Source organism: Barbus barbus (assembly GCF_936440315.1).
Source record: "Barbus barbus genome assembly, chromosome: 21".
Classification (NCBI taxonomy): Eukaryota; Metazoa; Chordata; class Actinopteri; order Cypriniformes; family Cyprinidae; genus Barbus; species Barbus barbus.
In genome coordinates this window covers 20723763-20788723 of record NC_136749.1, presented here as the reverse complement: position 1 = coordinate 20788723, position 64961 = coordinate 20723763, and the positions used below count along the sequence as shown (strand labels likewise).

Sequence of the window (64961 nt, the reverse complement as noted above, 5' to 3'; positions counted from 1 at the left end):
TTTGATTTGATATGAGCTAACTGATCTTTAGATTTAATCACCATTGGTAGCGTCATTTATTGTAATGCTTTTTCCTCAGTTGGTCAGAACAAGTGTGGCAGACTTGTTACTTGTTCAGATGACAATATACAGTGAAAATTCTTATTTGGGTCATATTCCAAGACGTAGGCTAGAATCTGTGATTTCTAGATACAGTATCTACACCGGTGTGGTGACTGACAGCTACACATACTCCTCAAAACATTAGATTCATTCGCGCTGGAGCCGTGCCAGAGTACAATCCACATACAATAAAGATAATTCCGCAAGTAACTGCAATTCCAGGTTTTCAAACAGAGATGGCGACAAAGAGGCAAAACTTTCGAACTGCAGCTTTAAAAGAAAAAACTTTTTAAAAAGCATACCAATTAAAACTTATATGTACATTATTTTAATATAGAAATTTTGTGTATTTATGTGTTCATGTAAAATTAAAAGCAAAAATACTAGTTGTTTAAATGTTGTTAAATGAACAAAGCTGCTTTTTTTGAACAATTAACTTGTTGACTATGAATATATTTATACAAAACAGGCTCAATTATGTGTTAAAATAAGATGACATTTCAGCCATTTATCCTGAGAAATTTGTATTATCTACATTCCATCTTATTGCAGAATAAGTCGTAGCGTCACTCATTTTACTTGGCTGTTTGCAAAGCTGAAAATAACATGTGTAACACAAGATAAAATGTTTTGCTTTGTCATAAGAGAATAGTGGCAGTGGTCAGTTGCGCTGACTAAAATTAATCTTGCCTCATGTTGAGGACCTAAAATTGTTTCATAATATTAATCCAAATACTTACAGTTCAACTTGGAATAATCTGTAACATCAATTGAAATACGGTAGGAAAACTTCATCTACTGTCAGAAATAGGAAATACATTTATATCATTTTACTTCTTTTGTAAGTGTTAGGGCCTCTACATCCCTTCCACAGCTTCTTAAAATCAAACAGCTGTGACCGTGATAGTGCCAGGAATTGACTCATCCGTTAGTGACTTGTAAAATCAGCAAGTGCTCATGTCAATTGTAACCACATTCCACACTTTGTCATCTTGACCTTAAATGATATCCGAAAACAGTCCAGTAATTGATTTTTAAAAGGATATTTCGAAATACTCACACAGTGTAACCAACCAAGCTGACTAATTCTGAAAGCTTGTCTAGACGTCTACCTTTGGGAATCTGCCACCCTGTAAACCGCACCTGTTTTGTGAGTGATATGATATCAGCTCTGACATCATTTATGACTGTAACATTTACATTTCTCTCCCTCATGCGTAACGAGGATACTATCTGCTAAGTAGCCTGATCTGTGTTTTATAGAGCAACTTTCTGTTGAGCTGGAGTCCTGGTTTTAATGAGCATTTAAGTTCCATTAGCCCCCCACTAATTTTATAGGCAAATTTAGCGTGATGTCTTTACTGGTTAAATAATCACTGTCTGGCATGTGTTAGAAAATGTGTCTTGATAATAACAAGCAGACACATGAACCAGTATTGCATTTCATGTTAAGCTTAGGCTATCTGTTAAAAATATGTTATGAGACTTAAGGAATATAGAAGAACCATAATCACAAATGGCTTTATCGAGACACATAATGCCAAATAAAAGTGCACACAAAACAAGCCATTGTTTCCCACAGTGCTTCATTACTCTGCATGTAGTGTCATCATGGGAACTAGCAGTGTGTACAATAAATCATCTGGTATTTTCAGAGAGCATTTGGCTTCACTGGACAGGCTAATTGTTATGGACATTTCAGCACTTAATATACAAAGCTTTTAGATGTCACATGAGGATAAAGTGAAATGACATCACACACTTTCTCATGGCTAGACTTCTCTCCTGATTCTCTGGGCATGAGTTGGATTAATAAGAATTGAAGTAGAATCCAAGGAATGCAGCTTAATTCTGTTTGCACTAATAACATCAGTGATATTATTTTGGTTTAAAATGAACTTTTACTGATGTCTTGTTTGAAGAAAATTAACTTATAAGAAAATCAGATCTTATTTCTGCTATTTCTACTTTTATGGTCACTCTGGTTTTGGATACTAATCCTTAAAGTTTATTTTTACTTACAAATATATACTTTTAAGTTGTAAAAATATAGACAAAGTGTGTGTGTGTGTGTGTGTGTGCATACATTTGTGTGTGTAGGACATATTGGACATATCCAAAAACTTAATGATGACTGTATGATTCCCTGACCACTAACTCTCAAACAAGTTTAGTTAATCACTTTAACTGACTCAATAAAAAGAACCAGTTCATAAGAATCATTTTCATCACGTGCTGTAATGTAGAACTGCTCTAAACTGCATATTTTCTGCTGTCAGTAGCAACTAGCAATAGAACACAACAATTGCCACCAACTGTTTTGGTGGTTTAAGTTCGAGAAGTAGTATTTTCCATTCATTGTCTCCATAGGCATTTTAATTACTAATTATAGCTGTAAGATTATTCCTAATAGATTTGTATCTAAATGTATCTAAATCTTTAAATCTATAACACTTTAAATTTAATAACAATCCTACTCTGTACATATTTGGTGAGAGTATTTGTACTTTTAATTTCACTTTTAGTCTCTCCTCTACTGCTAAACCTTCTTTAATCTAGTAGAGAACACCATCCCTCACTCATACTCTACCTGTTCTCCCTTTTTTGTGAGATATAACAATACTGGTGTTGTCACCCCAATCCTGAAGGAATGTTGTCTAGATCCTGCAGATTTAAATAATTACACATGTATCTTACATCTCCCTTTCGAAGAAAATGTTTTGGAGAGAGTTTTCCTGACAGCTTTAATTGCACCAGGTTTTAAATAAGCCTGCCCAGTCTGGATTTCATCCTCGATATAGCACTGAGACAGTTCCCCACAGGTTGTTAATGACCTCCTCCTTTCTGTTGTCTCAATTTTCTCAATTTGAACTGTCAACTATGAACGGCTTTGCATGTGATATTGTCTGCAGTAATATACTTAGCAATTGGCATCACTGACACAGTTCACTTCTGGTTAACTTCTTACCCTGATGGAAGTTGTAGTTTTTTTTTTAAATAACACAATCCCTCCAGCCTTTTTAACAAGAGGTGTTCCCCAGGGATCTGTTCTTGGTCCTTGGTTTATTTTTTGTAAACTAGTAAAACATCTACTATACAATAATAAAATGTTGTCAGTTTGCAAACAGTACATATCTTGTTTGTAATTAAATATATTTTGACATGATACATTGCATGGCTACTTTTGAATGGTTGTACCGTAGTACTCACATCTACCAGCAGGCGTCATGTTAACCAGCATAACCTGTTGGTCTTGCCCCATAATACTTGCTGATCCACTCTTATACTGTACCTTGAGTATCAGCCACAGTCAGTTTTACTAATTTATACCGAAGTGAAATCCATTTCAATGAGTTTTATAGTTTAAGTCAAAGGTGTTTATCATGTCTGTACGTGAACCAACCATAATAATGTCAGAAAAGTTAAACTATTCAAAACTAGATAATAGAAGAGGTTTCATCATTCATCTAAGTACTTTTCAGCAGTTGTAGGGTTTCATCACTCATCTCAGTGACTATATCAAGTTTGGTGGCCTCATCACTTGATGATTAATTAAATACAGGAGCCACTTAAGTTGGTGAAGCTTTGAATCACTTCAACTACACAGTGTCTGGTTTTCCCAGAGGCCAGCCCCTGGTAATGATTCACCCACCACTCATGTGATCCTCCTAACCCTCCTCCATTGCCTCACTGGCCCTCTCTTTTTTTCCCATAAACCTCTTGACTGTGTGTATGTAACTGAACCCTAGTGGAAGTGCAATGGACCAGCTCCAAAAGCTTCAATCTTCCCTCCCTCTCTCCTCTGTCATCCTCTCATTTTCATTTTCGGCTGTTCTCTCCCACATGCTCTCCCAACGTCCACCAGAAGGCTTCCCTCCCCCACCACCATGCCCCGTTCTCCTTTTCCATTTCCTTCTTTGGTGAAAATGCTGAAAAAGAGAAGGGGAGGAAGACCTTCATCAGTGTTGAGAGGGAGCAGATTTGGCCACGTGTTTGTTTTAAGTTCTTATGCCGCATCAAGGCGAAGAAATAGCACACTCAGCACGTTTGCACATAAACACACCCATCTAGAGGCACAATGTAACCCTGAATGAGATTGAAGACCTTAGAGGATACTAGTAGGCTCATGGGTCTTTGGCCTAAACCAAGTCAATTTTTTACCAAAAATACTTGTTTTTGGTGCTTTTGCATAATGTAGTCTCTGAAAAAATGACATTACAGTTGGTTTAATTAATAAAATATTTATCAACAATCAATAAACTTTTTTTTCATTTGAAAAAAATATTTTATTTTACCACACCTCAAACTTACAAAGCTTGAATCACTTGAATTAAGAAATGCACATTAGCCAACTCTTTCTCTCCTGCATTAAAGCTCAAAGTGAATATATACTTATACATTTAGAAATACTCAGAAGGTGAAAATAGTAAAATTGGCATCAATAAAATTACAATACTTAATGTCTCAATTTGACAAAGTTTGACAACATGCATACTATCATTTTTGAGATACTGACACAAATATTGTTTAATTTCATTCACTCTTAACACAGAGGAGACATGTTTATAAAGATTTAAGAAATTATGATTTTAGAGGTCATACTGAATTATCAAACAAATAAAAAACAGGAAGTGAACAAGAAATAATATGTCGTTTGTGTATATACAGTGTAATGCGTGCTGTATCTCAAAGTTTCTGTGCTTTTATAGATTATTCAAGCTATAGTAGTGCAAATGCAAGTCTGACCTCCACCTGTATACAAAATGCATGTCAAACTTCATTTTCCCAAACATCTCTGGACTACAGAAACATTTCAGCTCTTACTTTTTTTCTGACATTGATATGCATTTTGGAAGACTCCCAATGAATTGAATGCATATGGAATTCAACAAATGTTGTTTGATGCTGAATTTCTGCTAAGAAAAACAAAAGGTTTTAGTGAAGTTTTAGAAAAAAAGTGCTCACTAACTACAGCAGTCACACATATTTATGTAACATATATGGTGTGTAAATGCTTAGATGTTTAGATTTGGGTGTCTGCTTCTAAAAGTGTAACTTTACTGTAACCAAAACTCAAAATCGGTTGTGCTTTCATTCATGTAGCCTACCCTTTGCTTGGCACAGAGTGTTTGCAAAAGTTCTAAATGGGCGTTCAGTCACTTTAACAGAACACCAAACCTTTGACCTTTGAGTGTTTATTAAGGAATCTGTTTGAGTTCTTTCACAGGCTGTAAACACAGACTACATCCACCCATTAATGACCATTACCAGCCTAATGACAGTTCTGGCTGGCCAGGAAAAATAAAGATGGGAATAACTAGTAGGCAGATCAGATATTTTTATCTGTGCATAGAGACCTACAAGTTTATGGAGTGTTGATTCTGGATTGTGCAACGGATAGACTGTAGTTGAAACTCAGCAACACATGGCTTTCACAACTCAACAGCAATCTTTGGTGCATCTTTTAAAAGTCTTGTTTATCCAGTCGTAAACCAGCAAGCCTATTCTTTGAGTATTTTGGTGAAGCTCAGACTATTGTGTGTGGGGCAGATTGCTGGTTTGCTGTGATCTCAAACAGCAGTATCTCCATGGGTGTAAATTGAGATGTGAAGTTCTCATTTGAGGGCACAGCAGTGTAAAATAGATGTGTGCATGTATATGTATGCGTGCATAAGGGAAGGTAAGGTGTGTGGACAGGGCTTGCGTTCTATAAGTTGCTGTTGCAGTTGCGACAGAGAATCTCATCTTGCTCAGGGAAGAAGCCTGCGCCCACCAGCGACACGGAGCAACGAGAGCAGGTGAAGCATGGCTGGTGCCATTGCCGGTCCTCAAACGAAATGTACTTTCCTCCACCAAAACCTAAAATGAAATGAAGTCCACAATCATGTAAAATCTCTGTGACATTTCAGATGAGTTCATCACATAACGTCCAAACTAACGCCCGTTTCACACCACAAGCGTTGCGTTAGCAGCGCATATTTTTTTCGGCGTGCATGTTAACAAACGAGTGCATTCACACCAGGAGCAGGAGAAGCGTGTGAGCGTCAAGCAGGAGCGTCGCGTGAGCAGCAGTGCCGCAATCGTTTCGGCACGAGTCTATTTTTGCTGTGCCGCTTACGCTGAATTAAAGTCACAGTGCATTGTTCTTGATCAAAATTGACCCGATTAACATTAAAAATAATACATTTCACCATAAATTCATGTAGTGATGTGTTTTGTGTTTCACAATCACCATATGAAAAAAATAAAATGCACGAGGTCTGTTAAATTAATAAAACTAGAGGCATTTGTTAGCTTTAATATTACTTTTTCAATTCAATTATTCAATCCAGTTACACTTTATTGTTGGAATTCTTTCCAAAATTTGTCTTAGATCTCATAGCGTGTCTCACACCAATTCACATCGATAATTACCAAAACAAACAAGACAATAGACACCTTAATACAAAAAACAACCGTATATACATAAACATACGGCTACAGTGCAATTGAATAGTGAGTCCTTTCTATTTTCCAGAACCCAGAGGCATATTTGAACCCCAATTCTGATTTATGAATTTTACAGACTGATACACCAAAGATTTACACAACATAGCCAATTCAATCTAGCATATGCAACTCCAAGCCTTCTGTTAAATGGCAAAAATTAATATTCCTCATACAAAATGTGTGAAGGGTCAGACATAATTTTTCCTGACAGGGTCGGCAATTTTTTTCATATACACATCTTGAAAACTTGGCTCAAGTTTATTGTGTAAACTACATATAATATATGTTATTTACATATGTGTGTGGGACAGAGGGGAGGAGGACACGGTAGCATCACAGAGTATGCTGGCCATATCTACATCAAAGCACATGGCACACAGTGTTCGGAGGAGAACGCTGGAAAATATGACAGAAATGACTATACTCGTCTGTATTGCAGTACAAGCCGTGGTTCAGCTGCGTGCGACAACTGCTGCCAGTATGAAAGGACAATGGGCGCGCTCTGCTCCTGCTCTGCATACTCATCGCTTCTGTGCCGCTCACGTGCCACTCACGTTTGCGGTGTGAAACGGGCGTAAGACACCTGTAATCCCTGACACAAAACCTGTTGCGGCACCACTGTCTGTATCTATTTTTAAACCAAAGTGACGTCTATGCATGTTACCTGTAATAGGTTTTTTGCAGGCTTCACACTTCTTGGCATACAGATTGCCAAAACATTTGAGGCAGTATGGGCTGTCATCGCGGGAGGTGAAGTGTTGGCCAGCTAGTTGGACTTTACAGCTTGTGCATACAAAGCACTCCTTATGCCACGGCTCATCCCTATAGGTCACACCACCTTTAGCCAAGGCCTGAGGAGGAGAGAGTTCATGAGAGACACAAACAGTAAGCATGAGCTTCCGTATACTTGACCTAAACCAAGCTACATGGAAAAATGTATGACATTCAAAGGCTTTGATTTACCATTGTTTATTATTCATAAAACCTTATGTCATGAGTGTGCATTCATATAATATTCAGGAATTGCACGCTTGGGATGGGTCACTATGGTTGTAAAATTTACAAGTTTGCTCAACAATTGAGGTTGGATAGTTTTCACTAGATTGCTAATAACTGAACACCAAATTAGCATAATAGAATGATTTCTGAAGGATCATGTGACGCTGAAGACTGAAGTAATGAATGCTGAAAATTCAATATTTTTACAATATTACTGTTTTTACTGTTTGTTTTTTTTCATCAAATAAATACCGCTTTGGTGCTCATAAGAGACCTTCAAAAACCAAAAATGGTAACATGTTGGATAATATGCATATGTGTGTGTGTATAAATTATTTTATTTATTAATTTATTTTTTGGTATTTCACAGAATTGTAGAGCCAAGATGCCAAACAGATGGTGCTTTGTCAGGACAGGATGTAAAACTGACAGCCAGAGTTAATCAGTGACCAGCAAGACTTCTGATATGCAACAGGAAGGAGAAATGAGGTCAGAATTCTGACTTTTTGTGGAGGAATGTGTGTGTGGACTGATGAGAAACACATGGTTACGTTTTTCAGGCAGAGAAGCTAGTAAAACCCCACCACTGACCTGTTTACATCGAGTACAGCGCGGCGCAAACTTGTTCTCATAGCAGGGTACACAATAGTGGTCATCTTTATCTGGAATAAAGGACTTGGATCCTATTGGCTGCTGACAGCTGTTGCAAATGAAACAGCTCTCATGCCATGTGGAGCCGGCATACTCAAGCTTCCTGGTTCCTGTGAGAGAGAGAAAAAGGAAGGAAGCCTTTAAAATAAACAATTTCCTTGTTTTCGACAGCTGTGCATATCATGTTGCCATAAAATCTATAAGTTTAATTAGCGATGTAACGTTACAAATATAACTAGGGCAGTTAACTGATTATATGTGACCAGTCATAAGTAGCATGGGTATATTTGTAGCAATATCCAAAAATACATTGTATGGGTCCAAATTATCGATTTTTCTTTTAAGCTAAAAATCATTTGGATATTAAATTAAGCTCATGCTCCATGAATATATTTTGTAAATTTCCTACTGTAAATATATCAAAACTTTATTTTTCATTAGTAATATGCATCGCTAAGGATTTCATTTAGACAGATTTAAAGGCCATTTTCTCAATATTTTTTTTTTTTTTGCACCCACAGATTCCAGATTTTCAAATAGTTGTATCTCAGCCAAATATTTCCCTATTCTAACAATTATACAGATTATGTATAAATCTCAATTTGAAAAAAAAAGGACCCTTAAGACTGGTTTTGTGGTCCAGGGTCACATATATTTGGATCAAATTAAGGACATGATGTGCTAATTAAATTAATTTAAATGAATGAATCATTAAGCATATCATTAATAAATATATTAATGTATACTGTATATTTGAAATAATTCTGATCTTTATTAAAGCTAAATTGTGATAGGATAAAGACACTGAATTAAAATACTATACACTGAAATATTTTCTTAAAACTAGAAGAAAGACTTAAAAACAAAGACCATAGTGTTTATTTGTGGACAGGTTACCAAGTAAACATGGTCAATTATGCCATCGTTTGGTTCTCAAGTCAGGGAATTCACAGAGATGAAAGATCTCCCAGTTAAATAATGCTGCCATTTTGGTGGAAAAGAGTTATAATTAATCTTATTCTCTGATAAAAATCACAATTGCCCATTGTAATTGCCTAGATTATTTGCATTTTCCAATTGTGGGACCTGCTGATGATCATGTCACCAACAGTCACTTCACCCAGGTTGAAAGACTTCATGTTTCTTAAGAGATCTCACCTGAGACTACTTATCGCTGGGATTTCCCTACAAAAGATGAATTTGAGCTTTCAAAGTGACAAAATGATGATCTGACAGTCGAGGCTCATCACATGATTAGCAGGTTAAAGGTTGATGTTCATAATCCACTAAGCGTTTCACACGTTACCCACATCAAAAGCCCTAATGAGATCCTCCTTAAAGAGGCCCCACTGCCAAAATCACCAAAGCTTTACACAGAGGGCAAATGATAAAGGTCATAATCCCCTGGATAACAAGAAACATTTAGAAGAAATATCAAGTTACAGCAAGGCTGTCTCCCTCAAGTTCAAAACTCACCCCAAAATATGCATTACCACATTTATCAAAGCAAAATATGAACTATGGACGAGAGCCCCCCATCCTTTGTCTTTCCCTTGTCATCTGCACATCACAAACAGAAGCCCTTACCACTAACAATATGTCTCTTATGTTCACAAAGACTATTGCAAAGCTAAATTTTCAGCAGCAATTTAATGCCACATGAAATCATTCTAATATGCTAATTTGTGCTCAATGTTGAAAACAGTTATACTGCTTAATATTTTTGTGGAATACATTTATTTTCATGAATAGAAACAAAACATGATTTATTTGAAATAGAAATCACATGTAATCCATTTAATGCATCCTTACTGAAAAAAAATAAAATCTTACTGACCCCAAACAAAGTAATGTAAGTGGTTTAGGCTGAATAAGTTGCAGAAGTTTCATACTTGAGTTAAAAACAACCTAACCACAACTCTAACCACATTTATGGAAAATCAATGCCTTGCAGGCATTAGAAAAATACATAAAATGACTTTCAATGCAGGGCTCACTTTGCAAGCCTTGTAAAAGAACAACATGTGTAACCTTTTGGAATTGTTACCTGCATTTCAGTTGGATGCAGCCTTGCTGAAATAGTTTACTGGCTTATCTCCTCCTATCATCAGAGGCTTGGATGGCAGCCATGCGCAATGATTTGGCTGAGACAGCAAGCCAGGCGACTGGCAATTATTTGGTCACATCTAACCTGCACAGCACTCCCTCACTTCTCTCTCTCTCTCTATTTTAGTCATGCTGCTGATACTTCAGATTTGCTTTGGCAGAACTTTGCCCCTTGTTTTGGCTCCTTCATGTTTGTGAATCTAATGTTACCTGCATACCTGTGGTCGTGACATGCTGTCTGTTTCAGCAGTGTGAAGACTTGCAGTCTTACACAACAGTATTGAGAACAAACTGAAGGAACGGTGCCAGAGTGTGATTGGACTAGACCTGAGACCAGTCTGAACAAGATTTGTCAGGAAATGAAACGAGTTATGACTGATGATATGTGCTGATGTCATTCATACCAGGCATGACGGTTTTATCGCAGGCCACACATTTGGAGGAGAACTCGTTGCAGTAGCAGTCATTGCACAGAAGAGCATCGTCCTGGCTGGTGAAGGGCTCGTCTGCCAGCGAACGGTCACAGCGGAAACAGCGGAAGCAGTGTTCGTGGTAGTGACGGTCCTCGTAAAATAGCTCCTGAATCACAAGGACAGAGATGTTATGAAGGGGAGAGTTCGTGCAAAAATCATGTTGTATGACCTTTTTTCAATGGAACACAAAAGGCAACATGTTAAAGAATGCACTTTTGATCGTGAATAAATCATGACAAATTTGCAGCAGATGGTGCACTGGTGTCTCCATATTAGAATATAAAAAAAATTGCAGTTATTGTTAAAGACAAGTTGACATACCAACAGATTAGCCATGATTATGAGAAAAAAAGTTAGAAGAGGCCACAAATTAGTACATTTCTGATTAAGATCTCAAGTAATGGCTATTTAGCCTCTCAAACTCTAGCACATGTCAGAATCAGAATCAGAATGAGCTTTATTGGCCAAGTATGTTTACACATACAAGGAATTTGTTGTAGTGACAGAAGCTCCACAGTGCAACAGAAAGACAGCAACAGGACAGGACACAAGATAATAAAAGAATAACAACAATTAACCAAAAGGCAATGTACAAAGCAGCAAGAACACAATATATAATATAGACAACTATGTATGTACAGGTCAAAATTAGTGAGTGTGGTGAATGGATAGTGTATTATAGTTGTGTGTTCCACGTTTATTGTTGAGTGTTCATGAGATGGATTGCCTGAGGGAAGAAACTGTTCCTATGTCTGGTCATTCTGGTGCACTGAGCTCTGTAGCATCGACCAGACGGTAACAGTTCAAAGAGGGAGTGTGCTGGATGTGAGGGGTCCAGAGTGATTTTACCAGCCCTTTTGCTCACTCTGGATAAGTACAGTTTTTGGAGAGTGGGGAGGGTTGTACCAATGATTCGCTCAGCAGTCCGGACTACCCTCCGTAGTCTTCTGAGGTCAGATTTGGTAGCTGAGCTGAACCAGACAGTTATAGAAGTGCAGAGGATGGATTCAATGATGGCAGAGTAGAACTGTTTCAGCAGCTCCTGTGGCAGGTTGAACTTCCTCAGCTGGCGAAGAAAGTACAGCCTCTGCTGGGCCTTCATGACAATGGAGTCTATGTGAATATCCCACTTCAGGTCCTGGGAGATGGTGGTGCCCAGGAATCTGAATAACTCCACTGCAATCACGGTGCTGTTCATGATGGTGAGTGGGGGGAGAGCAGGGGGGTTTCTCCTGAAGTCCACTATCATCTCCACAGTTTTGAGCGTGTTAAGCTCCAGGTTGTTAAGACTGCACCAGACAGCCAGCTCCTTAACCTCCTGTCTGTAAACAGACTTGTCACCGTCCTGGATGAGGCCGATCAGTGTGGTGTCGTCTGCGAACTTCAGGAGCTTGACAGAGGGGTCTTTAGAGGTGCAGTCGTTGGTGTAGAGGGAGAAGAGCAGTGGGGAGAGAATGCAGCCCTGAGGAGCTCCAGTGCTGATGGTACGAGTGCTGGATGTGAATTTACCAAGCTTTACTAGCTGCTGTCTGTCTGTCAGGAAGCTGTTGATCCACTGGCAGACGGAGGTGGGGACGAAGAGCTGGATTAGTTTATTTTGAAGGGTTTCCGTGATGATGGTGTTAAAAGCAGAGCTGAAGTCCACAAACAGGATCCTCACATAAGTCCCTGGTCTGTCCAGATGTTGCAGGATGAAGTGCAGTCCCATGTTGACTGCATCATCCACAGACCTGTTTGCTCTGTAGGCAAACTGCAGGGGGTCCAGTAAGGGTCCAGTGATGTCCTTCAGATAAGCCAAAACCAGTATTTCAAATGATTTCATGGCTACAGACGTTAGGGCCACATTAAGTCCAGTAATTTTGGGCTTCTTTGGGATGGGGATGATAGTGGAGCGTTTGAAGCATGAGGGGACTTCACACAGCTCAAGTGATCTGTTGATCTGTGTGAAGATGGGGGCCAGCTGATCAGCACAGGTTTTTAGGCAAGCTGGTGACACATCGTCTGGGCCTGGTACTTTCCTTCTTTTGCTCTTTCTGAAGACCTGGCACACATCATCTTCACTTATTTGAATTGTAGGTGTGGGGGAGAGGAGGGTTGCTGGAGGTGTGAATGGTTGTGTGGAGAGGTGTTCAGGGCGGGTGTGGGGTGATCTTTCAAAACGACAATAAAAGTCGTTCAAGTCGTCTGCCAGGTGTTGATTCTCCAGAGTGCTGGGGGATGGTGACTTGTAACTGATGATATCCTTCATTCGTATCCACACTGAAGCAGGATCACTGGAAGATAATTTTTTCCTGAGCTTGTCAGAATAATTCCTCTTTGCCACTCTGATCTCCTTTTCCAGTGTGTATTTGGCCTGTTTGTACAAGACTTTATCCCCCTTTCTGTAAGCATCTTCTTTGGCCTGACGGAGCTGTCTGAGTTTTGCAGTGAACCATGGTTTGTCATTGTTGTAGATTAGATGAGTCCTGTTAGGAATGCACATATCCTCACAGAAACTGATATAAGATGTTACAGTCTCTGTGAGCTCGTCCAGATCGATGGCAGCGGCTTCAAAAACAGTCCAATCAGTGAGGTCGAAACAGGCTTGTAGATCCCGCTCTGTTTCGTTAGTCCATCTTTTAACAGATCTTAATACAGGCTTTGCAGACTTAAGTTTCTGCCTGTAGGACGGTATAAGATGAACCAAACAGTGATCAGAGAGTCCTAAAGCTGCTCGTGGTACAGAGTGATATGCGTCCTTTATCGTTGTGTAACAGTGATCCAATATATTACTGTCTCTGGTGGGACATGTGATGTGCTGTCTGTATTTTGGCAGTTCACAGGAGAGATTTGCTTTATTAAAGTCCCCGAGAATGATTAAAACAGAGTCCGGGTGTTGTTGCTCACTCTCTGTGATCAGATCAGCGAGTTTCTGTAAAGCTGTACTCACGTGCGCTTGCGGTGGAATGTAGACACTCACGAGAATGAACGAACAGAACTCCCGCGGCGAGTAGAACGGCTTGCAGTTAATGAAGAGCGTTTCTAGATCTGAACAGCACATCTTCTTTAACACAGTTACATCTGTACACCACCTCTCATTGATGTAAAAGCACGTCCCGCCGCCGCACGATTTCCCCATTGATTCCGCGTCGCGATCTGCTCTGATCAGCTGGTAATTAGGCAGATATAGCACGCTGTCCGGTATGTCGCCATTCAGCCAGGTTTCCATGAAACACAGGGCAGCAGAGTGAGAAAAATCCTTGTTTGTCTGGGAGAGCAGAAGGAGTTCGTCCGTTTTGTTGGGTAGAGAGCGGAGATTCGCCAGATGGATGCTAGGCAATGCCGTTCGAAATCCGCGCTGACGAAGCTTCACGAGCGCTCCGGCTCTCTTCCCCCACCTGCGCCTCCTGTAGCGTTTGACCAGAGCTACGGCTCTGCCAACTACAATGTCCAGCAAAACGTCTGAAAAATCTAAATCTGGTAAAAGATTTTGTGGTGTGTTCTGCCGAATGTTCAGCAGGTCATCCCTGGTAAAACAGATCGTATTTGAAAAACAAAAAACAGGAAAAACAAACAAAAACAGTACAAACACTGAAGAGCAACGCACAATAGCTGTCATCATCGGCACCATTTTTTATTTTTTTTTCTAATGTGGAGAAAAAAGGTGGATTAGATTTTTTCTAATCTAGTGCATCTATTTCTAGATGCACTAGATGCATAACTAGTGCATCTAGTTATGAGTGTGTGTCTGTGGAGAACATGGCGCCTGGGTTAACTCATGTAAATTATGTAAACACAGAGTAATAAGACATGGAGGGTGAAATTTATGACCTGTGCTGCAAATGGCCAAGACAAACAGTGACTTAATTTAGCACCTGCTGTCCCTCATTGTCAATAAGTCATCAGACTCTTTGTCTGTAAGCGCATGGATTCGCGATTTCCTGTGGGGAGTTTACTACTGTGTTAAATGAACTGCATTGTTTGGTTTTTATTTCATTTTGAAAGGGATTACTTACCCTCAGAATGGGAAGGATTAAAACCTCAATTGGTCGCTTTTATGTTTTGCCTTAGGTTTTTAACATTATTGGCCTGACTGAAGATGAGTGACATTTCTAATTGGACAATAAATGCCTCTCTCAAAAGAACTGCTAAACGGACAGTTTCAGCCTGAAACCACATAAAAACGCTTTCACGGTGTAATTGAGTCCTAAATTTTTCCAACCACCATGGATACGCTCCTGTAAAATCAAAAGTTTGCTGTAGAATGTGAACCAGGCACTGTTTGCATGGCTTTTTTTAGGGAATCGTTCAGTCAGAAGTCTAAATGTGCGGCCAAATTTATCGTCATTTGGAAAAATTTGTGCGAGAAATCTAGTTATTCCAATACAAATCCACATCTGGAAATTTGTGAGCGATTTCACACTGGGTTCATGAAATTTGGTCATGCAAATTTGTAACATTTGCCAATAAAAAGAAAGATTTGAAAGTGAATTCTGTGTGAACTGTGCTTCATTCATTGCCAAACTACTTATAATGGACATTTGATTGCACCTTAAAGCAACAGTCCATATTTATTGTCACTGTATTTAAAAAAGCAGCTTAAAAATATCTTCTTTTGTGTTCCACAGAAGAAATAAAGAAGTAAACAACAGAAGAAATAAAGTAATACAGGTTTAGAATGACACAACAAGGGTGAGTAAATTAGGACAACTATCTCTTTAATAAGCGCAACTCACTCTTGAATCATGGCCAATCAGCTCTTTGCACTCATCGCAGGTGTTGGCGAACAGGCTGTCGTAGCAAGGGATGCAGTAAGGGTTGTCCTCCGCCTGGATGTACTTCCTGCCGTATAAGGACTCCTTGCAGCTGTCACAGTCAAAGCGTTCGCTCATGTTGCTCTGATCCGAGTCAGTCCCTGTGACAACACAAGGAACATTCAGTGAGGTGAGCTTTCAATCACAGCTACATCGCACTGAGAGAAAAGACACACACGAACAAACACAAACAGACAGATCTGTCACGAAGCACTGTGCAAGACGTCTATTAAGTTTTATAGCTCTGTGATGATAGCTGGGAAACGAGAGGGAGGAAGCTGGAATTTTAGCAAGCACACAACCGTATACTGCATGTGACGTGGCAGCTGTAGCGGCGCTTCAACGGGAGGTCACTTTTAGACATTTCTAAGTTTGACCCCCACTTTTTGAGAGATGATCATTGTGTTTTAAGAGCTTTGTTTTGCTTGGCCACAGAGCAAAGACCAGTGTTTCTCAATGTTTTTTTCACGATGTCACACTGTGATGATTGTGTTTTTGAGACACTGTAGCAAGATAAAAGTACTTTAACTTTTAAAAAAAGCATCAAGACCTTTTTTTCCCAAAATGTCTGCATCATCTTGTTTTTGCATGAAAGTAAACGACCTCTTAACATGGCTAGCTTTTTAGCAAGTTATGTAAGACTACCTAATCAGGCAAACATTAAATCAAAATTTAACTTTCACAAACCAGAATTAGAGTTGAATGATTATTCATTAGTTTTATACATTATTAATAAGCTGAACTGTGTCTCAACAGTGTCACTGTGACGCAGCTCAACAAAATACAACACAATCTATTATAATCAGCAATGCGGCCTACACTGGATGCGGCGCGGCATGACACAACAAATCCCCGAAATCCCTCCCTGTTGTGAGAGTTTTATTATATTGCTGCAACTTTAGTTAAAGTACAAATACATTTTTATCAGTCATAACTTCTGATGAATTATAACACAGTAGTGTAGTCAAAATTACTGACTTCTGTACCTCTCGGTACTGAAATTTTAAAAACATCCATTTCCCGCTAACATTTGAACGCTGTTGAGGATTACTAAACACTGCTCAAATGTTAGCGGGAAATGGACGTTTTTAAAATTTCAGTACCTACTGATACCAAAGTCGGTACTTTTGACAATACTATAACACTGGACTAAAATTAAGCTTTCAAGTCTGCATGTGTTGACCGCCTGAGTTTGCGCATACTATTAAATGGATTATACTATGAAAGGCTACGCGTTCGACTGTATGCATACACTAGTTTACATGTACATAAATGAAGTATACTTTGGGCTTAACCCAGACTTTCTCGCTTAGTCATCCACGTGCTGAAAAAAAGACAAACCCTCACTGCCTGACAGATAAAAGGCCTGCAAGATCACAGAGGTAAGACTATATTCTTGACTGATGGAGGTCTGCGCATTTGAATGCTTCACCAGCAAATATTTGTGAAGTAAACACTTCTGCCTTGGATGCGCAGACCACCTAGGTAGATTGTTTAGAGAACCACAAAAGTGACAAGAACTCTTAATTTTTTTTTGAAAGACCAAGCACTGATCCCAAACAACACAGATGGGTTTCTGTTTTTTATTTTGTAATGCCTGTCTTACATCAGACACACACCTTCATAGGGGAGTATGGATCAGGTTTGTTCACATTCGGTACAAAAACATACCCCACGTTCACAATGCGAGGTGTTAAAACCATTTACAGTAATCACATAAGCCGACAGTGTAATAAAAACACCAGCTTGACCTTAAAATGAGCATACGGCTCTGCGAGTGCCCATCACGGAATAATATTGTTACAGCGTTGCGACAACGCTATCAGGTTGCCAAAACATTACAGAGACTTTGGAGGAAAGCCTTATGATAAGTGATAGGCCTCCTTGGAAGAGACAAGCTCAGTGTATCATTTTCCACCCAGCTAATAATAATAATCAGCCACCACTGAAATAATGAATCTATTTGCGCTCCCTGTCTTACACACGCCCATAGGGAGGGTGTAATCACAGGATGCAAGATGAAAGATATCAACCACCGTGTTTCATCTTTCCTCTTTCCCCTGGCATGACAAAAGACAAATGATCGTGGGTGTGAAAGGCTAAGATAAAAAAGGGCAACGCACCTCCCAAAGCTTCATAAATAATCAGCTGACACTCTTTTACTACGATGATACCACCACTTACTCTCAGCTGGGAGCTGCTTTAAAAGCTTCTTTGCCCTGGATCTACTCGTAAATTAGGGAGTGTTAATGTTAAAGGCTCCCATGGCCTGAGGCTGCCCCTGGTTTACATCATTACAGACCTGCGTTTGAGGGAATATGAACCTTCTCTGTTCCCATCAAGGCTATCATGGTTTTGTGTTTCTCGTAGATGGGTTAATGACATCATCACATCATTGTCTTGGTCATTAATTTAGTCAAAAGTACATTACAAATATACATTTTATTTTCAAATATAATTTGGCTTTGTAGAGACATGACAAGGTTGGGAACAAAATGTCATGTAGTGTGACTCTCCAAAAATGTATGATACTTATGAATTAATAAAATGTATAAAATAAAATTTTGACCCTGAAAATATCTAAAACTTTTTTGAAAATAATGGAATTTGTAAGATGTGAAGATGAGTCTTAAAAAATGTTTTCAAAACCAAATTAAATCAAATTAAAGTGTTTCTAAGAAATTGGCATGTATTCTTTGTTTTATTTTTCCTTTCATTTGTTCAGTGTTTTTGACATTTTCATTATTTTTTTATTTTTATTCTTAATTACCTTTTTTTTTTTTTTTTTTAGGTTTTAGTTTAATTTCTCTTAGTAATTTTAGCACTTCAACTTTATTAGCTTCAGATTCAGTTTCAGTTAACTTTTTTTTTTTTAAAGTTTTAGTTAACAATAACAACACTGCTGTCCTTTGATGACAAGTAACAGGATCTTATTTTTGTACCAGAGACAGCTTTTGTGCAGGTGTGTGAACACCTGGGATCCATCCCAAAACTTCCATTTACTTCCTTCACCTTTCTTCAGATCTCCAGAGCTAATAATTTCCTGGCAACTTATTAGACTGCAAGAAGGAGAGATGAAACCTGGCTTAGTGCTAAATGTAGCATGTTCTAAAAAGTTATGGAGGTCTGACAAATATCTTTTAAATGTATGTGAAGAAAATTCATTGCTTATAATGAAAGTTGACAGATCTATGCATCTCTGTTCTTTGATTTGGCAGGCATATGCTAAATTTCACATTAAATTTCATCTAAACACAGGACGGGCTGTTTGCACACGCCAGGAAGGATCACCAACAGCGTTTCGAAAGCCTCATCGTTCACAAAAGTAACATCAACAATCGTTCTGCAGCCTGACTACAAGTGTGTTTACGGTCTCTGGGGAGACGTGAGCTTTAGTTAGAATAACTCGCCTCCTGGTAATCATTAAAGATGAGGTAGGACCGAGTCCTTCACTGTATGAGGGAATTATTGTTCCCCCTAAGATGATATATAAATACTTATTTTGTCAAGGGCGGGGGTTGTTTTACTTCCTTTATGTGCTGAGTTTCTAAAACATCTTATGAGAGCAACAAATGAAACAAGCAACATGAGAGTAAATGGGCAGTTTGGACTAAGGTGGAGAACATGATGTCATCAGTGACCCCAGGGCTAGACGTCCAGAAATGATTCAATCTAGAAGCTGGGAAAATTAAGCAAGACATCTCCCTTTACTTACAAAGTCGGAGCTGGCTTTGGTTGAAAGCTAACGTGTTATTTTGAACAGAACCACAAGGAACCCTCTTGAAAATGTAAGCAGGAATTTACTCTTCTTTGCACAAAGTGTTTTGTGACTGATGAACTGGTCTGAGGTAAAATACCACAACTGTGAGCAAAACAGTCCTTGAGGGTTGAGGATGTCCAACAAAACACCATGACCTATCAGCTCTGTTTATTTAATCTAGTCTGCAAAATGTCACTGCTTTTATTAAACCATCAGAACATATCACACTATGTCTTCATGAAAAACATGTTTCTTTCTTTCTTTCTTTCTTTCTTTCTTTCTTTCTTTCTTTCTTTCTTTCTTTCTTTCTTTCCTTCTTTTTCCTGTTCATCTGAAATAGAACCTTCATTCATCTTTGGAACACAAATTCAGATATTTTTGATGAAATCCAAGAGCTTTCTGACCCTGCATAAACAGCAAAGAAACTGCCACTTTCAATGCCCAGAAAGGTAGTAAGGATCTCGATAAAATAGTCCATGTGACATCAGTGGTTCAACCTTAATTTTATGAAGCTACAAGAATACTTTTTGTGCACAAATAAAAAACCGTTGCTGTCTATGCAGGGTCATAAAGCTCACGGATTTCATCAAAAATATCTGAATTTGTGTTCCGAAGATGAACGAAGGTTTTACGGGTTTGGAACAACAGGAGGGTGAGTAATTAATGACCGAATTTTCATTTTTGTGTGAACTATCCCTTCAACTAACATACCAACCAACCAATATAATTATTTGACCCTTTTACTGTTGTTGATTGCTTGGTGATAGTGAACATTCTGAGACAACATGCAGCTTTGTGGCTTCCAGCATAGACAGTTGCTACATACTGTGTAGTTGGTCACTCCCAGTCTGCTGTCAGTCCGTCTTCCCGCACTACTATGAAGGAAATAATTGTTTTAGCGGCCTTAGGCCAGCTCTTAAATATTTCAAAGGAGCTATCTTGTCGCCTTCTGGTCCTATCTGTATCTGAAGGATATGGTGGTCCTTCTCAGAACAGTCTGTGAGATTCTTGGGGAATGACAAGGCCACAATGGCATGTTTGTCTAACTTCAGAGAGACCAGACTGAAAGGGAGCAGGGCAGTAGGGGCATGGGCAGTGTGTTCGCACAGACTCCCGTCCTGTGCCAATTTCACAGACACCAGAACTAATCCTCTGACCAAACTCCCATCACGCTCTGCTTTACTTTACAGGTGCCTCCCGCTGGGAAACTGACCCAGGCCTTTCCTGTTCCTAGGGTCCAGCCAGAGCTCGGCCTGTCAAACGTCTGCCTGGGCAACAGGAGGCAATGGCTGTTTGCCACCTCACCGTGACTATTACACAACATCCCAAATTTAATAATTCACCTACTTTTACTGTATATAGTTATCATTGAATTAAATATTATGTCAATGGAATAACATCCTGTTCTGCATCAAGCATCCCACTGCAAAATAGATTCTGTCAGATTAATACTGAGGCTGCCATAATTGGCCACATAATTTCAGGCTTGTGGCAAATATGATGAATGTAATATGTTAGATATAAGAAAATAATATTGTGTACTGTTTATGTAATATGTAGCTTTTAGAAACTATAAGGGCAAAACAGAGTGATGAAGGGCAGGTAGGATCACAAAGGTTCATAAAGTAAACTGGCGAATGAAAATGCAACATATGGATAAACAGACAGCAGTACACTGAGATCAGTCTGCCATTGGAGCAGCTCCAGGCACAGCGATAGCTCTAGATTTGCAGCAGAAAACACACCACCAGCAGATACTAATGTATATCATCTTAAGCTAAGGAAGCAACATTTTATGTCCAATGGCAACATAGAAATTCATTATATATATAATTAGTTATTTAAATTTTTTCACATTATTACAGTTGTTATTGTTTAAACTATTCTTAGCATGTATTCTTAAAATGTCAAAAATATTTTGGCCCAAATTCTTTTTTTTCTATCCACAATGTTTTGCGATAACGAATACTGTGATATTCTGTCACTAATGCTACAGTAAAATCACTCTTGAAGACAGTGGAGTACATTGACTCCATATTGAATTTCAGAGGTCAGACATTCTTGACAAAACTGAAGTGCTAAAATTAAGAGCTGACAGGTTCCAGAGACAAGATGGAGGTGATGTCTGCCAGACAAAACACTTATGTTTTTGTTGTAAAGTCACAGTATCAATTAAATCTGAGAACGCTGGTTGTGGAGAAGATGTAGGCTACATGTGCACTTGGTATTGCCTTTTAGGATTGGCTCTCGTCACATCAGATAAAGCAAAAACGGCAGAGAGAAGGAGGAAAGAGGGGGAGGGTGAGTCTTATCTTAGGAAGCAGAGAGGCAATTGCCGATGAAAAGGAGATAACATTCAAAAACAAATCCGAACATTTGCTCTCGCTCATTCACACATCATCTTTATCAGTTTTTGATGCTTGACAGAAGATCTCCACTTACATTAGGTATTTTGTATACAGTACAGTACACAGAGCTGTTTTCTCACAACTGCTGATGTTCACATGCTGAACAGTGGTTCTCAAACCCTCCAAAGTCAGGAAGAAACTACTTATTGAGTAAATAAATTATAATTAAATAAAAAGCTAAATAAATAATTTATTTTAAACTCTATGCCACTGTTTAAGATCTTCTGCTGTAAAATATGCCTAATGGTAATGGTTGTGCTTGTGAAATTGGGCCTTTGTTGTTTACTCTCCCTGGAGAAGACGCTTTGACAAGGCTAGTAAATGATCTGTTCGACTGCTGCCACGGAGTTTAAAACCTACACATTTTCTCTAGTGTGACAGTGATAAGAGTTAACATTCGTACTGGCCAGACACCAAATGTTGCAACTGCAGAGGGCTAGATCTCATTTATACCGTGAATCCATCTTCTGTTACAGGCCCAGCCATGTGGAACAGACGTCACTGACCACAGTTATCCTTCAGAATTACCATCATCTGCAAATAATCCACACTGAGACAGCTTTGCAAAACAACAAGCTTTGACGTAAACCAGACAACAAGCCATATAAACAAACGCTCTTTCTTTCTAACCCTTTTTATCAACCCAAAGTATTATTTACCCCTGCATAAGATTAAATCACAACTAGCCTCATTGACGCAAGAAGGCAGGTACTCTTGGGTGACTGATCAGTATGGGTCTGTTTGTTAGTTTCTGAGCCTATTCTATTTTAGTGCATGTTAGATGTGAGACAGGAACAAGCCAGAAGAATAGACATACACCAGGCCTAACATGTCATTTCCATTGAGCCCTTAAAACACAGCTTTGTGCCGCATGAGGATGGCAAAGTCAGATTCACCTCGTAAACATCAATGAACATTAATGAGCACCTGCTTCAGGAGCTAACATTAACAAGGATGTCATTTTCCTAGCTTTTAAGCAGAAGGGAGGTGTGGATATATGCACTGAAAATCACCTTCACAAACCACCGGCCCTTCAAGAGGCATATGGATGTGTGTGTAAGCCATCATCCAAGGCTAACTCTAACTCCATTCACAACAAAAACGGCCTTATTTGACCCTTTTGGCTTTTTCACTATAGCTGTTTGACATTTCAGACTCGATCTGTGCCAAGACGGTTTTGCAAAAGGCTAGTGCAGCAGTCATTAAAAAGGACATGCAGGACTGCCCAAAGTCATTGTCAGCAGAGTCGAGCTAAAGCCACTATGCTTTAGCAAAGGCCCTGAGGAGGAGGAAATTTTCTGTTTCACAGAAATTTTATTCTAAATTATAGCTCTGTATGAGAGAGGCATTAAGCCAAAGTGGAAAGAAAAAAAAGGGGCACAACAAAAACAATCATGCTACTCTATATTCATATTGCAGCTAGTTACAGTAACCGGTGCTTGCCCATACAAAAGTCTTCGCTACAATGCTACAGTAAGTAGCTGTGTCCTATGTGATTGCTTACTAGTCTGAGCCTGAGATTATTTATTTAATAATTTTGTGCTGTTTATTATCCACTGTACAATAAGCAAAACTATATGCAAAATGTAGAAATACAATACTGTTCAAAAGTTTGGGATCAGTGAAAATTTAAGAAATTAATACTTTAAGTAATGATGCATTAAATTGATCAAAAGTGACAGTACATAAGTTTACATAAAAATATAGAAATTGAGATATTATTATAGATATAGATGTTATTTCTTATCATAATCTTATCATTATTACTTATGTATCAAAATATAAAACAATTGCATTACTAACTTTTTTTTTTTTTTTTTTTTTGCTAATGCAGCCTTGGTGAGCATAAGAGACTAATTTCAACAACATTAAAAAATCTTAGAGACCCCAAACTTTTTATTGTTACTGTATGTGTATATTTTCCGGGGGGTATGATGATTGATAAGTACTGAAAAGGTAGCATAGCACTGTGACATAATCATATTTATATACTTTAATACTTTTTTATGGTGGCCAAGAGAGCTCAACGTGCTGCAACTTCAGAAAACACATGCAAATAGAAAAAGCATCAGCAAATCAAGAAAACATCTTCATCAATTTGATAGTAGGTGCTACAAATGCTCACAACACAACCAAATAAAGAAACGCACTGCAAATGCTCACAACACAACCAATGAAGAATTTTATTTGCAAGAATTTTATTTCTTTATTTGGTTGTGCTGTGAGCATTTGCAGCTCATGTGTTTTCAAATTGGTGAAGTTGTTTTCTTAATTTGCAGGTGTTTTTTCTATTTGCACTGCGTTGAGCTCTCTCGGCCACCGTACTTTTTACTTTATAGAATGCTATGAAATAAACTTTGTGACACTTTTTTGTTATTGCTTCAACTGCTGTGACTGCATCTGCATTTCAGGTCTGCTTCTGCTCAAGCTACTGTGCCAAGAAAAGGTGAAAATAGAGGTAGATTTATTCATCATCTGTATTTATGTCCATGTAGATGGTAAAAAAGGGTCTTGCCTACATATTTCTCTCTGTGTAGCGAGAGACAGAAGGAAAAAACTGCCATACATTACAGTTTAACATCTGCTTTCTATTGACAGAAGTATGCAGTTGACTCTAGACTGCCAAAGTAGGTTTTGGAGAGTCACTGGCCGAAGAATGCAGGAAGGGCAGTCTTTTCTTCACTTTTTGTAGTATTTGCCAGTAAGTGCTTCAGAGGCAAGAAGAATACAAAGATAGAAACTGACAGTATGAAGAGCGGACTGGGATGAAGAGAAAAACTTAAAAAGAGGAGGTTTGTATGGTTTGAGTTGTATCAGGTCATGGAATCCAAGACAAACCAGAGAAAGACCTGGTGAATTAAATGTTCACAGCTTTGTTGCATTAAAAGGAGGAAAGAAGGAGGGCAAAATGAGAGAGGTGGAGAGAGTCCTTTAACCAGAGTGAAGACAACTAAGGTTGGGTTATTGATGGGGAGGGGTGTTCAAAGGATAATGTAAGACAGTAAGAAAGAAGCAGTGAGTATATTATTGCTCCCAGAACAAACAAACACAATTGTAATCCCACGAGCTTGCTCGCTTTTTTGTTTCCCAGTGGCTACACAGAGTAGAATTTATGACCAAACATGGTCATATCCATGTGTCATCAACCTTCTGTAACTGAATGTGCCTTTGTTTAATCGTTCAGAACTGTAACCTAAAGTCACATAAGATGAGGTGAATATCAACACATGCATCTATGAGGTGATAATGTGAGAGAGGACAATGACAGGGAAAGGACAGGGAGAATAAGGAAAGGGAAAAGAAAAAAAGAAAAAAAAAATGGAAACAAGTGGAAATAGAAAGGGAAGATAAATAATAAGTCAATAATAATAATAATAAATAAGGGAAAATAAAAGAGAAAAACAAATGGGAAAGGGAAAAATAAAAAGGGAAAGGAAAGAGAAAAGCAACACATAAATGGAAATTAAATGGAAAAGGAAAAGGAAAGTGAAGGGAAAGGAAATTGGAAAGGGAAAAAAACAGGAATAGAAAAGAAGAAGGAGAAAGAAAAAAGAAAGCAAATTGGTGATGAATGGACTGACTGACAAAAGTCAAATAGCAGAATCAGTAAGTATCTTTCTCATTGAAGCCGCATTACACTTGACTTGAATGGGACCAATTCTAAGCTGATCAATCATCAGAAGTGAAGTGTGGACACTGGATGCCTGAATTCTGCCCGTCCCGCTCTGTATATTCCTAAAACAACCCTACGATTACAGCAGAGTGCTGCAGAGGCTTGGCAGTGCTACACGTCAGATGTCTGTACTCGTTCTTCTCCATGCTGAATAGAAAATAAAGACACAGAAAGGTGGTCTGGCAAACACAAGGGGCATTTGTAAAGCATTTCCTTGGGCTAAGGGTGGACTCCTAAATTTCACTGGTGGTTTTTTAACATGCTGTAGCAGAGAGCTTTTTAACCTCTGGAACACTTGCTTTGATCAGATGTCTTTTGATGTTGTTGATGGAAACTGGTCTTAAGCACACCTCTTCATCCTCAACATGACAAATTATTTACAATGTTTAGAATAATCGCTGGCAAGGTAGATTGAGAATAACATTCAAGTTTTACTTTCCAAACCCGGTTGCCAAATGACTGAGATGATGTTCATTGACTAAACAACAGCATAATTGAAGAGCACAAATTCATCCAGTCAGTTACTGAGAATTGAATGTAAAACTCTTTTATGTCGTTTTCACTCTCTTGTTTCTCTTTTACACCCCAAACGTATGACAGATATTTCTGAGAACCCAAGTTTGCTCTAGTCAAGTTGATATGCTCTGATCTGCTTGATGTTAGGAAAACAATGAGAAATGGAAGCTTTAGCGCAAGTTCTACTAGGAAGTCTTAACGGTACGTCACACAGTACAATTAGATCTAGCCAATCACTCGACATGAGGAATATATAAGCTCTCTACTCACCCTTCCTTGTGTTTGCAGAAACTCACTTTGACGTTCCCTGCTCAAGCTGTCGCTTGACTTATTGCCTGATTTTCCCTGGGTTACTTGCATATATTTAAGTTTGTCTTCTGCGAACGATTGCGAGTTTGACATTCCTCTAAAGATGCACGCTAGAGTGTTGGCATTGTGAAATGCCCTGGTGTCGCGGTGAATGTTTGCGATTGTTTGGTAGTGTTGCCAAGATATACAGGTGTTGGGGTTTTCATGGCATCCTTAATGCGATTGGGGGGGGGGGGGGGGTGGGTAAGGGGTGTGTGCTTATGATTAATCTTTGCAAGCTCGGTGATATCTTTAACCTACATTTAAAAGAAACAAGATTAAATATTTTCAATACGTTTACTTCTATAAGGAGCATTACAAACCCATTTCCTACCAAAATTATAATATTTCACGAGATGTTTGCTCAGGCTAATTCAATACATTCAATGTTTAGAACAACTCTTTTGTTATGAGGCATCTTGAGGCTCATTATTATAGCCCTTACAATCTTTACGCTGATAAAGACTAAGTTGCTTGCATTATACATTTCTGTAAAATACCCTATGTCTAGCACACCGTAAGGTATTTGTTGTCTTAATCGTATGCTTTTGTCTTTATGTTCTTTCAGTCATTGTTTCATTTGCATCTAGATCTGCAACAATCCCTGGGTGCCTTGTACTGGAATGGGGTAAGTTTTACAACTTTGAGTCTTTCCTGTTGTGTATAGCCCATTTCTGCAAAGAGGTCCTCACTGTCTATTTTTGCATGAGCATCCTCTGTATAAAAGCAAGAATGTAGACACGTCTTCTTGCTATGCTCAAAACATTAGTTTTCCTGATGCACAATATATTGACTAAGAATTGCATCACAGTTTTGTCTAATCTCATTATTCTTATATTATTCTCAGGACATATTTATATTTAATGTAATTAGCTTAGCTATGTGGCATTAGTCTGCTCTGATGAATAACTAGCTTGCGCATCTCTTTTTCTATGTGGTGAGCATTAAAGTAGTCTATATACTCTTGGAACTTGTACTTGTGAAGGCCTTTCTAGTCTGAAGTGTTTTACATACTTCCCGTCAATAGACATGACGTCCTCTCTGGATTTCCTCCTCAACTTTGTTAATGCTTGGACTTGGACGTATAATTACTGCATTTCTGTTCATTTTGTTTGTGTCCCAGGACATTAATGTCCTGGTCAGTGTATGCTCATTCGTGACGTTATGCTTTACGGTTATGAAAAAAAAAAAAAAATTATTTGTGTAAGGGCATATTATGTAGTATGTAAGGGCCTTATGATTTTACAGGGTTCAATAGCTATCTAAAGACAATTAGCTAGTAAGGTATCGTTGTCAAATATAAAGCGTTCTTATCCACAAGATTAATTTTTCTTAGTCGCTGTTAGAACCCTAATACTACCTCTATCATTTAAAGGTGCCATATAATGGAAAACTGTATTTACCTTGGCATAGTTGAATAATAAGAGTTCTGTACATGAAAATGACATACCGTGAGCCTCAAACACCATAGTTTCCTCCTTCTTATGTAAATCTCGTGAATTCAAAAGACCACTGAAAAATAGGCGAATCAGAACACAACACCAATTGTGACGTTACAGTCGGGATCACTAATAGTTACGCCCCCCAATATTTTGCATAAACCCGCCCATGTTCTATGCCAGCCGAACCATCAGAAGTTCTGCAGGTATTGTGAAGAAGGACAATAGCGAAAATGGCAGATCATGGAAATAAATGTTATGTTCCAGACTGTGCAGGGAAATGTGATGTGCAGGGATGGGTTGGTGTCTGTATTCAGAAAGGCATGGAAAGCAAATAATGCGTTCTAATAAAATAACGCAAGTCACTAAAGGGACATGGTTAGCTCCTTGCTAGCGGTAGCCTGTTACATTACAGTACATAAGATTTCACTTACCACATAAACAGAGTAAGGAGAGATGACTGAGGATGATGGTGAATGATTTACAGATCCTGAGCACCATTGACAAGCATCTGATCTTGTAAAATGTGTGGTAAGTACTGCCGCTTCATTGTATAAACAGAGTACATGCGATCGCGAATCTCGAATGTGAAAGTGAAACTAAAATGCGATTGTGCATTTAAAAGCAGTTTCAGTGCCCAGCATATTAATAGCGGCTCCCTGATGCTCGCATTTTATTTACAGTATAATTACCCAACGATAAAACTGCGCGAGAAAGAATTGAAATATATATTTTCCCTGTTTCCTTTCTGCTGTGTTAGCTACTGAAATGAGCCGCACTGTGAAACAGCCAATCAGAGCAGAGCTCAACATTGAGCTGCACTGTGAAACAGAGAAATCAGAGCAGAGCTCAACATTATTATTCATGACCCCTCCAAATAAGGTAATAACAGACCATTTCATTTTAGGGAGAAATCCTAGGGTTGTAAATGGACATGTAAAACCGTTTCTGGAGAATTTTTGCCCTTCCTAAGCCACACACCTATGTAGATATCAGAGAACAATTTAAAATATTATATCAATGCATTCTATGGCACCTTTAACCTAAACTAATGGCCTCTCTACCACAATGCAGTGGTTTAGAATCCCTGTAATTCGCCATCAAGCTGCTATGTACATGATTGACCTCCGCATCTGAGTTCCGTCAAGATCAGACTCTAAAACTATTTCATGTAATACTCAAGGTACAGTATGATACTCTTATTAAGCTACTGGTGGTGGTTACTTCTCACGTGCTCCCCATGTCCAGCCTATCATGGCTTTTCACATACCATGGCCTATCGTGGTCATTCACACACGGAGCTTTCACGTTATATTACATAGAAACATTATATAGAAACTTACACAGGCTATCAATGTAATTGCCTGCCCATAGGGCCTTCACTTTACATGGCCTATCGAAGCTTTACATTACACAGCCTATCGTGGCCTTTGCTCAGTTTGGCCTATTGTGACTATCAGGTAAGTGTGACTATTATTGTTTATGTAACTCTGCCTATCATTGTCCTTCGCAAAATTGGCCTGTAATGGCTTTTCTCATTACATAAACTACGCTGTCTTTCTGTGTTAAATGACATAATGCAGCCTCTCATACAGTCATTCATTTGTAAATATTTATTATTTATGCCTTTTGTTATAAATTTATGCAGAATGTTTAAGGTAAATTAAGCAAACACTGGTGGTGGTGTCACACCAGTTCATTACATCTACTCTTTCATGGCCTATCGCGGCCTTCCATCACGGTATTTAGTGGCTATCCTCTCTATGGCCTTTTGTAGCTAGTAATCTGGTACATATTTAACGCTTTCGTACTCGCCTTAACTATGACTAATTAATTATTTTGTTTTGTGCATGTCTAAGATCTTCTAAGAAATACTTAGACTGGTGGGTATATAATTTGCTTCACTTCTTTTGGGGGTAGGCTCCGCCCCAGCTTTCGTCTTCGGCAGTAACAGCTGGAATCTACGACTTACAGATTCAAGCTACGGATGGGGCCTACGCCAAATAATTCTATTTTAAAGTCTTGGTTTTGTCAAATAAATAATTTTGCGTCTTATCATCACCTCCTGAGTCTTTCTGGTAGAACAGTGGGAACATAGTTGATTAGTTGAGTCAAGTTGTGATTTTCCATCAAGTGCCATACCATAGCAAGCTGTGAGGGGGTTCAAGGCCTTTCTTATTTGCTTTCCTTGTTTGTACTTCTCTCTGCTAGTCACAACTGCTCTGTGTTGGCATTAAAATGTGGCCTGTTAGGTCTAGTCTCCAAGGTTTTTGGTGCTATCTCCTACATTCCTTCTCATGTCAACAGAGTAAATTAGCTGAAAGTGCTGTACTTTGTTCTTCAAAATCTAGCGTAGAGTATAGGCTGAAATACCTTTATTTTACAATAAATGATCAGTGAACAGAGGTTTTCATTTTATTTCATGTTCTTATATAAGGTTTATTCCTGTTCAGAAAATTGTAAATGTCTAAATGCAGTTCCAAACTATGATTTGTGCTATCAGAATATAAAATTATACAGAATGGGTATCAGGATTGCAAATTTAGCATTAAATTAAAATATCACTCAGTGGAATCTAGCTATTTTGGGAATAAATATTGGTTTGTAGTTACTGATAGTTAGTTACTTTTTTTTTTCGTAAAATTGGATATTTTGTTTTATAATCTTATAATAAATATTACACCACTACCATCTAAGTTTTGGCATCACTACGATTTTGTGTTTTTGAAGTAAGTCAAATTAATTGTTAAATTTCTATATATTTTTCAATATATTTTAAAACTTAAATTATTCCTAAAGCTAATTTTTTCTTTCTTTCTTTTTTTTTTTACTCCAGTCTTCAGTCACATGAACATTCTAATAAGCTAATTTGGTGCTTACGGTAGTGTATATTATATTATATTTTATTATACACAATATTAATATTTGTTTCATAATTTTTTGTTTGACTAATGCAGCACATCACACAAGGAAATTTGACTTTTATTAGTGGTGAACAGGCCATTTTACATAGAGACTTTTCATTCTAGGTTAATTATGTTAAATAATTTATCACTACAGCTTGCTATATTAGTGGAAAGTGCCTTTTATCTCTGGTCCAAAATGTGCATTCCCAAGGCCATCATTCGCCACTGAAATATTGTGACTCCGACAAACTCTGACATTTGACATCATGTGAAGTTCTCAGGAATTAAATTAGGTCATGGAGTGGTTAAAGCTCTCCTTTCCTGAACAGTTTGCCTCTCTGATCCTTATTTGTGGATGTGTACCATAATATATGTGATCTGTATTAATAATAGATTTGCTTAACAAATGTTTCCATTCAAGGCAAGCATCCCAAATGAAAGGAACATCTTTCTCCTAGTGCTTGTAATAATTATATGAGTTTAGCACAGCACAGTAAAAGAGTGCATGCTCACTTTCACATAACGCATGTCAGTGGGTTTAACCACTGCACAGCACAAACACAGGGCTAATTTGGTTTGAAGACGGTAGCTAGGTGGTCCTAGGTGGTTTTCATCTCACTTTGTTTTTTAATGAAAAGGCACTAATTCAGGAAGGTCAACCTGACCAGAATGAGAGCAGCAGCAGCAGCGGTTGCTGGGTCAGTATGCACACCTGCAAGCAATCAACCCTCAAAAAACACAGACACAAATTTGACCCATATAATAATACAGCCGGACTGAGTGAAATGTGCCTACACTCTTTACTACTATTTTATAAGTATAAGTAAGTATTTCATCCCAAAATTAAAATTATGTGATTATTTATTCACCCTATAATGTTGTTATAAACTTTCTTTGGAGCTAATTATTTGATATATTTAAGAATCTTTATTCAGATTTCTCTTCATCCTATTGGCTGTAAAGCTAAAAAAAACAAAAAAAAAAACAACAAACACTATATTAGTAGTACACAATACACTTGTACGCTGTATTCCAAGACTTCTGGAGCCATGTGATAACTTTGTGTGAGAAACAGAATGAATTTTAGGCCATAATAATAATCAGATCAGTCATAGTGATTTGTGAAATGGATTAAATGATTCAGATGAATGAATCATTCAATAAACTGCTTTTTATGGTCAACTCATTAACTCTGCTTCAAAATATTTTTCAACTTTTTGTTATACAGACAAGAGTAAGGGTTTGGAACAACATGACGGTGAGTAAATAATGACATTTGATGAGTAAATTGCTACTATTTTTTAAGGCAATGCCTTTACAAAAAAAAAAAACTCCAAAAAAAACCTTTAGCCTCGTGAGAACTAAATGTTTGTCTTCCGTGTTATCACATTTTATCTAAAGATTAGCAGTGTGGCAGGAAACAGACAGATTCTCTCACTCTTTGTCCCTGGCAAAGGGAAGCTGACAGAAAAGGAAAAAAAAAGTCATAATGCTACATGTGAAGGGATCCTGCTAAATGGGAAGCTTCCAGTATGATTTACCACCGGAAGTCATTCCAGGATATTATCCTTTTATTTTTCTACCATCCCGTTTATGGTTCTTCTCCTTGGCAACATGTAAACAGTGCCCTGGCTCCACAGAGCAATAAAATACCCAGCCTTCATCATAAAGCTGTATGGGCATCTCACACACACACGCACACACACACACACACACACACACACACACATGTTGGTTTTTGTGGTTTATGGGGACTCTCCATAGGCGTAATGGTTTTTATACTGAACAAACTGTGTGTGCTATTGCCCTACACAACCCTACACCAAAACTTAGCCCTCACAGGAGACTTTGTGCATTTTTAGATTTTCAAAAAAACACCATTTAGTATGTTTTTTAAGCTTTTTGAATTACGGGGACATAGGCAGTGTCCTCATAAACCACCTTCATATTGTAATACCTCTGTCATACCCATGTCATTATACAAATTTGTGTCCTCATAAACCACATAAACAAGCGCACGCACACACACACACACACACATACGTTATAGCTCATCCTCATGGAACATAAACAAATGAAGTCTCACATGTTCTAAAAGCTTATGAAATGTTCCACTGCGGTTTCTAAAAGAATAACACAAGTTTAAAGTCTTGTGTTGATGTATTTCCTATTGAAACAGGAAGTTTGGTGGGACGGATTGCAACAGTTAGGTTCCAGAAGTAAAATCTTTTTTTTTTTTTTCTTCTCCATAGCGAAATGGATTTTTAACTTACAGTATAATCCTCAAATAGAGTTTAGCCAGATTAGTCCATTCACTAATTTACTAATTAAAACAATCACACTTTGTGATCTTGCTTTAATTGTTGTCTACACTACCTTTCAAATATTTGCGGTCTGTAAGATTTTTAAAATGTTTTTGAAATAAGTCTCTTTTGCTCACCATGGCTGCATGTATTTAATCAAAAATACAGTAAAAACAGTAATAAAGTAAAATCTTATTACATTAAAAATATTTTAATATATTCTAAAATGTAATTTTAAAAAAATTACAGAAACAAAATAGGAATAAAAAAAACAAACAACAAGTGCAAATATCAAAAAGTATCCTGCTGTTTTTCAGACATGAAGGTCTGATGTCTTTTGTCTTTTGTTCAGCTGCTGGCAATACAACAGAAACTGACTTCCTGCTGTAAAGTGAACTATAGCTCAGCTGCATTGTGGGGGTCTTCCTTTATGTCAGCTGATCTCAGACCTAATCTATGAAACATCTGAACTTCTGTAAATCCAAGTAAAACTGTGTTCATATCATTATATTAGGACCCTTTTATTGGCTATTAACTGAAAGTGTCAGTTTTCTCAGGGGCATCTTCCTATATCCCTTCCGTAAAGAGATCTGCCCACAGCATCTGACAGCTAGACAAACAATCACAATTTAAAAAAAGCAAGACAGACAGGGAGGATGAAAATGGTGATGCACACATGCACAAAAATGAAAATAAACGCAGCAGAAGATCTAGAGACAATGGGGGAGTTGTTCAGGAGGGGCCGACACTCCGAGCAGCTGCATACACACATCTCTTCTCTAACTCAGTTGGTGGTTGCTTTCTACAGCGTAACCACAACCCCACACTGGCCTGTTTCTAATCCAACAGACTAGATAAGATTATATAATGCGATAAAATTTGGAAATGAGCTGCACAAGACTGTCAGGTCTAATTCCCAATGGTGGATGAATGAAAAACTGTTTTATAGCACTCTGGAATACTTGATTCTGACTGGTCAGTATAGGATTTCTGCAGTCAAATATATTTGTAAAATGTCTGCTAAATTGACTATTGTCCCTGGCAACTGATTTACCATTATTTGTCATTATTAATATTTGTAATAGTTTATTGTATCACTCTTAGGTCTTGTCATTGCAACAAAACAGTATTTACTTTGGGGATGCACAATACTGTATATTGGTTATCAATCTGACAGTTTTTTTTTCTATTTAGTTCATCTTTAAAAATAATTTAATAACACTGTTAAATGTCATCTTTAGCAAATCTCAAAATTATTATTTTTCATATTATTACTACACAAAATTGTGTGATGCCTAAATTAATTTTAATTTTTAAAAGATTTAGATTTTTATTTTTTTTAGACAAAATATTATAGAAATATATTATATTGGTTATGGGCCATAACATGAAATAGTATACAGACTTTTAATACCAGTGCCTCCCTAATATATGAGTAGGTAGCAATACATAGCCAGTCAATACCGCAAAATATTACAATCCTAATAAAATCCTAATCACTCTATTACTATTTAATTTACTTTGCTAAACTACAAGCAAAAATCTGAATTATTCACACTGTTTCAACTCAAGGAAATGGGAAATAAATGCTCCTAAATATAGACTTGCATGTACATGTGCGCACATGTGCAAACACACTTTTTTTTTTTCCAGTGGAAGGATCTAAGAAAAACACAACCGCCATTGGCGGCTGGATTGGGCTTAAACATGTCTCCCTTGGCCCTCTTTTATGACTCTCCAAGGACTCATCTAGACCACCTCCCTTCTTTCCCTCGTCTTCTCCTTCTCTTTCCTGCCACATTTTCTGTAACCTTCGAGATAAATGTCCCATGCAGAAAAGCAAACCAAGAAAAAAAAAAAAAGCCTATAAATTGCCATAAAATTAGGAAGTATATACTTTGCATGCAAACGGCTGTGGGTGTTGGCGACCTCCAGGGGTCTTTTTTTCCAGGGGACTGAGCTCCAGGCACCAGAAAGCAGAGCACTGGCCGCGCTGCTGGAATGAGCTCACTTCAAAGGTGACCATAAATCTAACAGTTGTGCCCCCGCCATCCGCTACACCATCCCCCAAAATCCCTTCTGTCATTCTCAAGATGGTGGGGCTGGTGGAGAAACATTACCTCATAGACTCCGAGCTCAGACTTCTGCACTGTGCCTGTACGAGTCATTGTTTAATTCGCCAGTTCCTGTTCCTTAATTATAAAACTGCTCAATCCAGCTACACCAAAAACTGATGCTAAAATGTCATATCTGTGGCTGTGGCTGAGTTTGAATCTCAGAGGTACCAAAATTAGGTCAAGTGACAGCAGAAACCCAAGTCACAGAGTTCCAAGGTGGGTGAGGTAATTGTGGGTAACCTCCTGTCGATCTCTTCTGCAGTTCCCATGGCGCCTGTGGTCGGTTGCCGGATCAATGGTAGGTTAATAACTTAGCGGATGTTAAAACAGGGGTGCCCAATCCTGTTCCTGGTTCCTCTACTTTGCTGCAAATTTCATCTCCAGCCCTGATCAAATACAACTGAACCAGCTAATTAGTAGTGTTGTCAAAAATATCGATATTTCGATAAATATCGATACTGAAATATCTGAACGGTACCAATATTAATTTCCCTAAGTATCGATACACCGATACTAGCCGAGCTGTCACTTTCACTTCTCTCCAAAGGCGCGTGGACAAGCACCACACGTGACCGCACTCGTCTCCTTCGCTCTGGTTAAATAGCAAAAGTGAAGTGAATAGAAAGATGACTGCTCTGGTTGTTAAAGAACACAGCAGGAGCGCTATCTGTAGGGATCTATGATCTCCGCGATGCAGAGAACGCGCACGGAATCCAGTCATAAAAACTGAATTTACAGTTTAACGCGGAATGTCACGGAATTTGTCAAAGTTTGGATGAATTAATCAAAGTAGGTCATTACACTTAAATCAAATCGCGATATGGACTAGTATCTGTAAATATTAAGCTGCAAAAGTGGATTTAAATATGAATCCTGCATGTTCTGCGCATAGGCGTAATTTACGGGTGGGACGGGTGGGACATGTCCCCACCACTTTTTACCAGGCTCGATATTGTCCCCACCACTTTTAAAAAGTAACTGAAAAATAGTTTGCGTAAGGTATATATTAAAGGAAAAGCACCATCTACAAATCGTCACTCTTCATAATTAATTCATTCATTTAACACATTTTTCCGCCGGTCAGACGCTTTTCAACGTCCTCAAAGATGAATATTAAGTCTCGTTGTGAAACTATCGCGAGATACGCGATATGCGTCATGGGATATGTAGTTTCCTTTCCCTATAATTAGTCTACAGATCCTGTACCTTTCTTTTTACGATGTTCGTATTGTTTGGATACTGTTTCAAGGTTGAAATATTTTATTTGAGATTTTTGAGAAGATTAATTGGACAATATCTCTGGTCCACAAGTCAAATCATCACTCACTGTAGTCATCAAGTGATCAAGTGATGATAGAAGGTGGACGACGGTTCTTCTTCAACCACGCAGCGAGGTGAGTTCACTTGAGGCATTGTTAAAAAGTCACAAGTCACGGTTATTATTACAAGTCATGATTAAGTGTTATAGAAAAAATTAAGTTATGTAAGAAGTAAATAATTAATTTTGGGATCTAAATGTTTACATTTGCAATCATAAGCAATATATTGCCATTTGTCCATCATTGAAGGCTGAATAATAGTTAAAGCACTTTTAGACAACAGGACAATTCTATGTTATGACTGGGATTTTCACAATTAAAACAAAAAGTATACAAGTCTTTAGTTCATAGTCCTTTAATTCAGTTTTGTATTAAATCACAGCGCGCTCCAGTGGCCGCCAGAAAACATGATTAGCGATAGTATGTCTATATTCACGTAAGATAAATATAATATGTTTTCGTGTTAAGCAAAGTAACTTACTGTGCGTGGCTGCTTCACTAAAAAGCTTCTTATATCACTTCCACACTTTCTTTTGGACATTTTGTTGATGTTTTAACATTTATGCTATAGGTAGCAACATTTACCGTTAACTAGCCTTTACATGTGGGGTGGGGGAGGAAAAAATAGAGCTTTTATAAAAACGTCATTAAAAAAAAGATTTGTTAAAACAATTTAATTTATTTAATTATTTAATTAATAAAGGTAGTTTAACCATTTTAAACACAAATAAACTCTCACTCATGTTTTAAACAAGGTTTTGCGTAGTTCAGGATTGGTTAAATTATTTGATTGGATGAGGAAAATTTTGTGGGCTTGTCTTGACTCTTGACGTAATGTTGATTAGAAAATAAGTAATTCAAAGTAGAATGAATCGTAATACACACACACAAACACACAATTGTGCAATTAATGAATACGCTGCAGCTGAGCTGACCATGAAATGGTAAGTTCACCATATTCATCTTGCGTATTTTGATTGATATTAGCTAACGTTACCCTGGATGTGTTGTGATAAGCAAAACGTAACATTCACATTGTGAATGTTACGTTTTGCTTATTCGGATGTTTATACATATTTGTGAATGTGATGCATGTGTACATCAAAGTGAAAATTAAGTGCATTTCCAACTCTGAACTCAGTCCCCAAGTAAATTCGGTTATTAAATAAACAAATAGCAAAACGAGTTGTGCGGTGTCCCCACCACTTTTCAAAGCAAAGTTACGCCGCTGGTTCTGCGCGTCTCTGTGTGAATGTGCTGCACGTGCGGTTGTGTTTACTAATGTGGCGCTCGCGGTGATTTCAGCGTCTGCCGTCTCAATGAGGACATAAATACATCAACAATATCTCCAGAACTGATCTGAAAGGCACTTTACGAGCATTTTACTATTTAATTTGAGTAAAACTAGCGTCATATCATACACACACAGAACTTTAAAGGTATTCACGGCAACCCGTCAAAATAAAAGTTCAGTTTAACTTAGCCTATTAAAGACCGTGTGCCAGAAATAGGCTATATTACTATTATTTAGTAGAATGTACATAATACTACTACTTACTACTACTGTTAATTTTTTTTAAAGAAATAATCACAAAATATTAAAATTGTAATAGTAAATCCCCTTCATTTGCCAAAAATGTAACTGTTTAATTTTCATTAATTCAAATATAAATTAATTAAAATTGTTTTATGCCTTCATCTGATATCCAGTAAAATTTAAAAACACAACACAGAATTTCTGAGGGGGAAAAAACATTTCATAAGGCTACTGTAAGAATAAATAAAAATTGTTTGTATGCATTCAAATAGCCTAATAGACATGCTAAAACACAGAATTTGGTAACAATAAAACATAAGGTGAGAAAAAAATAAAACATTTCATACGGCCCTAAACGTGTCATTTTTGTTACACTTAATAAATTAAATGTTAAATTGTATAATTTTCATGATTTTAATGAATTAGACATGCTTTTAGATTAATACCATTTAATTTGACCATTAAAAAACAAAAAACAAAAAGAGTCCAGAAAAATTCAAACGGAAAAAAACGGAATCCAGAAAAATTAAAATGGAAAAAATTGAATGTAGAAAAAAATAAGACGGAATTTGGGGAAAAATAAAACGGATTTCATAGGGCCCTATATCTGGAAATAGTTTGGTTATGAAGCAAATGAGAATATCAACAAATAGAACTTTGGATTTTAATTAGTACATGTAGTAAACGTTAGTTTCAATTAACATTTAACTAAGATTAATAAAAGATTAATAAATCAACAAATGCAGTACCTCAAGACATTTTTTTGTTCATGTAAAATATACCGCATGTTCTCGACTTGTTACATTTATCTTTAAATTAAAAAAATTACCCCCTTAATATTGTGGCAGTTTTTTTCTCCGTGGTATCGAAAATGGTATCGAGTATCGATATTTTTCAAGGTATCGTATCGAAGTTAGAAATTCCAGTATCGTGACAACACTACTAATTAGAATCTTCAGGAGCACTTGATAATAACAGACAGGTGTGTCGGAGGAGCTGGATTGGAAATGAACTCTGCAGGTAGGTAGATTTCCAGGAGCAGGACTGTGCACACTATTTTTCTAAAATACACACAATTTTGTTCCTATCATGACTACTCTCTGAAGATTTTAGCATGGTATTGGATATGACAATGTTAATGTATTTGGTCTTTGCAGAATAGATCTGCTATGCTGCTGCTGCTGCTGGTTATTGCTGTTGTTGTAGATTATTGCTGCTACTGCTGCAAAGCAAGTACAGGGACTTACTACTGCCAGTACATACACCGATACAGTGCTGTAAGTATTTAAGACATACTGCTGCTGCATAAATAGCATGTATAATAACCCGTAGCAAATCTATACAGGTGGAACTGGGGAAGGTGGAGGGGTTTAGAGGAACTCTGAAAGTGCGCAGCAAACTGCTCTAGTAAATGCGAACCAGTCATTTAAATTTAAAGCAGTAAGCTCATTGGCTGCATATGCAATATGAACCAATCAGCTTGTACCAAGTAGTTTAACACTGTGAATATCATCCATTTGCGTTAATGACCCACCAGTCTGCACTAGTTGTACTATCACAATGGTTTTACTTGTATGTGTGTAACTACAGCTTTTCACAATGCATCCAAAGGTCTGAAATTAGCACGCAAATTAGCGTAGCATACATTCACCTAGTTGGAATATATATTATGGTGTAGGAGTTGTCATTTCATACATATGAGTAAGTCTGTTTCAAAGTACTCAGTAAGTATTGTAATACTCTACACTGATTGCTTATGTGATTTTTAAGTCTGATGGGTCAAGTTGGAAAAAAAATAAATTTCTTTGACTTTGCAGAGGATAAGGAGGGCAATTCATCATGGTCTTATCTCGCTGTCACGTGGGACTCTCTTTATCATGCAGCCATGCAAAAACACCATTTGTCTTCAGTACCTTGTTCATTGCAAGTGATAAAATGTACGTTCTTGAGTGGAATCAAAAAACGCTAGCATAGGTAGTTTGGCAAATGCAGATAAGACTGTATAATTATGCAGATATCAAATCAGAAAGCCTCATCTAGGTGTCTATCAAACTCGGGTACCTTCCTTTATCCACAGCTTTCTGCCATGATGTTTCCAACCTCATTAAACCCCACAACCCTTTATAACCTCTATCTGTTCCACTTACTAAAACAAACCTGGATGATTTACTTGACAAACTGAGTTCCACGGTGCAGTTGTGCATTTTTTAGGCCAAGTGGAGCAACTCACCACAGACAAATGAATACGCAGACAGCCAAACAGACCCAAAGCCAGACGTAAAGACATCGGTCTTAGGTGGCGAGTGGCGCCAGGTTCTGCACATGGCTTTCTGAAAATCTCATCATAGATCATCCAAAAATATAGATTTTGTCAAGACAGCTGCATATTAATAGGAAAAACTGCAGTTTTTGGGCTGAGCTTGCAGTCTAGTTCAGAGTCAATGCATTTTGCTCTATGTAATATTCCTGTATGTAGAGCATAATGTACATTATTAAATATATGCATTCCCATTCTTATAACTTTAAGTATTTTTTTCTGTTGCAATAATCAGAATCAGAATCAGAATCAGAATCAGAATGAGAATCAGAATCAGAATGAGCTTTATTGGCCAAGTATGTTTACACATACAAGGAATTTGTTGTAGTGACAGAAGCTCCACAGTGCAACAGAAAGACAGTAACAGGACAGGACACAGGTAATGAAACAAAATAACAGGAAATAGCCAATAACCAATGTACAAAGCAGCAAAAAAAATAAAAAATACACAATATATAATATATAATATAGGCGACTATGTATGTACAGGTGAAGTATGTGCAAATTAGAAATGAGAAAATAAAATAAGTGAGTGTGGTGAATGGATAATGTATTAGTTGTGTGTTCTACGTTTATTTATTGAGTGTTCATGAGATGTATTGACTGAGGGAAGAAACTGTTCCTGTGTCTGGTCGTTCTGGTGCTCAGAGCTCTGTAGCGTCGACCAGATGGTAACAGTTCAAAGAGGTTGTGTGCTGGATGTGAGGGGTCCAGAGTGATTTTACCAGCCCTTTTGCTCACTCTGGATGAGTACAGTTCTTGGAGAGTGGGGAGGGTTGTACCAATGATTCGCTCAGCAGTCCGGACTACCCTCCGTAGTCTTCTGAGGTCAGATTTGGTAGCTGAGCTGAACCAGACAGTTATTGAGGTGCAGAGGATGGATTCAATGATGGCAGAGTAGAACTGTTTCAGTAAGTCCTGTGGCAGGTTGAACTTCCTCAGCTGGCGAAGAAAGTACAGCCTCTGCTGGGCCTTCCTGACAATGGAGTCAATGTGAATATCCCACTTTAGGTCCTGAGAGATGGTGGTGCCCAAGAATCTGAATGACTCCACTGCAGTCACGGTGCTGTTCATGATGGTAAGTGGGGGGAGAGCAGGGGGGTTTCTCCTGAAGTCCACGATCATCTCCACAGTTTTGAGCGTGTTAAGCTCCAGGTTGTTGAGACTGCACCAGACAGCCAGCTCCTTAACCTCCTGTCTGTAAGCAGACTCGTCACCGTCCTGGATGAGGCCGATCAGTGTGGTGTCGTCTGCAAACTTCAGGAGCTTGACAGAGGGGTCTTTAGATGTGCAGTCGTTGGTGTAGAGGGAGAAGAGCAGTGGGGAGAGTACGCAGCCCTGAGGAGCTCCAGTGCTGATGGTTCGAGTGCTGGATGAGAATTTGCCAAGCTTTACTAACTGCTGTCTGTCTGTCAGGAAGCTGTTGATCCACTGGCAGACGGAGGTGGGGACGGAGAGCTGAGTTAGTTTATTTTGAAGGGTTTCCGGGATAATGGTGTTAAAAGCAGAGCTGAAGTCCACAAACAGGATCCTCACATAAGTCCCTGGTCTGTCCAGATGCTGCAGGATGAAGTGCAGTCCCATGTTGACTGCATCATCCACAGACCTGTTTGCTCTGTAGGCAAACTGCAGGGGGTCCAGTAAGGGTCCAGTGATGTCCTTCAGATGAGCCAGAACCAGTCTTTCGAATGATTTCATGGCTACAGACGTTAGTGCCACAGGTCTGTAGTCATTTAGTCCAGTAATTTTGTGTTTCTTTGGGACGGGGATGATGGTGGAGCGTTTGAAGCATGAGGGGACTTCACACAGCTCCAGTGATCTATTGAAGATCTGTGTGAAGATGGGGGCCAGCTGCTCAGCACAGATTTTTAGGCAGGCTGGTGACACACCATCTGGACCAGGTGCTTTCCTTCTTTTGTTTTTCCTGAAGACCTGGCACACATCGTCTTCGCTGATTTGAATTGTAGGTGTGGGGGAGAGAGGGGTTGCTGGAGGTGTGAATGGTTGTGTGGAGGGGTGTTCTGGGCGGGTGTGGGGTGATCGTTCAAAACGACAAAAGAACTCGTTTAAGTCGTCTGCCAGGTGTTGATTCTCCAGAGTGCTGGGGGGTGGTGTTTTGTAGCTGGTGATGTCCTTTAATCCAAGCCACACTGAAGCCGGATCGCTGGAAGAGAATTTGTTCCTGAGCTTGTCAGAATAATTCCTCTTTGCCACTCTGATCTCCTTTTCCAGTGTAAACAGTATATGATTATGAAAAAAGCTTTTAAGCTTAACATTTAACATGTAGATATTTTCAGAGTGAGGCAATGGCTTTTAGTGTCAGCGCTTGAGTGTAGGCAAGCTGTTTCTTGTTTTGTGTAATTATGCATTTCATAAATTGTCCTGCACTGGTTCAATATCCCTCTGTCTCTTGTATATAAAAGAATGGCAATTTCATGCCATGGGGAGAAACACAAAGTCCTCTTAAGACCTATTATTTGGGAAAAAATCGTAATACAGGACTGTTTTGACTTCTTATTTGGAGAGACATTGTTTACTAATTAAGTTTGTATGGTTTACGCTCTTTAGAGACAAGAGATGCATACTTTCACTGAAAGATTTTCCAAAGGTATAAGAGGAAAATAACCATCTGTAATGCAAACAGCATGACAGGATTTGACGTAATGCAACAAAACTAGATGGTCCCCACTATAATCAACCCAGCTGTCAACAATGCAAGAATCAAAACATTGCATGCATGCAGTGTAGACAGCCCTGTTGATTATATTGGGAGCAACTGAGTTTTGACACTATTCACATGCGGACACTATTCTGCATCCAAATATGACAATGGTTGAGAAGTGAAGCAATTCATGGTTTGGTAGACTTCACGTGCAACTGCAAATCACTGAAGCATTCAAAGGGGCTCTGTCTTTGTATTCTCAAGGTTTTGCTCAAGGCAGCCTTGTCAACAAGTGTCAGACAACAAGTGTCTTTACTTTCTCATCCCTCTGCTCTTATCCAGGGCCTCTGCGCTAAATCGTCTTCATCTTTCTATCCACTATAGCCGCCATCCTTTTATAGACACAACAAGGACACTTTCTCCCATTTATGGGCTTCTGTGAAGTGCCGAGCCATGGTCAGCGAAAGTCCTGTGGTGTTCACTCACAGGAGGTGACAGCTACCTCCGCTTTCATGGAACACTGCAAAAGAATAAATCCCTTTAAAACCTCTGTTCCAGGTAGGATTGTCACACTACCAAAAATTACTGGCTATCAATACACGGGAAACAAGGGATTTTCTTTGACACATATACATATAAACACACTACGAGTCAAACTGATTTCGAATCATTTTTCTTTTTCGAAAGAAGTCTTGTATGCAAAACCAAGCACAAAAACAGTAATATTGTAAAACATTTTTAGATTTTAAAAGGACTTGTCGGCGCCAATAGCCTTGTGGTTAGTGTTACTGCTCAATGAAAAATTCTTATTATAGTCAATGCTGAAAATAGCTAGTTAATGCTTAATATTTTTGTGGACACTCCTATTCCAAAACTTTAGGGTAAGAAAGCCTTAAAATGCCTTCAAATGGCTGTATCAAGGTTTACACAAAAGTATTAAAAAACAAAGGAAAAAAATTTGAACAATTTCAAAATTGATCATTCATACCTAGAAGTGCATTTGACCATCACACGTGCATCTGCACTACCAGATTTCTCCATGATGCAAGTATTTTGCAGCTGTTTACTTGAGCGGGAAACACTCTCGCACAGCTGTGCATCACATAAACATCAGCATAAATCAGAGGGGAAGGAGACTAAAAATTTCAGAAGCGTTCCTAGCGAGCGTTGTTTTTTTTTTATGCATTCCATTGCAGTGGTGTTCCGTAGGTCAGCAAGGGCGAGCCGGTTCATCGTGCTCCATAAAAGATTATGACAGCTCGTATGCTGTCGAAGTCAAGGTCTAACAGTCCAAAAGCAACCGAAATGAGTCATTCAGCACTACATACAAACACAAAACAGATGCACAAACACGGAATGGAAACACTTGAGTCAGATTTCCTCTCATCTGAAATGATGTCACAACCATTTGCTCTCATCTCTTACAGATGTGGAGGCTAATTAAGCATTGGGAAGTGATCAGCACTTGCAATCCAGACTTGGCACCTTATAATGTGCTTAAATGTGTCTGCCTACACATGTGGATCTGTGCATGTGTGTGCATGTGTTAAGATAAGTCCTGTGCAAAAACAGGAACTGTGTGGTAGTGAATTGCACGTTTAAGATGTAATGATTGTGATTAATCCTTTTAAATGGCTTGTTGGAGAATTAATGGCTTTTCTTGACGATTCCAGGCCCAGTAAAAAGCTAAGCAGCTGGGCCGCTGTCTCTGATTCACAACCAGTGGTTTCAAATCTAAATATTAGTTTTAATTTTTTCCTACACTGTACATCTAGTTTACTATTCTCTTAATGTTTCTGTGGTTTTACCACTGAAGAGCCAGCAGAGCTTTTACTGGATCAAACTGACCCTACTTGACAAATTACAGCTCAAGAGTCACATTTTTCTGTTTGTAAGTGATCATGTGTAAAAGACATGGTGACAGTAAAAGTATTTTAAATGGTCATGTAGAGATGCTTATGATGAATGATTATTTGGCCAGTTATTTCTTTTGTTTAATGGAACATACACAGTAAAAAGAATGCAAGATTGCAAGATATAAAGCAACTAATATTTATAATATTTAAACCCTAAATTTGATGTTCAACAACAACTATTAAGTTACTTACTACTATGTGGCAACGGCAGCACTAAATAATTTACTTGCATTCAAGTGGATGTTGCATTTTGCATGTTAAGACGAATAACAGTAAAATGTAAGTGCTGCATCTGTTTAATATAAAGTGCTTGTTACACTGTACATTTTAGTCTGTCTACTTCAAAATGTCATTTTCAATTCAATGTTTCTTGGTTTGTGAAAAATATTACATTTCTAAGTAAAAATTGTAAATCCCATTGCAAGTCTTTTTCAGTACACTTGTTTTCTTACTGCAGTTCACTTTGTGACCTCTGAATGTTTTTTCTCTCAGAAATGTGTTTTTAATACTTAAAACTGATGCCACTGATAAAGGTTCTCTGTGTGGAGTGCAAAGAACTGACTAATTCCATCAAGTCGGAGAGGGTGGCACAACAGACTGAACATTAAAAACAGTTTGATTTATCAGCAAGAATAAATCAAGTCAAAATAATCAGTCTGCAGGACAGATGTTTGCACCATAAGTTTCCAGCATGTGGTGAGTCACCGTCAGATGGAGAAAAACTCCCAACCATGAAGATGAACAGAGCAGTTTGTATCAACCAACATCCCTATTCACTATTTTTAATGTGCTGTTAATGCTCAGCTAAGATATGCTCTTTCTTTACTATGTTGCATTGTCAATATATCAAAATCTAGAATTTTTTTTTTAAAGATACCCAATGCTTATTTTTTTTTTTTATGAAACAATTATTAAACAATTTGATAGTTCATTGTGATTTCTACAGCTGTGCACCATGGCTTTGGTTTTTCAACATCCCTAAACTACAGATTTTATTTGCACTTGATCCAGATTTTATAGGAAACTCCTGCTGCTATACACATATTTCACTCTGATTCTGATAACATGTTACTGTAAATTTGACAGTCATAGCTATGATAATGCCAACCAGACACGTTTTATGTGACTGTTACAAGTATGGACCAGTGTTTATGTTCCAATGTGGGTATTCATTGTCAGGTTGAATGCATCTCTCTGATAGATTTGGGAAATTTTCTGTACAGAGATGAGGTGCGTCAAAGGTGAATCAGGGACTGTGGATGGGTGACAAAAGAGTGTGGATGGATAGATTGCACAGTAACATCTGTTGTTTGTGATACAGCTGGTATGACAGACATAATAAGCATTGACCATTAGAAAAATGGCAATTGCCTAATCCGTGTAACCCACAGATGTTTACTGACACAACTCATGCATACAGACACATGCCATCTGGCATTGCTAATCGCACTTGTAAGGTCTGATTCAGCAAGGTTTGAATGCCTGCTTATAATGGGAATTGCAAGGACTTTAATGATTCCCAGTCTGGTTCCATTAATGATTTATTTAGTATATTTGACTAAGGCCTAGTTGGGGAAAAACAAATGCAATTCAATTTTCAAACGATGAGATATTGTTCATAATAAATGTAAAACTAAATTAACAAATTTTGTTTACACAGACTTTTTAATTGACTTTTTGCAGTCTTTTAAAATGCAACATAAATTGAATCCAACAACTGGACATAACTATATTAAATTCAAATCCTAAAATAAAAATATGGCAACATATGTCATCATTCATTCATTTATTTTTTATAAAATACTACTGACAAAACTACATTGGGAACACATTTTCTGTAACTGGACTGATTTAAGTCTCCCAAGCCTTAAGCAATAAGTGTTTTTGTTTTCTTCCCCGGAAATAGGACTACACTAGTTACACATGTAAGGTTTTGATTCATTAAACTAAAACAAAGCGGCTTATAAGAGTCATTTATTTGAGAATCGGACTACACTAGTTGCCCATAGTTTTGATTCGCTATTGATTTGATTCATCATTTGTTTGGGATTCAAATTATATTAGATGCAGTCTATGGTTTTAATTCACTAAAACAAAGCGGCTCATAAGAGCAATTTGTTTAGAAATCAGATGACATTCGTTGTACTGTCTATGGTTTTGATTCATTAAAACAGAGTAATAAGAGTCATTTGTTCAGAAATCAGACAACACTGATTGTGCTATATGTTCTGCGCTATATATTAATTAACAGTGTTGTGGCAACACTGAATAAGTAGTGCAGGAAACATTGTCACAGTATTTTAGTACTATATTCCGTTCACATCAGCAGAATAATTTAAGTCTGAGAACTGTTATCGGAATGGGTTGGGAATGGTAGTGGTTCTTTTTACAGAATGGAAAAATAATTTTTTTAAGCCAGATAGTAGGGTTTAACCAGCTGAATCTTGACCCATTGGTCACGGTGACACAGAGCAGCATATCGGACCAAACAATAAATATTGTAGACAAGTAACCGGAAGAAAGACAGACAAAGGAGTTTAACAAGTGGCTCAGAGCAAGGCACTAACCGTCCATGAAGGACAATAAGGCCTGCGAGAGGAAGAGAGGGGAAAGGTAAACAAACAGTACAAGTGAGCAGATAGCACACCGAGCAGAGGGTCGCGTCTCTTGGGGCCCAGGCTGCGAGGATCTGATTTCATCCATTCTTTCTCCTCGGTCTGGGAGGAAGCCACCATCTCACTGGATCACAGATGCACCTGGAGTCCCCCGCAGGAAGCTCCCCGTAACTTCCCTTAATTCAAAGTTAACCCTCCAAACAACCAGTTATATGTCCCCCATGAGTAGTTTTAAAAGAAATGTGGCAGTAGAACACAAAAAGTCTGAATTCAGAGATTTTCGCACAGCGAGGTTGTGTATGGGACGGTCCCAAAGTTGACACAATAACTCATGATGTGAAGAAGACAGTTAACACAGTGTACTGGTGTGTGTTATTCAATTCAAAACATCAGAATTCACATTGCTTCATCTGGCACTCTTTTTAGAGATGAATTAAAAGGTTTATTGTCTCTGGCTTGGCGTTATCTTGACTACAGAGCTGCTTTATTGATGAACAGATGTTCAGTCCAACTGATTTGCATATGGACGGTCTGATAAATGTTTATAGTTTGGGCACACATGTACGCTCTTTTTGTATGTTGTGCTGTGACTTGTGAATGGACAACTACTTTCAGTGTATGTTGTGACCAAACAAGTGGCAGTTTTTGAATGGAATACCACGCTACTCTTAATGCTAGAATGTTTAGTGAGAACACCCATGTCATTTTTTGCATAAAATATAACTAGCATGTAAGCAGTTTTCAACAGAGCTCACTTTATGGGAAACTTGTCATAAAATGCATTGCGCTCTGTCCCATCACTGATGAACAACAGTCCCTGCGTAAGATAAAGCTTTCCGAAAACAAAACACAGTGCTTCCAAAGAATGTGGCCATGATCACACTGCAGACACATCACCCTGACCCAACAGGGAAAAAACAAATGCATTTTCAACCTCCTTCAGTTTCTGATGGGTCTGAGTATTCTAGACTTTATGGACCTTGCAGACTACCAAAGAGTGCATGGATTTTTAACCACAAGAAGACTCTTTATAAAAATAACAAACCAAATTTTGTTGGCACAGCAGGACACTTCAGAAACCATGGTCCTTATAAGAGGAAGCCCTGTTGTGGTTAGTACAAAATGAAATACGGCCCAATTTACGAACTTGGATTTCTTTGATGGACAATATGATGAGTAATTCACAAGCCACTTTTAATGAAGTATTTTTATATGTATAAAATATGGTGGAGATGGGAAAGTTGGAATAAAAAAAACTTTCTATATCTTTTTCAATTGCATGGCTGGTCATTTAAATAAAAAATAGTAGATAAAATATGTAAATGATATAGGTAAGATTTTTCTTTTTTTCTTTTAAAAGAAATTCTCACAAGCCTTCATTTATTTGAACCATTTTAAATATTAATTATTTTAAAGTGTATTTTTGTCCAGCTGAAATTTTGTGGTAAATCATATGATCAATTTAGGCATTCTTGCTGAATAAAGTAATAATTTCTTTGAAAAATAATAATATTATTTATTATAATTATTATAATAATATGAAAAGAATTGAATTAATTGCATAAAATCGAATTAATTAATTGCATATATCAGTATTTGCTGAGAAAAGCCCCCAAATAAAGATACTTTGATGTGGCAGATAAAGCACTGAACATTTTTAAAGCTGGCTTAGAAGCTAGTATATTGTAATAAATACAATATATAATGAATCACAATACAGTAGGATGTTCAATTTGATTTATTTTGTAATTATAATTTTATAATTATAATTAGAGTATAAAGGACGGGCATATAAGCAAGTGTTTGGATAAAGTATTGAGTTTCATATTGCATGTGGCAATGAGTTGCTATGGAGCAGGCAGTTAAATCATTGATAGACTGTGAGACACACCAAGGCCTTATAAAGTTTGTGTCATGTATATGAGAGGCATAGAACTTAAGTTTCAAAGGGATGATTTTGTTTCTCCACAAGCACCTCTGAACTCCCCCTCTTGGAATAATGAATGGGACTGTAATGGCAGAGGGCTGGCGGCAGACAGCATGGGAATCTGGCTTTGAGGAAAGCACTTTCAAAGGCTTCTTAATGCACTAAAAGACACAGTGATGCACCTCAAAGATCTCTCTGTTTTTTTTCTCACGCACACACAAACATATGCATGCCAACACATGCCATACTACACTTAAAACGCACAGCACAACTCATTAAAAACACTTTAAGGGTTTAAAAACTCAATGAGTCACTGAATATGAGACAACTGACTTGCTGCCTATGCGATGTCTACAGGATACCAGAGAACAGAGAACAGAGGCCAGTCTCAGCAGCTGGGCTTGAAAATAGAAAAGAAAGAAGAAATGAGTGGAGGACGCAGTTCTGTTCTTCTTGTCAACTTTTCTGACCTACTCGCTGCAGTTTTTGCCCTGTTGTCTGTCTTGTCAAGACTTTCCTAAGACAGAAAGTATTGCTTAAATGACAAATCTCTGCCAAAGGAGTTTACTCATCATCAGCGGATCGGATATATAAAGAGGACCCTCCCATTGATAGATAAACTATTTCCACTCACCTGTTTCCAATCACTCAAGGTGTGTCTTTATGAATCACATCTCTCACTGATATGCGTAACCCATTTCCTGTTTTATGTTTAACTCAAGGTTACTTTCTATAAAGACACACCACATATTATGAAATAAATCAATAAAAAATGAAAACCATAAATACTATCATTCTCAATGGGCTTCTATATTATTACCTCAGTAAACAGGGCTGTAAAAATGTGCTGTCTGAAGTAATTTGCAACGGGAACCTTACGAGGAGTTACTCAAAGTATTCACTACGCCTTGGAATGCAACATGTTCTGGGATGAGGTGTGTTCAAAGATGAGCAATCAAGTTCCAACCTGGATCAGCTTTGACTAGACTCAGGAATATGACAGACCCCCACGGCATTTATGCCTTCGTTCTGTTTTTCTAATGGTTATCTGTATGTGTGCATTTAATGCCAATGAAGACTTGAAGTCTGACCCTCAGAAAACACAAATAACTGTCATGTCGTGACACGTGTGTCAGATTCCTGTGTGTCAGATTCCTCTGAGAATTACGAGTGTGTGAAGTTCAACTCTGACTTGAGGGAGAGTTGAAGATGACATGAGTTGAAGATAATGATAATAAATTAGTCTTTTTCTCACTTAGGAGTGAATGGCCTATATGAATTATATTTTACACTACAGTCCAAAATGAGAAAACTTTTAACAGGTGATGCTAGGATTTTCTTCCATGCACCTAAAATTCAATTGATAATTTTAAATATTGAAGTTAAAACATTTTTGTATTATTGTTTTTGACTTTTTAAAACTTATCAATGGAAGCTATTTAAGCATTAAGAGTTAGTCAAAAATAGGATTTTACAAGTATGCCACTGAGGTAAAACAGAATGAAAACTTTCAGAGGCGAACAAGTCATCGATTTTTACTTTCCGGTTATGAATGAAAAACGGGTTGAAAATCATTAGCTCTCTGTAATGTGAGTTTAAATTTAAATGACGGGGGAAAAAGAAGTTAAGAAGAGCGCTTACCCTGTCAAAACTCTTTCAGTCTCTGTCTTTTTCGAGTGTGCTGGGGTCAGTTTAGCTGGCCTGTTTAATATTTCTGTAGTCCTGTTGCTCCTCAGGGGTGTGCAGAAACGCTCAGCTCTCTCTCAAAGCACCGAATGAGAGAATGCTCGCGCTTAACTCTTCCATGCGCTACTATAGAGGAAGTTGAGTGAGTCACAAGCTCCCGCCCCAATGGATGAACGGTCTTCTTTTCTGAAGGAAGTTTCATTGAATGATCTTTAAATTGAGACAGTTTGCATTGTCATTTGTCTGACTTGCCGTTTGCAGTTAGCTTAGAGCGCAAGAGATGTCTGTCTGTAGTGAATTAAAGTAGCACAATACATACCTGTTACTCGACACCCACATCTGAGGGGAATGGTGCTCTTGGGGGGATAGAGCATATTTTAGACTGTTAATTCAACAGAGCTGAAATTATTATGTTTTTCTCTCTCTAAGGATGGAAATGTCTCGTTCAGTGGAGCAAATGTCCCGTAGCTTCCTTCTGGGAGGTTTTGTATTCACAGGGGTTTATTTTATTTTATTTAATTTAGTTTTGAAATATATGTTCAAATTTAAACTGTTTTGTTATCTTTTATCAATGAAACTGTCTTGAATATGTCATTATTTTTTGCTACTTTTCAAATGCCTTTTATATGGAGATTTTTATTTGAAAATATGAAACCTTTTTCAAAATCCCAACAAGTTGCTATGGTGATGAAGAATATGAAAAAGTTTTAAAATATGATTTAATATTTAATACTAGCTGCAAAAAATTTACCTTTTATTCCAAAATATTTAAAATACCACTTGCTATTATACCACTTGTTAGCTAATTAACACATTACTGTGTTTAATATTAAAATTAGTTTTGAGTAAAAGAGATGGGATGGAAATGACAGTGTGAAGGAAATGATGGGGAAAAAATCCCATCCTCCTCACTCCAGTAGTGGATGAACAAATTATTGCTACATGATATTCACAAAAGTTTGCTATGAAAACACTTCAGGCACTTACGTTATTTTATAACAAAGAGGTAAGTGTTGCATTGATATCATTTTTCGCTATGTGGTTATGTTTGTAATGTAACACTTACGATATAAAGTAAAAAAAAAAGTAAAGTAAAGTAAAGTCGTGACGTATTGTCAAGTATGGTGACCCATACTCGAAATTGGTGCTCTGCGTTTAACCCATCCAAGTGCACACACACAGCAGTGAGTAGTGAACAAACGTAGTGAACGCACGCACACACGCACACACGCGCGCGCGCGCACGCACACGCACGCACGCACACACACACCAGCGGCGCCCGGGGAGCGGTGCCTTGCTCAAGGACACCTCAGTCGTGGTATTGAGGGTGGAGAGAGCGCTGGACATTCCCTCCCCCCACCTACAATTCCTGCCGGCTGGGGGCTCGAACTCGCAACCTTTCGATTACGAGTCCGACTCGCTAACCATTAGGCAGCCCTAATTCAGGCAGCCACAGAAAACACTGAGCAATTGTTGTGAATGAAATGATGCAGTTTGTGTCCAGCCATATCATTAGAGATTAATGATAAACTAAATTAGCAACTGTATCTTGAGTTGACTTGCTTGTATGATTTGCTAACAATAAATGAATTCAGTGATAGTCTCAGAACAGGTATTTAGTGCCATTGTGCATGACCTTACCAAGGAGTTCATACATAATTCAAATTCATTCAATTACACCCCTAGCAAGGACAACACCTCTTGTTTTGCTCTTGTTATGATGTACCAGATGTCTGACCCTCAGCGTCAGGACTGTAATGCCATTGGGCTTTTATTTCCACTCTTTAACAGTTTAAAAGAAAGGTTTATCAAATTATACCAAATTTAATCAAGTGTAAACTGTGAAATACCTCAACTGCTTACGATAATCATTCCACTTATCCCTGAAAAAAAGCAGACAACTGTGTCCTTGTCTGTCATATCTTTTGATGTTTCTCATGTCTTTAGGACTTTAAAACCCTTTTTATTGACATTTTATACTGCCAGCTCAAACTGGGTAACGTAAATAGTGGGGTGACTGTTAATTGTCCCATATCCACTCTTTACAGGGTTTTGTGGTCGAATTTTGAGAGTGAGAACCAAACATTCAAGAGCGGCCTTTTCCTTTTCAGACGGCGTTGTTAATATCCTGGTAAAACCTGAAATTATAAGTTTTAAATCTATTAAATGGTTTCCTCTGATTTAAAAAAATACTCCTCAAAAAACTTTCCCGCTGACACAGGAGTAAAACATGAATAAGATTTCCCACAATCCAGACTATCCACCATTTACAGTTTGTACAAATGGAATCAAGCACACTACATCTATTACTTGAATAAGACCACTCAAAAATTAAATGAAACCTGATTTATGAACTACGATACAGTGTAATTCATACGGGAGCTCCTCTCGATTTGGATTACTCTCACTCTTTGTGTATAGAAACCCTACATTGGTTAAGAAGGGCATTCCAAGGTCTTTAGCTCAGCTACTGGCCGGTAACATTATGTCATTTGTGTGATTTTTAAAGGCCTATATTAAAAACCAAACAGTAATATATCTGTCAAGCAAGGGCATTCCAGAAACTCCAAGCTATCATAAACCTATAACCCCTCGTTTTGCCCATTTGACATTCTGCCCTCTCTTAAACACAGGTTCGGATACTTAGTTTTTCCCTAAATATTTTTTTTTTGTTGTGAAACATATATATCTGATTAAGATTCAGTCAGGGAAATGCTTTAAATCTTTTGTTTTTGTTTTACATGCTTTACTGTGGTTTATTTTCTGTAGGAAAAGTCCATCGGGTCACTTTGTTTTATATGTCTAGCATAAAGAAGTTGAAAGCCCACAAACTCTGGGTCAATCAAGGCTATGACATCATATGGAAAAAGTGACCCCATGAAAGCGTTTCCTTCTCAGTAAAGAATCTGCATGTTTTGTGAATCTATTGCGATTTTTTTTCAAACATTAAACAGGAAAAAGAGGATAAACATATGAGGTAATACATAAAATTAGTTTGTCCTTCTTCAGTTAAATTACAAATGAAAAGACTTTCCATTTGAGGTTCCTTATAACTTGAGTGTTTCATTTTGTAAGTTATTTTGTACCTGTACAGTGCCTTGTATGTTATAAAAAAACTGTGGGAAAAGACTTGCAGCACCAGAACATGATGTTCTGTATTTCTGAGAAATGCACAGTGTTTTTTTTTTTTTTTTGCCAGCGGAAAAGCTGGTTGTTATTTCAAATCTGCCCTTGCTTATGTCCCATGCCCTGCATGTTTTGACACATCAAATGGCCATTTCTGCCCCCCTTTCATTCATAGAATACGAGCCAACTAATGGATAAACTGGACCTTCAGCGCTATATGAGGCACACAGGTGTCGTCATCAGACTTTAGCTCTGACATTTGTCACTCTAGTGGCCGAAAGCTGTCCCTCTGGTTAAGATACAAATTAGGTGTCAGGAATGGAGTAGGACACCCTTTAAAGACCCTGCTTGAGAAACACCAAGTATTATTTGTTAGTGTTAACCAATCTCTTTGGCAGATAGAGGCTGTCATTATCATGACCAAACTGATTTAAAGTGTCAACACACTGGGCAGGATATATAAACTAAGTGTCTCAGCACCCAAGGTTTGTTATTGAGTTTTTCCCTGTCGTGAGCCTGGCTATCTTCCTCATACAAAACAGTAGACAACTCTGATGGATATCACTGATTAGATGGCCATATAAAGCTGTTGTGGTGTGCGCTCAGTGGCAAGGATATAGCTTGATACTGGAGCTTTGTGACTTTCAGAAAGTGCAGTTTTTAAAACAAGAGTGAATGATTGAATCTGAAAACATAACATTTACTGAAATCAAAAACAATTTTGACAGAACAGAACTTTCCAATTTTAAAGGTAGGATATGAGATTATATGATTGCAGTGGAGGACACTGCCATCTGCTGTGGACACTTCTTCAGCATTTATTTCACACTACTTTTAAAATGAAGCGAGGCCTATGCAAGAAAATAGTTTTTTTTGTTTGTTTTTTGTTCAGTTGACGCGTTTTCACGGTCAATAATACCGAGGAATAGACTTCTGTAGAATTATACATTTTTATAGGTAAAATATACGCTTGATAAAATTTGTTTTTATTACTTTGATATATTGCTCATATTTTATGTATTCAATTACTTTTTATTTCATATAGTTGTTGTTTTTTTATATATATATATATATATATATATATATATATATATATATATATATATATATATATATATATAAGGAATGTCCAAAAATGTATAATACTTATACGTTTGATCCAGATTATTCTTCGCCGCGAATCTGCTGCTGAGAAATTACACGTTGGTACTGTGCTCCATCGTATCCACGTGAGTTCAGAAGCGTACATGCGGGGTTGTGTGGTGTACATACAAATTCCTGTCTAGGTTTTTTTTCTCCCTCAATCAATCGCAGTTGGATTTGTTTTCAGATATTTACAGCCATGTCTTCTTTTCGAAAAGCCTTGAAATCTAAACAACGAGACCACAAAGAGCGATCACAGGTAACGTTAGGCTGTTTAAACACACTGGTAACACGCGTGCTGCCTTGCTAAATGGCGATTTCAGCAATTTGCTAAAATAATGTTTCAGCAGTGTTTAAATTGTACTTATTCTCACAGATAAATTTAATGTACGGACGTAATGTTAGTTGTAGTGGCAAATGAATGGGGCTAAGCGGGTTTTCTGAAATCCGACGGCCGCTTTAGTTTATGTATCATTTCCCAGCGGTTTATCGTTAGCTTTTCTGAATCATATTTTTTTTATTAACCTGACTTCTCCCATCTCAGCTCGGTTTCAGGAAACATTTTGGACTGTTAGAGAAGAAGAAGGACTACAAACTTCGTGCAGAGTAAGAAATCACAAAATTGAGCTTTTTATTATTATTATTGTTGTTGTTGGGTGTTTTATGTTTCTTGGTTAATGCATTTAGACGCTCTCCCATGTTATTGCCTTCTCGTTGATATGTTTTGTGATGCTACACAAGCAGAAATTTGTCTTTCTTTTGAATAAATCGTTATTAATTAAATGATTACATCTCAAAGGGAAAAAAAATGTTAATGTTTATTTTTTTCCTTCAAAAATATAAAAATTAAGTAGTAAATGTAAGGTATTTTAGGCAAGATAGTATTAAATATGTATTTGGTACAGGGTGATAACTGAGTTTAGAAATAATAATAATAATATTAGATATAATAAATGTTAATAAAATAATAAAAAACAGATCATATGTTGGAATTTGTTCTTCAGATTTGTTTGTCATTTGAATATAGTTGAAATAGTGCACATTATGATTTCAGTACAGTTTATAATCTGTTGTTCCCTATCTGTTATTTGTAATACAGTGACTACCACCGGAAACAGAAGACCCTCATGGCCTTGCGCAAGAAGGCCATGGATAAGAACCCTGATGAATTTCACTTTAAAATGATACACAGTCAATTAAAGGTTTGTCACCTCTCAGTACTACTGCTGTATTCAACTGACATAAACTGCATTGAGAGCTTACCTACACACATTTTTTTATGGCTATGAGGTTTTGTGACCTCTGCTCATTCTGCTACTGTTCAGGATGGAGTTCACATGCTCAAACCAAAAGAGGAAACTATGACAGAGGAGCAGAAGAAAGTGATGAGGACCCAGGACATCAGATATGTGGAAATGAAGCGAGTGTCGGAGATGAAGGTAGGGTTGGTTCTTCCTATTTATCTGTGTATTTGTGTCTTTATCCTTTAAAGTTGAGAGTAATGGCTTTTAATGTTTCTGTTTTTCAGAAAATCGAAAGGATGAAATCAGAGCTCCATCTTCTTGATGTTGATGAGCAAAAGAAAAATAAACATGTTTTTTATGTGGACTCAAAACAAGAAGGTAATATTGTATGGCTGCACCTATTGCATAGTGTAAGAAATTCAATTTTGTATTTTAAACCTGCCTTATAATAACTTAGTATCATATTAATACTTACATTGCTATGCCAGTAAAATAGTCATTATTGATGTAATGTGTATATATATATATACACACACACACACAATATAAATAAATAATATTAGTGCTGTCAATCGATTAAAGAATGTAATCACGGTTAATCGCAAATTTTAAATATTAGGATTTACCTGTGAATGTGTTGAAATAAAGGAATGCATGACAAACTAGTTTAAGGAAACAGAACCTTTCACATCTCTGCCAGGCATGAGACATAATCCAAATTATTCTTTTGTTTTCATTCAGCCATTATCAGCCTTTATACTGGCAATAAAACGTTTACCAAGCCACATCGCTTCAATCCCAGTACACATTTATCCAACTATTACTAAATAAATACAACAAAACATTTTCTTGCGACTTTACATGAAGTATTATGATAAAATGCATTATGAAGAAGAATTGGACCTGTTCTGCAGCTACATTAGAGCTAACATTAGCATCATGCTACATAAGACAATTTATGAGATTAATAGTACACTTTTACTCAGAACTCACTTTAAACCACCATCAAGTGTTTGTAATAACGTCCTTTTGCGATCAAATGTGTGTATATATACACTTTGGACGGCCGTGGTACATTATAAAAGTAGCCCAAAAAAACGCAATCCATGGCTCTGTAATTTTTCCCACGTCTGTATTTTAAAAATAGCCCAATTGTGCGGGAAAACCGCGACCCTGGCAACACTGGTTCGCTGCACCCTTATCACATATGAGTATACATCTCTCTCTCCCTCTCTCTCTCGCGCCTCATAATCACACAATCTCTGCATCCCAATGCGCATACCATCCACCCTATCTGCAATAAATAGTATTGACAATGACTAATATCACATAGAATTTTAGGATGGATATTGCGCACATTGGGACACAGGCAATAATTACCTTCCACGCTGCGATGACGGCAAGAAGTTGTGGTCAAACCTTATCAAACGATTAATTTGCGTAAAAAAATATTAACAGGTAATTTTTTTTTAGATTAATCGCATGCGTTAACGTTGACAGCCCTAATGTGTGTGTGTGTATGTGTGTGTATATATATATATATATATATATATATATATATATATATATATATATATATATATATATATATATATATATATATATAATATATTGATGTGGTTGATATAAAGCATATGCCTTTAGCTTCTTAACTTTAGCTGTAGGTGAAGTTAATACTGTATGATTGTATGTGTGTTAATGTACATTTTCATAATAGTTTGAGATCAAATGATACTTGGTGGACCACCAGCAGTTTTGCTGCAGACCCCTTGTTGAACTAGACATTTATTTTATATTTTCAAAACTGTTAATTATTCATGCTAGTGGAGGACTTTGACCTGGCCACACACCTCAACACAGTACCTGAACTGGTGGGACGAGCATATAACAGACCTACAATAGAGACCCTGGAAAAGAAAAGCATTGTGGGAGCAGTGGAGCCTCGGCGTATAAAAGTAATGTAGCCACTGTATAGCATGCTATGTACATAACCTAAATATTTCAGTGTGTACAGTGCACTGTTGAATCATTTTCTTCATTCATTAACCTATTCATAATAATAAGAGTATGAATTTTTTAAAAATTGTAATAAACAGTAATTGTATAAATAGTAGTTATCGTAATGACTTATTATATTGAATATGTGTATATGTAACAATTTTTAAACCATGAAAATACAGATCCTGTTGTACATAAGTGAAAAATAAGTTTTTAAATACTTCTTTGCATTTAATGTCCACTTTATTATGTTTGTCTTTTTCTAACCTGTTTATACCCCTTTCTCAGAAACTTGCAAAGCAGAGAGAACTTCAATATTTGAGGCTTTCACAGCGTATTGACAGAGAAAAGAAGATGTTTGTCATTAGTCAAAAGATCCAGACTAGAAAAGATCTACAAGTAAGTGCATTCATCTACATTTCACCTAAACCCCTTCAACATGGGCACTTTAGTACTGATTAGAATCATTTCAGTTTGGTAATGCATGGATTTACCAATGATCTAATGTTTAAGAAACTTATCTGGTCTTATGACGAAGTATTGGTTGTGCTTTCAGAATGCATTTGTTTTCATTATTGTTGGACATCTGGGTTGTGCTTTTATCACTGACAGGATAAGGTTAAGAAAGTGAAAGTCTGTGAGGAGACCAGAAGTGCTCCAGCCGTCTACAGATTTGAGGCCAAGAGGAAAAGATGACATCTTTGAATCAGCACACTGAGGAAACTCCCTTTGTCTTGTGGCCACCAATCAACCATTTAATCTATGAAGTGGAATGAATCTGTGGATTTGTTTTTCACTTCTATAACATAGTCTGTGAGGCCATGCTGGGAATCTTGCACACTATAAGGCAAGGAGTTTGTACATATTTATTGCAATACCATTTGTTGCTTTAAAATAAAATTGTCTTTATAATGTTTTGTAGTTCTTTGGTTTTAACAGTAGATGGCACTAGCACATCTCATCTGATCTCATCAAATCTGCAACCATGTTACAAAATGAGCAACTTTCCTGTCTCTTGATGTAGGCATCACTTTTTAAAATGTAACTAATTATGCCTTTAAAATTCAGTTGCAACTTTCAAATTTATTGGGCTACGTAGTGTTTATATTACATGGTCAGTTACCATAATTCAGAAATACTGTTCATAAAATGAACAAACAAAAAATATATGAAAGTATATTTTGTATACATTATAAATGATATATTTTTGATTGTAAAAAAAAAATTAGTAAAAGTCAAACATAGCGTATATGTATTTTGTTTTTGTATTTACATTTATTATAATCTTTAGTTTAAGACTTGGTAATAGTCCCAGTGGTTTTCAGTAAATATTACAACAGTAATTTTATTTTTCTTTCTTCTCTTTTTATTGCTTATTCATTTGGATGCGTAATGTTTTAAGAGTTAAATCAGAAGTTAATTTTCTCAGAACTTTAAATGGCCCACTTTTAAACACTTTTGTACCATTCTTGTTCTTGCTTGTGTAATTGTTCATGTGAAAGGTTGTGCGCTGTCTGTGCAGACTGAGCTTTTTGTGTCGTCTCTGCGTGGCTTGATTGATCATGCAGGTGGCAGCAGCTTCATAAACAGGCCCCATCCATTACTCTCTCCTGGGAAAGAGAGGAGGGGTGAATCAGGAACAGGGAAATGTCACTGTGTTCGGGAGGAGCAGGCCAGGAGTCTGTCTGTGCCAACGCTGACCACAGGAAAAGCTCTTTGTAATAAATGCTGTGTGCATACTGCTTCTGTACTATAATTCACTCAACATTTTAAATTCCTACATATTATACTTTAAGTTTTTAAAAGGATTTACATGTTCGCAGTGACATGAACATGCATGTCTAAGCCTGGTGATATTTACAAAGCAGCTCAGTGTGACCTATCAATATTGACCTTCTGTATTTGCACAATCCTCAGCCAAAAGAAGTGACAGGCAGAGTGTGCGCGTGCTTGTGCGTCATGTGCTCGAGCATTCGTCACTGTGACCGCCTTGGTTTGGAGTGGAGGGTCATGCAGCCGTGTGCGCAGTTCCGCTCTGCTTCCGTCTGTCTTTACACAGAAGGCCACTGTTTTTACTGAAGCCTGTCTTTCATTCAGATCAGTTTTTGCACAGGGGTGATGGCTGCAGGTCTATCAGTGTGGTGTTGGTAGTGACCCTTAGATTTGAAAGATATTGGTCAAAATTCTCCACATTGTCCCATAATGTTATTCACATTAGGAGATGTAAAAGAGGCCTCCAGTGGCACTTATAGAGCTCTCGAGTAATTTGTTAAAGGTTGAGTTGACAACAGTTTTGAATAGGCTCATTTGATGGGATGCCATTTTATGTCTACATTGACCCTCAGTGCTTTTGCTAATTTTTTTGCTGGTTTGTTCATTCTGGTGTTGTAAATACAACTGTACTGATGAGTTGAGTGTGATGAGGGACTACAGATCAAGATTCACGATTTTTTTTATTTGTCGCATACAAACTTATACAGAGTATAACCAGCAGTGAAATGTAGGTCAGGTCCGCTCCAAGGACAGTGCAATTATATAGAATACAAATATTAACAAGAAGAAAAGTAGAAAAAAATAAAAGATAAAAAATATAAATGTGCAGGTCAGTATGTTGTTGACTTAAATAGTAATAAAGAGGAATGTGCAAAAAAGTTGTACAGGGTATTTAAATAGCAGCAGTATGAGGTAGAGAAAAATTATGAATAGCTTATTGATATGGTGATATTTACATGGATTCAAGTGATGTTATGACACAGAGTCATCATTGTTGTTTTGGGTAAATAGATGTTTTTTTTTAACAAATTTCGAAGACCTGCAAAGAAAAAATGGCCTTTTAAAGGTACACTCAGTTAGTTTTACCTCAATTAAAAAGTTTTACCCAAAGACATGAAAAATTATTTTGGAATATTTAAACTTTTGTACACTCACATAACATGAATTTGCCTGCAAATAGTTGTTTTATTTTACAAGGGGTGGGTCACCTCATGGAGGCGTCCATTTTGAGATCACATGACCAGCTGTATACTATACATTTTAAATTTTTAGAGATAACTAGTGTGCGTTTTTAAAGGACTTTACATTTTGACATATCTGCTAGCGTTACACGTCATCGCTTGCGCTTGCTGCTCGTCAAACAATGGTAATGGCACAAACCAAAAAACAGACCAAATAACAGCATCACATGTAAGGGTGTAATTTCAGTTCTTATCCATACCATGTAAGAAAACTGTGTTAAAGCAGGTTTCAAATTAAACCTAAAGACACAATCCTGTGGGTGAAATGAAATATATATATATATATATATATATATATATATGTTAATCTTCAATGTGATTTTATGAAAGTCATGCTTCACTCTCACTAATATACGCTATATACATTCCCAGAATGCAATGCATGAAGCCACAACTTGATGGCCAGCAGCTCCCTGTTTCCGATGTCATAATTCTGCTCTGCTGGGGTCAGTTTCTTAGAATAGAATGCACAAGGCTGGAGGCGTGGAGGCTCACCGAACTGCTGAATTGTGTAACTGCTGTCCTTCTTGTCCACGAAGAAGAAACCCAAGGCCGCCGGTGAGCTGGATGGCCGAATGAATCCTTAGCTAAGAGACTCCTTGATGTATTGCTCCATAGCCTTGCGCTCTGGGATGGACAGCGGATATACTCTACCCTTGGGGAGTTTATATCCAGGCAGCAAGTCGATGGCGCAGTCCCATGGCCAATGAGGTGCATGGTAGTTGAGTGGCTGCCTGCTTGCTGAAAACATCCTGGAACACCACATAATCAGATCGGACGGAGGGAGTTACACTGGGCTTGGGACTCTCAAGAAGCATGGAGGCAATTTGGACGGCAGGTGACTTGTGGACGTGGAAGTTCAGTGAGAGAGTGTTGGTGGCAGAATTCGCCCCAGCGAATGATCTCACAGGAGTCCCATCTAATTTCTGGAGAATGGAGGATGAGCCAGGGGTGTCCCAGGATGATGTCCACCGTGGGTCCCTCCAGTACCAGAAAAGTGATTTCCTCTTCATGCTAGTTACCAATCCTCAGTTTCAATGCAGGAGCCTCAAACCTCACGTGCCCACGTCCTAGCGGTTTTCCTTAGATTGTTTCGACTCGCAGCTCCTGGGCACGACGGCGGCGGGGCAGATGCAGACGACTCAGTAGGTCTTTTGAGATGAAGTTGCCCGAGGAGCCCGAGTCGACAAGGGCAGAGTCTGCAACGGAACGGGCTGGAGTGAATAGTTGCACTGAAAGTATTACAGCACAATAGAGGCAGAGTCCAGCCACAAGTCGGCGAGCAGATTCGGCATTAGAAAGCCAGGTGGAATCCACTTGCATAGGCTCTGGTACTGGGGAACCGGTGGCGGATGAGACTGACTGGTGGGCGGCTTCGTGGGTATAAGCTGATAAGCGCTGGGAGATTCGATTGACCCTTAGCATAAAGCTCTCCAATCCAATTGAATCATCATAAATTGCCATCTGGGCACGGATATGGGGATCCAATCCTTGCCTGTATGCACTGAGAAGAGCGACCTCGTTCCATCCACTAGTCGCTGCTAGCGTTCGGAACGGCAAGGTGTAGTCATTGGTTGAAGAGGCCAATCTGTAGTAGTTGACTGGATGGAGGCAGATTTGGCTGAATTTGGCTTGCATTTGATTGTATGAAAGGGGCGGGGTTTAAGCAGACTAAACGATTGGAGATGTTTGACATACTTCAGCAAAGAGAAGTCTGTCATTTCACCATGAAGATGGAGTTAAAACATACGAGGTCATAAAAAAAAGCCAAACCTATGCATGGATGAATTCACAACAAGATCATTAACATACATTTAAAAAAATAAGTGGGATTTCATGACAAATTAAAATGAAGACAATTTTCTTTTGTTTAAAATAAGACCGTTTTAAACTCCTTAGCTATAAACTGTATGCTAAAATATGTTGTGAGATGTTTTAAGCCCACATTAGAGGTTCAAATACATCAAGAACCTGGATATAGAAGTCATATATTTGTAATTTTCAATTAGAATTGTCAAGTGTTTCTCACAGAAAAAAAGGTGTGTAATTGGGATAATGTCTTAACCTGACTCCTGAGTAATTAATATGAAGTGATTCTGAATGGCGCTAATAAAATGAGCTGTAAATGACGTTGGGGCCCCTCAGTATGTAAGTGAGTGGGAAGAACCATTTCATAGCAGAGCAATTTGCTTATTGCAGATTTGTATCTCTCCTATTTTTTGCGAGTTTTTTCATGCATCAGGCTGTAATTTCCATGGATTAAACTGTAATTACAGATGCACATAGTATATCATGAATAATATGAAAGCATTATTGTGTAGGCTATTAATGCGAGAGCTTTTCACAGCTGTATGGTGAATAGAGCATCGTGAAACACACTGGAAGTAAGGCCCTTTCTTAATCACTCTCTGTACATAACAGCGTTGGTAATTCAGAGTAGTTTTGACCAGAGAACGATGGCCTTGGCTGTTATTACAGCACCTGAGCCCGCTGGATGTCAAGCCCTTAGCTGCCTCTCCTCTGCTGTGCCTCAAAGACTCCTTTCATGAGTGAGGTTAAGAACAGCACTAATCGATTTGCCAATTACGGTGCAGGGTAACCGAGTGGGTGAACAGTAGAATCGGTGGTTCGTGTGGAGAAAAAATGGCTGAGGTTGTTATATCTGCCCCTTTGAGTTGCACCGCAGTTTGTCACACGGCTTTTGAAGTAGCGGATTGTAGCGAGAGCTGGAGGGGTGGGGGTTTGTCTCTGTGCCAGAGGGAAAGCGATTGAAGGAAAATCTTTATAACCCTCACTGCGTGCGAGTGTGTGCGCGTGTGTGTGAGGTAGGATCACAGAGACCCCTTTAAATTGTCACTAATTAGCCATGAGCCTGTTTGGAAGAGGCACTCGAACTGATTAAATTTGCATGGGAGTCTAAATCACGCTAAGGCCTCCTACCCACTGGAGCTCGTTTCCCCCTCTGCTCCCCAGACGTGGCGGGCCCATGGGGGGGACCCACTGCGGGTGAGAGGACAGGACAAGGCGTGGCGCGCACCCATCTGCCTGGGTATTACCGTTAGTCCATCACTCTCCCACTGGCAGCCGTGTGCCTGGGGGATGTGTTCATTACACTTTAACTACTGGATCTGTCCTTGTCTGCAGGCAGCCGGGTGTCATTGTCTGTCTATCTCTGTGTATCCCTCCACACTCTGCTTCACTCAGCCTTATAGAACAACTGTCTGGATTTATGGTCTATTATGGCCTGTTAATGGATGCACCTTATTGTTGTTTGCTACATAGTCTTCCTGTTGGCTTTTGTAAAGTGCTCTCCAGCATTACTTCAAAAACTGAAGTAGTTCAGCCAAAAACATTTAATTGTGATCATTTACTCA

General features: G+C 37.9%; 2 protein-coding genes across 3 annotated transcripts; one reads left to right on the top strand and one right to left on the bottom strand.

The window, feature by feature from the left end:
* Positions 1-4330: 4330 nt before the first annotated feature.
* LOC306887937 (four and a half LIM domains protein 3-like) lies at positions 4331-51354 on the bottom strand. Of its 2 annotated transcripts, XM_079445989.1 has the most exons (7): positions 51018-51154; positions 49710-49776; positions 15536-15714; positions 10752-10926; positions 8182-8351; positions 7256-7442; positions 4331-5961 (listed from the first exon to the last, which is right to left on the bottom strand). In XM_079445989.1, exons 3-7 carry the CDS (start codon positions 15689-15691, stop codon positions 5810-5812), a joined length of 840 nt encoding a protein of 279 aa, XP_079302115.1. In that variant the 5' UTR covers positions 15692-15714; positions 49710-49776; positions 51018-51154; the 3' UTR covers positions 4331-5809. The 2 variants fall into 2 exon arrangements, with proteins under 2 accessions (XP_079302115.1, XP_079302114.1); XM_079445988.1 differs by lacking the exon at positions 49710-49776 and having other exon boundaries at positions 51018-51354.
* Positions 51355-55384: 4030 nt separating this feature from the next.
* LOC306886848 (putative U3 small nucleolar RNA-associated protein 11) lies at positions 55385-60314 on the top strand. Its single transcript, XM_079444179.1, has 9 exons — positions 55385-55417; positions 55519-55590; positions 55876-55937; positions 56431-56533; positions 56657-56770; positions 56860-56953; positions 58400-58530; positions 58862-58972; positions 59186-60314. Exons 2-9 carry the CDS (start codon positions 55531-55533, stop codon positions 59267-59269), a joined length of 759 nt encoding a protein of 252 aa, XP_079300305.1. The 5' UTR covers positions 55385-55417; positions 55519-55530; the 3' UTR covers positions 59270-60314.
* The last annotated feature ends 4647 nt before the right edge of the window (positions 60315-64961 follow it).

Bases quoted from the DNA above. Each gene is read 5' to 3' on its own strand.
- LOC306886848 (XM_079444179.1), top strand. From the start codon at position 55,531: ATGTCTTCTTTTCGAAAAGCCTTGAAATCTAAACAACGAGACCACAAA. The intron at 55,591-55,875 runs GTAACGTTAGGC...CTCCCATCTCAG, and splicing joins ACCACAAAGAGCGATCACAG to CTCGGTTTCAGGAAACATTT. The intron at 56,534-56,656 runs GTTTGTCACCTC...GCTACTGTTCAG, and splicing joins TGATACACAGTCAATTAAAG to GATGGAGTTCACATGCTCAA.
- LOC306887937 (XM_079445988.1), bottom strand. From the start codon at position 15,691: ATGAGCGAACGCTTTGACTGTGACAGCTGCAAGGAGTCCTTATACGGC. The intron at 8,352-10,751 runs GTATGAATGACA...TCTCTCTCACAG, and splicing joins CGATAAAACCGTCATGCCTG to GAACCAGGAAGCTTGAGTAT. The intron at 5,962-7,255 runs GTAACATGCATA...ATTTCATTTTAG, and splicing joins CTGCAAAAAACCTATTACAG to GTTTTGGTGGAGGAAAGTAC.